General features: G+C 47.1%; 2 protein-coding genes and 1 pseudogene across 3 annotated transcripts in view; all 3 read left to right on the forward strand.

Annotated features, from left to right (window-relative positions):
- Positions 1–12,205: 12,205 nt before the first annotated feature.
- Positions 12,206–50,285, forward strand: LOC119453851 (astacin-like metalloprotease toxin 5). Its single transcript, XM_037715898.2, has 6 exons — positions 12,206–12,430; positions 15,758–15,828; positions 18,469–18,541; positions 27,247–27,361; positions 47,264–47,439; positions 49,939–50,285. The coding sequence occupies exons 1-6, from the start codon at positions 12,325–12,327 to the stop codon at positions 50,157–50,159; spliced, it is 762 nt and encodes a 253-aa protein (XP_037571826.1). The 5' UTR covers positions 12,206–12,324; the 3' UTR covers positions 50,160–50,285.
- On the forward strand, positions 44,400–44,580 carry LOC119454665 (U2 spliceosomal RNA; annotated as a pseudogene).
- A 6,870-nt stretch (positions 50,286–57,155) lies between the features above and the next one.
- Positions 57,156–72,089, forward strand: part of LOC119454527 (astacin-like metalloprotease toxin 5) — an 81,069-nt gene continuing 66,135 nt past the window's right edge. Inside the window, exons 1-2 of one of the 2 annotated variants that reach the window (XM_049666888.1) lie at positions 57,156–57,439; positions 68,286–68,362. In XM_049666888.1, the coding sequence (XP_049522845.1) occupies positions 57,331–57,439; positions 68,286–68,362 (186 nt within the window). In that variant the 5' untranslated portion in view covers positions 57,156–57,330. The remainder of the gene's footprint in view (positions 57,440–68,285; positions 68,363–72,089) is intronic. The other variant, XM_049666887.1, reaches the window with a different exon arrangement.

A 72,089-nucleotide genomic window follows, 5' to 3' on the forward strand; every position in this document is an offset into this window, starting at 1 on the left:
CTAAGCTTCCATACCAGTGTATGTCGCCTTGCTGCTCGAGTTTACGCAACATTACGCAAGGCGCTGCAGCGTAAACTGCAGCGGCGGCTGACGCGCCCTCTTTCACGCCTGCGGGATAAAGGCACGTTGTTGGAGTTGGGAGTCGTGGTCTATCCGAGTTCCGTGAGGTCAATCTCACCGCTGTTCACTAGTTGTTGGAGCTGGGGACGTGGCCTCGCCAGTAGTCATGCTAGTTACTGAGCGTGGCTCTCTTTATCTCCGGGACCGCGCGCAGCGACCTTGCCGAGCGCAGCTCCTACGTGCGTAGGGAGCGAATCGTTTAGGGCGCGTTGAGTGTCAGGCGGTGTCTGGGCCACGCCGGCCGCACTTTATTATTGTAGTGTTTGTTCTAGTGGCGGAAATCATTGCAGTAGTGATGGTGTGGCATGACGGCTTTTGTATGAGTTGGAGTCGGGCATATCCGAAGTGGTAGCTGTCCCATGCCGTCGTCCGCCTCATGCACGCTGACGCTGACGACGTTGTTGAAGGGAGGAACAGGTGCTCATCGATAACGAAGAGTACTGGGTTTATTTACATTATTTACAGGAGAAGTAGGAGAACTTTACGTCTCCTCAGTCTAACATGACTGGATCTCATGACATCTCATGACATGACATCTCAGGGCAGATGGGAGAGCACTGCGATGGCCCTCAAAGCTCCGCTTAAACCCCCCCTGTCCCAGCTGTGGTCCCACCATCCTCCAATCGGAGCGTCGAGAGTCACCGAAAGGTCCGCCTTGAAGCGAGGGTGCACATAATCCCCCGGCGCCTTCGTTTCCCGACCACATTCGGAGAAGTGCCCTCGGGAACACATTGCTCACTCCCTCACAGAAAGGAGGGGACACTCGTAGACAGGTGACGTCGCGCCTGACTTGAACTGACGCGTCTGTTGTTCCTGGAATTGGAGAACGGCCTTGGCGGCCAGCTGGTCTGTCGTGCGGCCGTGAGAACGCGTCGTAGTAGAGGCCCTTTTCCAAGAGTTTCCTCTTCCTAGTGTCGTGGTCGGCGTCCAAGCGACAGGTATTCTTTGAAAGGTGTAGAGGCAAGGTGTCGCCGCTGATCTTTCCCGGCGGGACGTTTTTCAGCCTCCCGAAGCGATTCGTCGCAGGCAATCAGGAAATACTTACAAGATCGCTGCCCCCGCTGGTCGCCGAACGTGACAGCTCCTCCGCGGCCCGGAAAATCTCGACCGGCCAGCGCTGACAACCGCTGGGCTGGAAGAGAATGGCTGGTGACCAAGAAGATGGCTTGGCATTCTGCAACAACTGCGAACTCGGAATGCCCCCAACCGAGAAATCCCATCCCTCTCGCGCCCAACCCTACAACAACCGGCACGGAAGAGTCGATCCCGGCAACACAGTACACCTCAGCGGGCAAACGCCCGGAATCAGCTGGTTAATTCACCAGGCCTCATACCAAAATTTCAATATAAGCCGCTCAACTGGGGACTGCAAATTTCGACCCCAAAATGTTGTGCCGCCAAAGCGAGTGCTCACGTTCCTTTGAGTTCAACGAAACCCGACTGTCGCGCTGCACCAGAGCAAAAGTATACGTAGAGCTGAACCAAAGCTCTATAAAACCAACGCTTTAGCATAACTTCAGCAGCCTAAGTTCACGAGCAGCCTGTTCATACCCTTATCACAGTGGACTACTTATCGCACCTACTGGTGCCACTGCACGGCCTCGTGAACTCAAGGGATACATAATCAAACATCGCGCCAATTTTGCGCTCACTAATCACAACGCATACTTGCGTCTCACGCAGACGTCCCCCCCCCCCCCCCCCCCCTTTTTTTTTTTTTTTGCAGGACACGCCTTGAAAGAACAAAACTAAAACTGCGTAACTTACGCACTCACAAGAATTTTAGAAGAAAACGCGTCTGCCAATAACTGCTTCCACGCACGCTTAATAGAAAACACAGGACGCTGCCGCCCTCAACATACACGAGCGAACCAGTCGCAAATACGCTGTTTCCTTCCGTCCGGAAGGAAAACATTAACGAAACCACAACGCGAGAGGGATGGGGGCCTTGCTCTCCAGCTCGGAGGAGGCAGCCCAGAGGGCTACCATACTTCAGGCGAGCCGAAGAGCTCACGCAAGCGGTGCCATAGAATAGGGGCCTCGACCATGCACTGAAGACCGCTCGGCATAGTTTGTACAATAAACGATTTCTACGACAGTTATACCATCGTGAACGTTTAGGAATCATAATTTCAGTGTCGTGTTGTAGTCGTTGTAGTACTGCCTTTGTTGTTACATCGTTGTCACTGAGCCCGCGTCACACAGTCGTCATGCCGCCATGGTCATGGGAGATCTTGGCAAGCGAGTGTCAGCGCGAAGTGGGACGAAACGTGATTATCCCGAATATACCGAAGCTAAGGAAGTCTTAGGATGACCACTACAGATGTTAAATAAACCGCGTGAGTTCAGAAATATTATGTGTTGTTACATTGCTCGAATGCTAATCTCATTACCATCGACAGTCGTCGACAGTCGTCGTGAGATGAGTTCTTCCATAATTTTTTATCCAGTGGCCGTGCCAGTACGTCCCAGCTGGTAAGAGTAACTCGGAAGAGCGCGCGTCTTGCTTCTCTACGAGAAGAAATTTAAGTTTACTAAGTTTACGGCGTGATTTGGTCCTATGAGATCTTTTAGCAGGCGAAAATGCTGTGCTTCTTGATGAACCCATTGGTGTGTTCTGTGCTTCTTGGTGACCAGTGGCGCAGGGTTGGCGGGGGATCGGCAGAGCGGCTTCAGACCTCGGTTAGTGTTCACAGACATCCGCTGTGATGCGTTGATGGCCTACTATAATGTTTACGCGGTCAAGACATCGCCGCATATTTCTCGTCTGTTCTTGCTGTTAATGATTGGATGGCGCGTAAGAAATGAGACTGAAATGTGTTTTTTGCATTTCTGTGAGACTTTTACGTATATTTAGTACACTACTCAAAATACTCTATTTTAAATTCTTTTGTGAGTATTTTGGTATTTCACAAATGTCTTTGCAAAACAGTCTTTAGTACAGTAACGCATAATGAAATACTGTGTGATGGTATTTTGTACGCGTATTTGAGATAATCTTCAAGGCACTTGAACCAGAGTAGACTATGTGAGTGAAAAAAAAAATAGAGGACGCTTAAGGTTCGCTTTTAAGAGTGGAACGCGATAGCATTCAAAGATGCCTGGCTGCTTGTCACGCTTCCCGAAAACTGCAGCTTAAGCAACCGTGATGGTTACCGGGGAACACTGGCGGCGAACGCTATGCACGAAGGCGAGCTTTCTGGTAGAAACGCGGCCTCTTGTGTGAGGCGATCCCGGAGATATTGCACAGCCACGCCAAAAAAATTGCACAATTTTCAGGTTCCCGTTTTTGTTTCGTACTTTTAATAATTCAGTCTGAGAATATTTAACATAAAAGGCATGCGCTGTGGGTGTTTTATTTCATGACATTTGTTTCTGGATTGCCATTATCAAAATTCCGAGGAATAGCTTTGCCAAGAATGCAAGACAAGATATGAGCAACATTAATGATAGAACATATGCGTGTACCTAACTATATTCGGAAGGCCTGCGTGGTTGGGGATGATTTTCTCCGCCACCTCATCGCACGCCGGTTGCCGACGTGGTGTCTACTGCCCTTTCTTTCTTTAACTGTCAACTTGACGACCATCATCATGACATAAGAGCCTGGCTCCTGTCCAAGGCTATACTGTCTTTCACAAAGTTCACGCGCAAAAAGTAGGCGCGCCACCATTTTATGACGCCATGCTAGCGACTGCCATCCGCCAGGAGAAACCACAAGACATTTTTTAACTTCGTCTACCACACTACGGTTTGGCATATCGTCGTCGTGTCTCACAGAATAAGGTGGACCAATTCCGAGACAGTGTAAAAGTAAATTGGGCCTATCCTCACACCATTACACAACATTTGTACTCGCAAGAGTTTTGATGTATGCAACGCGGGCCGATCCTGGAGGAAGTGCAGTCAATATCTGTACATGACATTATTTTAAGACGAGTATCATTCAGTCTCTGCATTTTCAAATTTTTCGATGGGCTCGATCCTGATAATACTATCGCATTACAGTCGCTCAGGTATACCTAATTTCTCTACCTCTTCCTCTGGGTTTGGCGTCGGCGTCTCGCCTCGCTAAAACTTAGCGGGGAGTCTCACGCAGCTGAATCGCTCGGAGGGATAGCACGATGAATATCTGTGACGTTAACGTGGAAAAGTAAGGGAGAGGAAACATTTGCGCGGTGCCTTTGATTTATACGTCACAAACGGCATTCGCATATTTCAATATGACCCGAAACAACATTTACCAACATCTATACTGAGAGGCAATAAATAATTAATAAAATTATGTAAGCCTGTGCCCTGCAAGACCATTTTTAAACCAAAAACTACGAGTCTACATATCTCCCTCTTAATGCGGTATCCTCAGATAGGAAGTGTGCGCACGAAGGGCTTCCGAGGTTTATTCATAAAATTTAATGCTATCGTAGTTCCCTCGGATGTCCTCCTCCACCGACAGGGAATATATTAAATTTCCCACGTTACGTCCTTTAACCCCACTGAGCCCTGCATAGAACAGGGTCGCGGGATTTCGATTGTGGTTAAGGCGGGGCTAGTGAGTGGGCGCACTAATTAACTATGTTCTCTGGACTAGAGTTCTTGGCCGGAAAACAGCCTTTCTCGCGCATCATCTTTTTATTGCGATAGCAATTATGGACACTTCAACCGGATTTCTGCCGCCGTCGTCGCCGTCGCCGTGAGGTTCCCTATAGACGATTTGCAGCAGCCAGTTTGTGCAACTGAAATCAGATGGCGCCACCGGAGCGCCGCGCGTGTTGGACATCTCTGGCCTTGGGCGCGCAAACGAAACAACCATTGCTCAGTCGCGAAAGCGTAGCCAGCGGCGTTTAACAAGCGCAGTTTGTCAAACGTCGAACAATATTCTGCTCCATGTGGAGATTAAGAGGAAAAACGTGTGCTGTGGTCGGATGCAAAAACTGTGATGGCGACATTAAGCCGTGGAACACGTCGGAAACTGTGATGGCGACATTAAGCTGTGGAACACGTCGGTGTGTGAAATACACGCGCCACAGCTGCATCAAGACTGCCCGTGCCCGAGGCCGTTTTCCATGCACCGATTTCCTCAAGGAGAGAAAAACAAGTTCACCCGACAATGCTGGATAGCGAACCTACAGAGAAAGAACTTCAATTAAGGCACATCGGCAAGAGTAAGTGGCAGATCATAGCACCGAATAAGCGAACGCGCTCGGCTTGCGGAATAGTGTATAAACTTCCCATCTTGCGCTTGCTGTACATTAAGTTCACCGTGCGGTGTTTCCGTGGCAGAACACAAGCATTAGCGATATCGTATTGGAACAGTCACCTGCTATCAGTGGTGTTTATCGTTAAGCGAAATTACACGCCACGTGCGTGATATATATGCGCCGGGATCGGTGCCAATTAAGGCGCACTAGTTGTCGCGGTGAGAACTCCTGCAGAAAAGATTGGAAAAGTGCTATCTGAATCGCATTTTTAAATCGTTAAGCTTGACGAATTCCTGCCTGCGCGTCTGATTTTACATATGTTGGTCTCGCTGCTGTATTGGATGCACGGTGTGATCAGAACGTAGACCTGGACTTGTTTGTGGCCAGCAACAGGTGCGCGAAAGCTAGCGCTGTGTTGATGCTGTAGCACAAAATTATTGTTTCAAACAACGCTCTAAGCGTTGGTTGTGTGTTTATCGTAAAGTGATATACAATAATGTCACAATTTCGTGATGTCAAGAGAAACCACGAAAATAAAAGTAAATAACTTCAAACTCACCAGTTTGACATTATTTGATTAGCTGCGTTTTAAAGTAGTGGTAACTACAAATCAGCTGTTTCCTTCTGCCTTGTCTTTCAGGGTTCCCCCAAAGCGCATGCTGAATATATATATTATTTACTTTAATTTTCATAGTCTCTTTTGACATCGCGAAATTGTGGCACTATGAAATTATGACATTATTTGTGATTATGGAAGAGACATTGGCAGCACATTGCTATTGTCTTTTTTTTTTTTGACACACAGTTTGCAATAAGAACTGCATGCGTTATCCATGTGCGTGCTTTTTATTTATGTGGACTCCTTTATTCTTACGTTCAAATAAAAGCAAACCATTGTAAGTATTACATGAATCACCCTTTTCTTTCAGGTATGTTCTATTCACTTTGTTGATGGGCGTCCAACCAAGGACTATCCCTACCCAACACTGCAGCTTGGAACACAGCTTTATGCTACAGATGTCATCCTTGGATTGACACAAAGCTTTCCCAACATTGCCACTGTCAAAAAGGTTGATGCCCTCTGCAAACCCCCTGTAGTCCTGTACAGGCTTCCCATCTTGGTCGATTGCCTTGACCACGTAGTCGTAGACACCTGAAATAGGGGAGAAACATTTGTATGTACTGCGGGAACGAAAAAAAAAAATGGCAATGAAAGAAAGCTGATTTTTCATTTACTCCTCAAGACATCTGTTTGAAAGAACTAAAATAACACGATAGATACAGTCTGATATTAAACTGATCGTTTGGATTTATAAATTATAGTTCTGGAGTTTCAATAATTAATACATATTTGATTACTAAGCTGGTGTTGCTCTCCTATGAAGAGTTTGAAAAGTTGAAACGGGAGCTCTCATTTATAAAACGCTTGAGTTACAGCTAGCCAAAGTTATGCCCCTGTCGCATGGCCACTTTCGATCGCGATCGAGCCTCGATCCGGCTCGGACTTTCGATCGCAATCGAAAATGATCGCTACTACACAGTCCAAGGATCAGGATCGTGTTGTTTGGGCTCTAACGCTTTAAGTGTAACTAAGTCCGAAGCAAATAATAAACGTGCCTAATAGGTAGTAAAGGTACGTACAAATCAATTTTCAGAAAAATTACTTTTTCATTCGGTATTTTAGGTAAACGACGTGCCCCGTCCGCCGATTCTGAACGTCTGCAAATCTCAGAACTACGTGCATGGCGTCGACGCAGCACACAGATTTTCAAAATTATACGTGCATAAAAAATAAAACGGCCTTTTTAGAGGGTTATTTCTTCGGATCTCTTTCTTTCTCGTTGTACCTCGTTTTCTGTCACACTGAGCTTGAAGCTGCTTACGTTGGTCCCCGATCGAAATGGGACACTTCGATTAAGATTTGCGGATCACGACCGACTGGATTCGGATCGAGGCTCAATTGCGATCGAACGTGCCCGTGTGACAGGGGTTTTACTATGAAACAACCCCCGTTCGGGGGCATTCAGTTAGTACATCCAACAAACACAATCTGCCGCTCCGAAGTCAACTACGCGAAACTATTGCGTGCCCGCCGCACTGGTGAATTCTGCAGAGATCAGTGCACCAGTATCGAGGAAAAACACTTACCTCAACGTATGTGGGAAGCTAAAACACCAGCGAGCGAGACGTCAACACACAAGCGGACACGGATTTTTCACTCGGCGCTCAAGCATACACATTCGAGGCCGTCAAGCAAGGCGCGAGAGGCTGGGCAACCACTTCAAACAGCTCAGATCGTACCTTAAGTACACCACACTAACCACAAAAAGAAACAAAAAATGGCAGCATATCCACGGGGTGAATGATGAAGAGTGGGGCGAAGCATCACCGACGGTGGTGGCGTCGTGGTCGGGAAAGGCACGCAGCAACGAGGTGATGGCGGTTATTCGAGCGGTGTCGTTCTTAATGGACGATATCTTGGTTAGATTGTTCGAGAACCACAACCGGTCGCACACGTCGCAACTGTGGCCGAACGAAACGTCCAGAAAGTCTCTCTTGAACCGGGCGTCGGCACCTTCGTGTTCTTTCTTGGCACGTTTTGCAGCCGCCTCTCGAACTCTGACCTCCTCGTTCGCCCGTCGATAGGCACGCTTTCTCGTCGCTTCTCGTTGCCGGACGGCTTGGAGATCATCTTCTCGTGCGGCCTGGCGCCGCTGCCGCGCCGCTTCGGCCTCTCGTTCTCGTACACCGGGATCTTGTCGGCGCCGCCGCGCAGCTTCGCGGCGCGCTTCTGCCTCGCGCGCCCGCACGTCGGGGTCCCTTCTTCGAGCGCGAGCCGCCGCCGCCCTGCGCGCACGCCGCTCAGCAGCCTTGTCCATCTTCCGCAGACGCTCTGAACGCGCGCGCGCCAAAACGGCGCGTTTATTGTATTATAGAGCACCCCCTGGCGTACGGCGCCGCCGAAGAACACGCGATCGTCGTCGCGCGATCGTCTCTCTCCTTCCGTACATGTGACGTCATTCCTGTTTTCATAAAACTAACCTTTTATTTTTTCATACTACAAGTAACGCCCTCTAGTATCGTACCATCTTGCATTTTTCAGCGTATATGCATTCGTTATATAGTACAAGTACCGCCCTCTACGGCCAGTTCAAGCACGCGTTCGCTACGCGAACGCTGGCGGTTCACTCCATTTATATATACGTGCGAGCCAGCGAACGGGAGAGTGGGGCGCAGGGAGGAGAGAGAGCGAACGGCGAGAGAAGGAGCGGCGAAGCACTGCACGTACCCTCTCCTACACTCTCTCCACACACGCGGGAGCTCCGCCGAGCTCCCGCGATGCGAGCCCCCTCACACGCCAGAGCGCGCTCTTCCTCTCCACTCACTCTCCGCTACTCCGGAGGCGGTTACCTACACGGGACGCTCGGGCCACGCCATAAGGAGCTTCGCCCCTAAAAGAACTAGCGAACTGACGTGAACGCCGCACAAGAAGCCTCCATGAGCTCGAATCGCTCGGCGCGAACGAGCGACGCGCATGCACGATGATCGAGCGCCAGAGCGCTCCGGCGCGAGCGCATACAACGTTAAAATGACAAACAATGGTTCACTTACATGATCGTTGAACCATGGGCCAGAGCTTTGTGTCGTCGATCCAACCGCTGTCCATCGGTGGACCCGAAACAACGCCGCTTGCCGCACCGTCGCCCACGACTACAGCAGTGAGGCTCCTTCGCTGGCCTTCAACCCAAGGCCAGTCATGCCGGCGCAATCACGTGATCAAACATGGCCGCGCCCGTGCGCCGCTGCTGAAAACCGTCTATAGATAAAATCCTCGCCGCGCGCCGGATGCCCGAGCGGAAGCGTGCGGGGACGCGCGCCATCACGGAGAGCGAACGCACTCAATCTCCCACGCGCAAGCAAGGAAGCGGGAAGCCAGCGCCGGAGGGGGGGGGGGGGGGGCACTTCTACTTTGCTAACAACCGCGCTCGTCGCTCGCTCGCACCGTCTATCTCCACACGGCCCTGACCTTTATGCGCCGTGCATTCGCCGCTCAGTTTCCGTTGAAGCGATAGACCGCACGTACCTTCGCCGCTGCGGCGTATGCGCTTGCTGCCACCGTTTTGACAGTCGTTGTCTGCAGTCATTCAGGGTGATCTATTCGTGTTTGTTTGTGCGCGCTCACACCGCGCTTGTTCATTCAATTAGTAATAGTCGGGCCACATTTTCCAACGCACTCTACACATGCAATGCTGCCCGGATCGGCAGTGCAGCGCTACAGGTGTGTCCCTTCGCACGCGCTGCCCACGGGAAGCGCTTCTCAAGAACACCACCGTTTCACACGCGCCTTCTCGTGGTCATCGAGTGTCTCTTCATGTCGGTCTACTTACGCCGCAGCACACCTGCTTACTTATCAGCTCATGTTTACTACAATTCATATTGCTACCAAAGCCGCTCACCTTACTTTGTATGACATTGCTGTGTTGCTATCGCATTCATTTCTTCGCACTTAGGGCGAAACTGACATTTTTTTTTTGCAGATGGCCCATTGATCGCTTTTTTGCAAGGTGTGTAGACGCCTTAACCTCATGGCACATGTGGTACATTATAATGTATTTTACTTTTAATCCTTTCATCAATTCACTCGTGAGCGACGACGTAAAATATTCATCCCGGGTAGAAAGTAACATGCGGAGCTGCATGTCTACATGCGGAACTGCATACATAACTGCATGTTAGTGGTCTATTCATATCCTTAGCGTCTGTTTTAGATGTGGTCGGCGCTAACTCAATCTCGACCGTTGTGTGTTCACACACAACGAAAAGCAACTGCTAGGTACGTTGCGAATATCGCAATTTGTTATGATAATCCAGGGTGCAGCATCAACATACTAAGGGAGCGTATAGCTGAGGGAGCCTGCATAGAAACTGTATGAAGGCTCTATAATGATGATGGTATTAGCCATTTGCTGTATAGCAGTCGATGACAAATATCACTTAGCCTGCTTGATCTACAGGTTTTGCATTTATCAGTCTAACAGACAGGAGTAAATGGAGATCGCAGGGAGAGGCCTTCGTCCTGCAGTGGACATAAAATATAGGCTGATGATGATGATGATGAACATTTTGCCTATCTCTCCTTGATCTTTTCTTTCTTCATTAGAACCTCTGTACTCTCAGGTCATCGCAGGTCATATGACTCAGTTCGTCGCAATATCAAAGATGCATATATCTTAGATACTATCTTAAGACACTCTTTGGGTATCTTGTATCTGTACATGACATTATTTTAAGACGAGTATATCATGCAGTCTCAGTATTTTCGAATTTTTCGATACATCATACGAAGTATATCGTGTATCTTAAGATACAAGATACACTTATAGTGAAATCCCCGAAGACACCCAGAGCCACTGAAACTAGCACTATTTACGGTATAGCTAAAATTTATTCTATATATATATATATATATATATATATATATATATATATATATATATATATATATGAGACGACAATAACCCAGTGCCAACAATGACGTCCAGTGGATATCCTCTGAATATCCACTGCCGGGAAATGGATATCGTAGGGATGTGTCGAATACGTCATGTGGACGTCTCTTACACGATCGTTTGCCCAATTGCCGTTTGCAATTTATGTTCGCTACAATACGTAGGTTTGTAAATAACGAGACCTAGACACGTAGGCATTCGGTCTAGTCTAACGCGCACTCCCGACAGAGACACCCCCTCAGCGTCGTTTATGAACCCCTTAGACAATACTATTGCCACACTGGCCGTGACCTGCGCATATCCCTTGCACGTTTGCGAAGGAAATCATGGGGAATTGCTGCGTACATTTTGCTACAAATGTACCCTGCATTTGCTATAATGCCTATTACGTTCGCAGCACGCGCTGTGTGACAGGTGCAACGGATAGAGCGGCCATGCATCAAGAACAGATGGGTTGCGTGCACGCACGCACGCACGCACGCTTGCGGTACCTGATTATTCTAGGCCTTCCGCCAAGCGCAAGTGGTTTACTGAACTAACTGAAGCTTTTAAAGTAAATTGCGCCAAAAAATTCACCAACTGCGACGTACACAAGAGCTGTAGACATGATAGCTTCGGATTGTATTTCGAAAATGCGATAGAACAAAATTATGTTACTAGGAAGCTCAAACACAACGCCTCTTCGAGGGCAAATATTCACGTGTATGCCAAAAATGCCCACGTGCGATATTCTTATGTCATCCGTGGTGGGATATCTGAAACAGGTCCATCTGCGATGTTCTTGGGACGTCCGTGATATGGGACATCCACAACTTATGTCTTATCTCTATCCGAAACGGTGCACATGATGTCTTACAGATGAAGTGTTTTCACTGGGGTGAAGTTAACTCATTCTTTGAAATAAGATACATGATTGGGAAAATTGGACGCTGTGCGGCACTAGTATTAACAGCTGTTAAAGTTGTACCATATAACTTTTTTAATTATCCTTCCTTGCACTTCATCTGTCTTTTCTTCTGTATATGTTTTTTTCTTTCTAATCTGGCACTTAAAACCATGCCTCAACATCGCAACCAATTAGCCCAACAAGAAGCTCTTGCATCTGTAGCAGCTGACACATTTTGAAATGAAGAGCAGGGTCACCGGCGAGGATAACCTAGCTTCAAGCCTACAGGTCTTGCATATATGCTTTGGCAAACGAAAAGAAAGACACGTTATCTCTAAATCGCAGAAACCACCAATTTAGAGATAAGTGAATACGCTTATCTCTCATTGTTCGTGGCGTTAGCAGTGGCCTCGGTCGCTGAGCAATGGAAGCGTGTGAGTCGCGTAATGATTTCGCCAAGGCAGTATTGTTATACTTATCTTGCAACCGGACAGTTCGCAGTGCCGCGCAAGAGGTGTCGCCATGCTGACGTGCTATATATAGGGCCCCCAAAGAGTGTTGATTGTGGTGAATATTCTACCGGACATCAGACACACGGAGGAGTGGCATGATGGCTTTGGAATTCTTCGTTGCTGCCGTCTTCCTGGCACCTGCGCTATGTAGTGCACGCGCAGCTCCCTGGGTCGAGCCAACGACTTCCTCGCAACATTCAGGTATATACACACCGCTATATTGATCTGTTTGAGCAACAGCTTTTACAGTGAAAGAAAACTACGCAAGGGGAAATGTCCCCCCCTCCTCAGTCAGGCGCCAATTAACTCTTCCCACTGTAAATATTGTTTCAGAATCCCGAAAAAGTGCATAGCTGTAGAGAACTACAGAAGGAATTACGTATTTTCAATGCTTGAGTGAGTTTTGTCAAGTTTCCAGAATGTGGGCTTCATGCGAAAACTGCGCTACAGGAACGTTAGATGTCAGAACGTCAACTATTTCACGTATAAAATACTTGGAAAGCACACATACAGGCACGTGAAAAAAAAGACATAATAAAACATTCCGAAAAATAGTGAAATAAGTGAACCCGCTACATGATGAAATACTGACATCGCGAGGAAACACTCAGCCGCCTGCATTCCAACTCGATTTTACTAAAATAATATACGCATGTTACTAAAACTTGTAACGCAAGTGTACTTAGAAGTGTTTCAAGATCTTTACACCGCGTTTGGTACATTTTTATCCGTGCTTTTGTTTTTGGTGCGCTATTTTGGCGTGTACAATAGTAGATACAGCGCCTGAAGGAAGAATAGACTTGGCGAGGTATGCCGGCACTCGAACCGGACGTGCTTTCGCGTCTATTGTTGCAGTTGTATACATATGGGCCAACATTTGCGATTTGATCGTAAAATGCCCAGTTTTTATAATTTTATAATTTCTGATTTGCCTCTATGTGCGTCAAAAACTGGTTTTAGTTAGGGGGACACTGATTTTTAAGGAATAAAGATACAGTGTGTCACCGGTTTTTGGAGCCTGGTCTTTCTGACCCGCTCAGTTGCTCGGACCTAGCAGCGCCGCCTGCTCGTAGAACGGATTTATAAGCGCAACTGAAATTTCGGCTGCTGTTCCGCGAATAAATTACAGGAACGCTTCGTTTGTCTGTGGCGCTGATCTGTCTTGCTGTGATTGTATAGATACAGTGCCCCTTCACAGCCCCCGCAGAGAACACTCTGCAGTTTTTACGCTAAACAGTCAACATTTGAGCAATAAAATATATTTTTGTATTTCTCACCCAATATTGACATTTCCTGGCACTGACAGCAGTACTTAGCAGTCTGCTATTCGGTTACGAATCCGTTACAAATCGGTTACGAATCCTTAAACAGCACCAAGAGGGAAGACGAACAAGGAGGCTTAAACCAGACAGAACACAACATGGTTGCGGGTGTTTTGTCATGCTCAGCGGCGAACAGTGCATCCGCATCACCAAGCTCACGCAAATTATGCAAACAGCCCCTACACGCTCAGTAACCTTGCGTTACCCGAAAACTTCTGCATAAACTGAAACATCTATCTTATGGAAGGGTAAGTCACCTTGTAAGAGTAGTGAATCGTCGAAGCTAGCGTTCGATGCCGCTTTAGGACTTTGTTTGTCAGAGAAAGAATAATATATTCGCATGATAGCTTCAGGCATATTTCGTAACGGGGGTAAGGAAGATCAGACAAAGTGTGGTTTACTATAAAAAATTCACACGCGAAGCTCCATGGCAAGTTACGTGTTTCTAAAGTTGGCCCGTGGCCGGACCCAGTCCTCGAACGACGTCACCGGCTTTGGCCCGTATATACTTGTCTCGGAATATCCTTAGTCTTTCACATTCCCGCACGAGGTAATACACGCTTACCGCCCTTGTGCGTGCAATGTTATCGTTTGACCATCGAATGAAGTCTTGCGCTCTACAGGTAACTCTGGGCGGCATGACACGCATTGATTTTCACCATAATTGTGTTCCTGATAAAAAAAAAAGATGCTGGCTCTCCCATAATCGAGAGTAGATGTAAGCATAAAATGACTATCGGCAAAGCAGATTGGTGCCCCGACGCAGGTCTGAAAGAGAGAGGATTTGAGGAGAGACCTGAGCAGTAGCCTACTGAGCCGAAACTGAACCTCGTTGAAAGTCTCGTCTCGGCCAAACAAGCATCCGCTGACGCTGCCGGCCTGGTCATGCATCGTGGCGGCATCTCTCGAAGGAGGCGGCGAAAAACCCGCGCCGCGGAACTCACGGACCACTGGCGTTGAAATGAGCACACGCAACCCTGCCTGAGCGCCAAAAGTGGACAATCAAGTGTACGGTGCAGTGTACCTGCTTTTTGAACGTCGCTATTGGAAATGACAAATTAAACTTCAGCGTGACAGTTCAGTACAGTTTGAGTTATGTTGTGAGCAAACATTAGGAAGAAATCGGAAGAAATATTTTTTTTGTAACTTCTTTGCGCAGTAACCAGCGTATGTAATGCGGTCCTGTATAAGGGGTTGGGGGCCAGAGACCGCATTTTTTTTTCAGTTTTGACTGGTTGCCTGGATGATCTCGTTTCGCTCTCTCCCCATTCTCGTCTTGAGTGCCCAGTTAACGGCTCTGGATTTTGGCTCAATGTCTCTTTAAGGTCGCCGACAAGGAAGATAAAATCATTTCATGCCTAAAATAGTACATTTCATGCCAAAAATAGTAAAAAAAAAACACTTAAAGGCTTCTGTCATGACGCGCGCCAGAACACACGTGGACGCGTACGATGCTCAGACACGATGCAGCAGGCAGACTTCTGATCTTTTGTGTGCTTTGGCCACGCATTGTCGGTAAGTTGGTGATGGAAACGAAAGTGGGTGGTCACAGGCTTTCTGAAGTGTGTCAGCAGCCGGGCGCACAGGCGTGGAAAGGTTGCTGTTGAAGTCTACCCTGAAGCCTAACCTACGCACACTACGATGCATTGTCTTGCATGCGCTGCTTAAGTCAAATTAGCAGTTCCCAGCTAGCTTAAATGTTGATCCTGGTAAATTATGCAATGCAATGCTAATCTGTGAAACGCAATTTTATGCTTCGCAATGAGCACTGGCAGAACGAGTCCCGCAGAAACCATCGCTCTAGTGCCCGGAATGCCGGCTTACCTTTCAAAAGCACCACAACTGGCTGCACTGGGCAGGGCGAGGCATAAGCAAGTCAAAACTTAATTGTGTCAGTTTCAACTGTCCCAAAGGGATGCACGGGTATGAGATACGCTGTAGTCGGCGACTCCGGATTCATTTCGTCCACCTTGGGTGCGTTAACGGGGGCCTAAATCTAAGTGCACGACTGTTTCTGTATTTTGCGCCCACTCGGATACGTCCGCCACTGCCGGGAGTCAAACCTGCGACCTGGAGCTCCACAGCTGAACGCCAAGCCACAGCGGCGGTCAAAAGCAGACGCTGGCTCAAACATCGTGCACAAACGCCACAATTAAATGTTTGTAGCTGCCACTCGCTGCTCTGTAATAGACGCGTTTATACGCAGGGGCCTGGAACAAAGAACAAGGTGGACTGTTCGAAGGAGACATTATGCTGCCAGAAGATTTCGCGGATGATGTGAGCTTGCCTTTCGTTTTTGTTCCCAGAAATCAATTGCCTAGGCCTGGTGAAACCAACATCGGACACGCACAGTGCGCGTAAGCCTGAGATGAGTGAATGGGATTGCACTGTAAAGCTCAGTCACCATATGTTCGCCAGAACAGCAGTTTATACATATTCAGTCAAGTAGAATTTATAACCGTAGTTTCTCGGGTCGTACAAATGGCATAACTAATATAGACACCGCAGCACACTTTGTTATCTATGCCGACGACGCTTGTTCATAACTTCTAAATGCGTGGCGGATCTGCTGAGTATTGCTGATACTAGAACAAATAAACAAGGCAGGTCATTAAGCTAATTAAAAAATTGATTAAGCTACCAAAACAAAAGTTGTGCATTTTTAGTGAAAGAGCAAGAAGCAGGGCATCGATGGACTTCTAAACATAAAAACTTCTATGATAGAGATAATATCATCAAATTAAAGCTTAGGAGTAATTATCCAAGAGAATATGCTGTGGAGTAACCATGTTGATATCGTTGCTAACAGGTTTGTACAAGTTATTGGGATACTAATAAGGCTACGTTACCTGTTACCATTAAGAGTAAGGCTCCGTAGTTTATCACTTTCTTTTTTTTATTTCATGTAAACTATTGGCATCTTATATGGGCAACATTACCAGCTATAAAATCAGCATTCTTTTTATTGCAAAAGAAAGCCCTCATGCCATTTCAAACTCTTCATTCGACGAACACATTGGTCCTCTTTTTTGTAGTTTACATATAATGCCGATAAAATCGTTTGATAAAACAATTTTACAAAAACTTTATTTAACTGGAAAAACAGCAACGTTAATTTTCCCGACTACCTGTCAAAACTAACATTAAATACAAGCAGTTGCAGTATACACGTAACAGAGAAACTTTACATCAGCTTTCAAGAACAAACTACGGGAAACAAATGCTGCGCCATGTGAAACCATCACTGCTTAACGCTCTTCATTAATAACCATATTTCTAATTCTTTCAATTGTGTCCAAATTTGTCGTTCGTACTTTCGTTTGCGTATGTGCTTATGCATTTTTCGGTTTGTTTTCCTTTTTTTTCTGATTAACGTGAGTTTTTAAGCTGCAGTTACAGAGTGACGTAATTATTGATGTATTTTTATTGATGTGCCCTTTAAGCAAAAAGTAATTAATGTTTTGCATTTCTGTGTTTTTCGGTAACTTGTATGAAATCCATGTTTCTGCATACATGTCGGTGTTTTCTGCTGCGAAAAAAAATTGGACATACCAATTCTTTCAACACGCTTATTTTACATGTATATTGTCTTGTTAGGTTAGGTGCTAGGTACCTATATACATGTTCATTTGTTCTAATAATGCACATTTTGGAACGTGCTGCCAAAACAAATGGCAGGGCACACAGACCCAGTCAACCCGAATTTGTGACTTCTTGTCTGTGCCCCTGTCACCTGCACTTTGTATGGATGCGAAAAAACTAAAGTTCCATTAAAGTTCACAGTTCAAGCTTCGGTACTTCGATGTGTTGCTTTTACGCGATGCCAAAATACGTATGTGCTGTATTATACGCATGATGACGTAGTCCGAGTACTTAGTGTAAGTATTAGAAGGCTCTTAGAACATCACGCAGGTGTGCGGTGAGAAAATGTCTTACGTCTAGCTGGGGATATGAAACAAAATAATCGAATAATGAGCCCTTGAAGGTGGTTCGCATTAGTGCCTGCGAAATTTGAAACAAAAAATTGAAACGGAAACCGGCGAAACGTATTCTGTGGGTTTTCACCTTCAGAATAAAATCACCGCTTTCTATTCAGGAGGTGCCGCAGAGACTGCAAAACGAAAGGCAAAACGTTTGATTACTTGTGAGGAAGGTGGGTGTTGGTTTTCGGGGGATGTAAAGTCTATCTGCAAAACTAACATTTCTTTTCCAAAGTGCATGCGTACATGCCTGTTTGTGTGTGCGTATTACCGCGTCACTTAATTAACTTTATTTGGGAGTTCGACATTCGTCATGTTTCGTTTGTTCGTATTCGTGCCTTATTGTTCCGCACTGCTCCGTTTCATTGTGCAAGTATGTCAGTTCTCCATATCCATTCACAACTTATGAAAACTCAGCACCAATATGCTGGGAAATGCGGATATAAGTACACCTCTGAAGTAAGCGACAGTGCTATTGCAGTTCCGGTTTAATTTTATCAAACTGCGCTTCTTTAACAGGCCCCGGTACGTGAGTACAGCATCGTTTTAGCATTCTTTATCATCGAAAAGCATGCCATTGATAGTGCTGAATGCGTACGAAATTTAAACTCAGCCTCAGCAACAAACAAACAAACAAACAAACAAACAAACAAACAAACAAACAAACAAACAAACAAACAAACAAACAAACAAACAAACAAACAAACAAACAAACAAACAAACAAACAAACAAACAAACAAACAAACAAACAGCAACAACAACAACAATATACTTTGGCTCCTTTGGCAGCATTTTTATTGACCGGCGTAATTAGGGTGATAATACGTATCACGTTTAATATATGCTGGCTTCAAATGGTTGGCTTAGAACTTGCACGCAGAGAGTGATTATGAGTGGATTTCTCACAATGTCGCTGCTATTTGTGCACGTACGCAGAGAGCTGCAGTGACCAGAGATGCCAAGCTATGGCCCAAAGGGATCATTCCATACGTCTTCGAGCCAAGACCAAGTAAGCGAAATGCGAAAATATTCAGAGGTGTTCCAGAGCTACAGTCTGTTTACACGCTGTTGATGTCGTTTCTAACGCCCTCGCTGAACACCGTGCGATAAATCAGCTCATATCATCGGCAGCGGCTGCCATCGCCACAACAAATTCCTTCTTTGTGAGCTCGCCTGCTAGTCGAACCATCAATCCTACTGTCCACGCCTCCACACGCTCGATTGGACACATGACAATCTGTCTTGGATATACACAAATTATATTGTGCCAGGAATCCCTACTTAAGACATCATTTCGCTTCATTTTGAAGCAAGAAATACGCATGAGTCCGGAAATACCAATCTGTTTTTCGTTCGTGTTATTTTGGAAAGTGGTAGTGTGTTCTGACAATTATATATATTCATAGTGTAATTTCCTACGAACTTCCTCACCATAGACCCTTCTCGCGGAGTAGTTTGCTCTAGAAGGAAAAGATGGCGCTTTCGGCGGCTCGCCGTGCTTTGCCTCAGCGAAAGCACGCGAAAACGATACCACTACCGTTTCTGCTCTGCTTCTGAGAGATCAGCTGTTGAAAATGCAACGAGGTGTTCACTAACGCACTGTGCTCCATTCGTGCTGCAAAGTGTGGAATGGTATAGGCAATACCTGCGCAGTTGTTGGCTGCAAAAATAGTAACTGGAAAATTAAGGAATGGAATGAAACTGTGTGACCAAGTTCGTGGAGAGCTGTTGCATAAGGACTGCCTGTGTGGCTGGCCCTTCGCGATGCACGGATTTCCTCGAGAATAAAAAAAATTGCTAATACGCCCAGCGTAGTATCACCAAGCTCCAAAGAACGGACTTCAACCATGCAACATCGGCAAGAGTAAGTACCGCTCGTTGCACAGTGACAAAAAGAGTACCGCCGCTTTCTGGCACAGTCAATTTCTCGCACGTTGTCTCCCGGGCACCGCCTGCTCAACCGCTTACACATCCAACACGCTTGCACTCCAAAGGAGGCAGAGCGTATTCCAGAACTGTGGCGCCATATGCTCTGGGTCTCTCCGCTCCCTCGTAACATGGACACCGACACGCACGAAAGCAGACGACATGCGCGGGCTCGGGCGCTTGAGAGACAACACGGTTCCCGACCTGGTGTATACTATGTAGACGTAGCAGGGCCGTCGCCCGCGGGATTTTACACGGCCGCCGTCGTTCACCGGGAAAAGCACGTTGATGGGCTCTCCTTCCGAGCCCAAAATTCAGCGCTAGCTGAGGAAGTAGCGATAGCACTTGCTGCCGCGGACCCCAACTCGAGAATCATCATCACGGACTCTCGTAAAGCATGTGATCATTGCTTGACAGGGGAGATCTCCCCCTTAGCCAGTCAGATTCTAAGACGGGCTGCCACTGACCCAACACCGAAACGTATTATTTGGGCTCCTGGCCACCAGGGCTTACGAAGTAATGAGGCCGCTGACGCTGCTGCCCGAGCGCTTACCCACCGGGTTCCTCACCCTAGCTCTTCTAGCTCGGAGGCAAACTTACCGCTGCTGCGGTTCGGGGAAATTATAACACATTATAGGGATAACAACCGCCTTTTCCCGACTCCTGCAAAGGGGCTGAGTAAGGCGGAGGAGCGAACTTTAAGGCGCCTGCAGAAAGGTACTCTACTCTGGCATGCAATCATCAAACATTTTGATCCCAACACGGATGGGCGGTGCCCGCACTGTGGGGAGACCTGTGATATCTTCCACATGGGGTGGGCATGTACTAAAAATCCCCACCTCCCCCCTTACCGAGAGGCATGGGACACTGCCCTCCCCAACTGCTCCTCGTTGGAGTCCCAACGGGCTCTGGTGAAACGGGCGTAAGACGGGGACGGGGGCTCGTCATGCGGTGTCCCGGACTAGGGACGCTGACCATGTAGCGGGGCACTCTGTGGCCCCAAAACTCTCTCTATTGGACAAATAAAAGTTTTTCACGACCACTACCCCAACTCACGCGCAAACTTACGCAAACCCTATCGCAGACGTATCAAGAAAAATGTGGCTGCGGCTTAGCTCAGCTAACCCTTTATATGCAAAGCGAAAGCTTCGTTTAGCCTGGTAAAGTCTTGGTTTCACTTGGTTAGCCTTTGATTTAGCTGTAATTATTATACTTAGGTATACACTCATCGATATAAGCCCGGTATAAATTATAAGCCGACAAATCGAAGCGTTTTGCGAGCCGTACGGCTCGCTCCTCCTCAGTCTCCGACGCTAGCTTCGCGCGCTTGGCATTCCGGACCCTCTCCCGTAAAGCCGTTCGCCTGGCGAAAGACGCGTGTCAGACGCCGGCAAGACGCAGCGGAGTGGTCAGACCATATATAGAGAAAGAAACGCTGCCAGCTGCGGTGGTTGGTAGGCAACGGCTCAGCTCGCGGTGCTGCCACCGGCCACAGCGAAACGGCAAGAATGCTGCCAGTGTAGCTTTCGCTACAATAAGTGTATAGGTGCACACTAGAATCAATGCGTCGATGCACGGGTGTCGGCGATACACCAACAGCACACGAATGTTCGAAGCTGAACGTTTCGTGACGGTTCACATAATAAGCTAGTGGCTAGTGATAATACGTGTAACTTGCTACAAGCTATTATAAAGTACAGAGCATCTGCGTTCCAAGCCATTGTGCGCAGCAAGAACAAATTTATCGCAACTGAGTCCATCCGCTAGCAATTAAGTATAAAATGAAAAATCAGATAGTGACCGCGCCAAGGAACTTTACCGAGTCAGAAACATGACAAGCCACTGATTCAAAGTGTTTGCCAAATAACGGACGAAAAGAAAAAAAATTACATCTTCCCGTAGGGGAACCCTGAGTAGTATGCGAAGCAGCCATGGGGTCGACTCGAGGTAGTTTTATCAGCTGTATAAACTTGGACATGCAGCAGCACCAGCAACGCGCAGAACTGTTGTCGACGCCGTCGGCGTTTTGCCCGCGTTCGCACCGAACGCGCGCGGCGTTGGTGACTGTTGCCGGTGCCTCTGGGGCGCCTACCGTCGCGCCTCTAACCAACGCCTCCTAATTTTTATAGGAGGCGTTGCTCTAACCTAAGCTGCTTCGCATTATCGCGCGCGGAGCCGCAGGTGTTGCCATTCGTTGCGCAATCCGGAGAGGAGAGGAGCGTCGGAGAGGAGAGGAGGAATGCCGAGAGGAGAGGAGATGAGACAAGGAGAGAAGAGGAGGGGGAGGAGGATATACATGTCCAGTACGGTGTGGACGCCGCACGGCGGATGGATGAATGAAGGGAGGGAGGGAGTGACATAGCCCCGACCATAAGATGCTTCGCATCTAAAAGAACCAGATCCTGATTCAATTCGTGAGCGGAAAGTTTGGACAGCTTGGAATACATTTCTAGCACCGATGTGCAAACAAGCACCGTTTACGCCATTTGGACAAGGCGTAATGAGCTCGGAAAGCACTTACATGTCGATTGAATCTGTGGCCAAAACTTCGTGTCATCTACCCAATCACCGTCAACGATTTACAACGAAACAGAGGTTTGATGAGTCGCACCGGGCGTCATGTCACGCACATCCATTATAAACGCAGAGGCAACGACCGGAGGCAAGCAACGGACGCCTCACCACGTGATCAAACATGGTGGCGCCCACGGGATTGTCGCGAAAATGGTCGATACGCCACGCCCACGAGCAGCAAACGTCACGCCTTGCCGTCCAGCGATTGCACTTGCGAAGGGTTGGTAATCCGTTCGCCGCGCGCATTGTTGGTTTTGGAACAAAGTGTGCCCCGCGCGGCAAGTCGCGCGGTACCACGTCACCTAACGATGGTATGACGACGTTGGAGTGGGATGCGCTGCCCTTGTAATGGGATAGTGCATTTATCCATTACAAACACCAAGGACCGTACCAGTTCAATGTTCGTTTGGTCGTAAAGAAAAAAATGGCAACAAGCCTACGTAAGACTCCCCAGAATTATCAATAGTGAACCTCAATTGGAATTCTACGCACGCTAATAAGTTGTCCTTGATATAGCCTTTGAAGCAAATCTCGGGAGATTAAATTGCAAAGGCAGCATAGCCCACTGCAGTGAGCACAACAACCGTTACTGCAGTGACCCGGTGGCCGTCACCAATGCAGCCAATAAAATTGTCCAGCGCATTACCGTGGACTCGTGTGCTTTCATCGCATTTTATCCACATTAGGCCATGCCACGTGGTTTCTGCGGCATTTTGTACTTCTCCTTCTATCGTGAGTAACATGAAAGGGAACACAGGGGCATGGGATGCTTGGGACGTTAGATAGCCTAGAGTCTAACTTGAAGCGATACGCAGTGGCCACCGTCGAAATCTATAAGTGGGAATCCGCCTTTTTCGCGGCCCGACGGCGCATGCACCCTGCCCTGGCGGATTAGCCACGAAACGTTTTGGAAGGGTCGCGCGCGCGGCCGCGCGGCCCCATCTCAGGCGACAGTCCTCCGAAAAAAAAAAAAAAAAAAAAAAAAAAAACACTCGGACGCGCGCTACTGCAAACACTCGTACTGTGTACCGCGTTAAAACTCCACTGGTAGCTCGACGTCGGTACGGTACTGAAAACGTACGTAGCGTAAGACTGAAACTCCACTTTAAAACAGAAAACGGCGAGGGCTTCGTCCGGACTGCACAGGGAACCACGTTGCTGCCTTGCATTGATGGCTATAATAGTAAATTTATCGTTAAACGCCTGCGTTACACTTGGACGACACTTAAAAACATCACATTGCTGACGAAGACTTCTTGCAGCGTCGGTCCTCGCATGCTGGTAGTGGCAGCGTGTGCCCGACTTCACGCACTTGTGAACACTGGGACGATATACGAGACCGACACGCCAACGATTGGCCGACCATTCAGCACAGTGTGTCGCTCAGACGATTTTATCACACGAGGCCTTGAAGACGCAACGGACGAGCGCGAGTTGTCGTACTGCGACGGGATTTCTTGTCGACGGCTCCGATAAAATAAGGGTTCCGACCATCGTTCGACCGAACCCCGCTCGATTGGCCGTCGAATTGATACGATAACGCGATAGCCGCAGTGCCTTCGTTTGTACATATTGTACAATATAATTCGTTGTACAATTCGTTGTACAATATAATTAATCGCGCTCAAAGTGAGTTATAACATGCCTATTAAGTTGAAATGCACAAGATTCAACTCTCGCAAGCCGTGTGCATAAGGTTTGAGCCAATGTTGATCCTGTTCAGCGAAGGTTAGGCTTGGCGCCGTCGAGTTAGTGCACCCGCTGCCGGCAGACCTCAACTGAAAATTAAGCAGCTAGGACGAAGGAAACAGCTTTTATAGTTCAGTTCTGGCCTTAGTGATTTGAAATAAACTACTCTTCGCTTCGTACGGCGCGTACACAATGAGCTACAAGCGGGAACAGAGTGCTCTGCCCAACGGCTGTGCCAACATCTGTATACATACGTCACCGTTCCCGTAGGCTGCCGGTCGCATTCGCAACGTAGATGGGTGGGTCTTTGCGTGTTGTCATGCTGACACATTTCTTAATTCCTGAGTTTTACTGTTTACATATGCGTCAAACGCGAAACAAGAGGCGGTACATTCGGTGCAGCAGCATAAACAACCGCCTCGCTTAGTCATATATCAACTGTGTCAGCGATGTTATCCGCGTTTTCGCGGGAGAACAACACGGCCTTTAAATGAGTGCTTATGCGAGCACAGTTTTCTCTAATAATGCTTTAGGACACGAGCAAACTATATGTATGATGAAGTTAAAGAAAAGCGAGAATCAGTAATAAATTAACAACCCGATATATGTAACTGGATCACACTCGCCGTTTAAGTGGCTCAGCCGCTCATACTGACGAGTCTCACGGTGAAACAACGCGGCTCATATGCGCAGATATGTGTGTTTTAATTATTCTACGTTTTTACATTATTTCATATCAGCGATGCACCTTTTCCCCAATATTTGACACTGCTGTGGCTGTAGATGTCGATGTAAACAAGTGCACCACTTTGCTAAATCCGACGCGGAAGGCTGCGCGCTCGAAGACTTTTTATTTATGCGAAATGTCTAAAGAATGTGTAAAATGAATAAAAAAAGCGAGGTGCAAGTGCAGAAGTCAGCGACAACAAACTCCAAAGCAGCCGCGACGGCAGACGGAACTCAGCGTGCCTTTATCGGCCGCAGTGTAAACAAAACAGCGCACTCAGGCCAACTCACCCTATATATATATATATATATATATATATATATATAGTTGGCGAGTACTGCGTGGCTTCCAGGAACGACATGGTGCCCCGGAAAAGTCATTAATAATTACTCGCGATCCACAAAACGCACAACCGATGCGCTCAACATGGGCGCAGGTACACAAATCAACCAGCGAAAGCCCCGGCACCCTACCAAAACGTTTCCAGCGGCGTGCGGCAGAGGGCAGCACAGGAAAATGAAAAAGGCGGATTGAGCTAGGGGCTGTTTTGTTTACCGGTGGTACTCCAACACCTCCATTTCTACAATTGTTACAAAAGAGCGCGTAGTCGGGGCGCGCGCGCGCGTGTCGCGCAAGCCTGCGAAATACGCACGCCCGCAGCGCGACAGTTTCAACAGAGGGGGAGAGCGCATAAGCTTCAAACGGGCGACGCGACCAACGGCGTCTAGACGTTGTTGCGGCTCGAGGTGGCGTTTGGGCCAAGAATCCACCAAGCCCATCGATGAATACATCCAGTAGAAGGAAATAAGAAAATGGTTTAATTTACAATATGTACACTGGCTCCGGGTACGGAAGCCCACTACATCAGGAGCACATTCGACGTCTGAGTTCGTATCAGGTCACATCAACCCCCTCTCTCTGCACCACCGGTCTCCGCTTTTAATCCCTTCGTCTTCCCTAGGAGACTCGACTGGGGAATCTGCTGACCTTGGTGCGGCCAATCAGAAGGGTTGTCGTGTTCACCCCAACTCCTCCTCTACTGTTGTATCCTCGCGCTCGCCTTTTGCTGCCACTGCGTGGTCTTCTGGGAAACCGAGATCGTTGTGACTCCCACGATAGCAATTCCTGGAAGTTGGCCTCTCCCCTCAATCCGGTTAAGTCTTCATGGCCGGTGGCGGGCGCGGTCGCCGTTTGGGCGACGCTGATGAAAGGCGCTGCCTCGTGGCAACATCCAAAGGTGCGCACTCCCGATTCGGGACGCTTGTCAGCTTTCACCGTCGGTGTCGATCCCTGTCGCCGTCTGGGCGACGCTGATGAAAGGGGCTGCCTCATAGTAACTTTCAAGGTATACTCTGGACCAGGTTGAGCCGTAACAACGTCTAGAAGAACATCGACGAAGCGACGGTAACCAGAGAGAGAGAGCGCGGGCGACGAGACACCTTCTCACCCGGCGAGTCGAGAGAGAGAAAGAGATTACTACAGCGTGAGCGTGCGCCAACAGGATGACTCACCACCCCCTCAACGACGCTCCGACGGCGGCGGTCGAAGGGGCGAAAAAAGACTAGAACATTCCCAGGCTTTGGCCATGCTACGGGATCACGACTCCGATAGGAAGGTTCGAGAACCCCGACGTAGAGTATAAAACCGCCCTGCGAGAATCAGAAGGGGGATCAGACCGCTCCAAGAGATGTAAAGTGAAGACTGACCGTCTGCGGAAGAAGGGGATTCCCCGGCAAGCTAGTCGACGAGTTCATCGAGCGTCTGCATTTGCGGAAGAAGTTCCTTCTTCGAGATTTACCCCGAGCTACGCCGAGATCGTCTGACTCAAGACCAGCACCGGTGAATACGATTAGACGCTTAGGGTTCCTATTCATTATGTACTTTACGTGTTGGACTCTTAGTGCTTGCGTTAATTATTTTCCTGTGTTTTGAATCTGAATTGTGTCGTGATATGTCTAGCCTAAGTGTGCACGTGTGTGTGTAACTGCCTTGTGTGAAGAATATATTTTGTTGTGTTCTGACAACTCTGGGCTCTGACTCGGTCTTTGGACAGCAACCGGCGTTCGCTGGCGCACTAGAGAGCCCATTATTAATTGTCCTTGCTTTCGAGGGATTATTTTCGGAAGCTGATAAGGCGGATTTGGAATTTGGTCCGGCGTCTGCACCTCGTTCACGGGGTCTGTGACAACAATAGAAGGGGCATCTCATCGACGGCTGGCTTTTTTTATATATTGGAAAGGCTGGTAGTGCGTTCTAGTGTAGCGATAAATATCACCACTGTGGCAATGGCTATTGTCTGTGTTGATATCAGCGTGAGCGCGGACAGAAATGAACACGGCTTAATCGGGGGTGTCAGCCCTGAAGGAAGGAGATGGACTGTCGGCTGCCCATAATGCTACCGGCACTGGATTTGGGGTTATCTGACACGCACTTGTGTTATCCGTTTTATATCGCTCAGGCTAGTACTTATCTCTGCTCCAATTTTCGCACTGCGTGGAAGACTGCAGTAGACTTAAGAAATGTACTGAGCCCCAACACGCACATTGAGCGTGACTTACTTTAGGAATGGCATCAGCGTGTCATTTTCCTGCAGTATCGTGAAATAAAACAGGTCTCAGACCGATAGGGGCGAAAAAGAAAAGAAACATTTCCCCCCTGATTTTTATAGCATGTGTAGATTGGACCTAAAGGCGCGCCAGAATGTGTGAACAAGTCCTTAAATCTATGCATATGCACTTGTGTGACATGCGCTATTTGCTTTGCCTGCGAGGCTTCAGGCGTGGGTTCTTCTCCGACAGATCGACAAAAGCGGTTGATACGGGAAGCCATGGAACAAATCGAGGCAGTGAGCTGCATACGCTTCGTGAACCGCACGACGGAGCGGGATTACGTCTTCATCGACCGCAACGACACGTGAGTAAGAACGGCGCTGCGTAGAATTTGGGCCCATCCTGCTGCTGCAGCTTGGATGGGCTCGTGAAATTTTGTTTCGCAGAGCGCTGTTTCGCAGTAGTAGTGTGATACCTTACAGTTGAATGACAAATTGCATTTTTTTCAACGGCTATTCGAGAAAGGCATGGAGAGGAGCACACTTCAGTGATTCCTTGGGTGCTGAACAGTTAGGGCGACAGCAGCAGGCTGTCACTGTTAACACAGCCATCTTCTGAAATACAGGGCCCATGTTCACAAATAGCTGGTACGCTGGAATTCTTCGTAAGAAAAAATTTCAGCCAATCCTGATGCCGGACCTATTATTAGTGAAGGCAGCCGTCCAATGGCAAATAGCACCTACGAACGAACAGCTTTGTGTACAGGAGCACAACTTCTTTGCGATGCTCACGATATCGCCCGCGATCGTTGCCATGTTGCCCGCTATGGCCTTCTAAATACATGCACAGCTCCGGCTGGGGTAGCCCAAACGTTGCGCCCGGTAACTTCTTCGTAGTGACAGATTTTTTTTTAATCTGCAGTTTCGTCCGAAAGGCGAAGCATCGATTGTGATAGCAAATTAGTAGACGACTATATGAAGTAGGGATTGTAGTTTTATCATGCTTATAAACTTGTAAACATTCGCTTACTAACTAAATTAACAAGCACGGTGTCGCGCGTGCACAAGCGACCATGAACACATCTCACTCGACGACCGCGCACACTCGCTGTCAGAGCGCCGGAGTAAAAAAAAAAAAAAAAAAAAAAAAAATTGGCCGCATATCTGCTTGCTTAGCTGCAAATGACGTCGCACGACGATAGTCTTCTGCCGCTCTTGATACGTAACACTCTCTCTTCTCCCCCCTCCAACCGCTTACGCTCTTCCCCTCCCCTCTCACACCTCCCATGATGGATTCAATGGGCGTTTTGCTGAATTCGATTCAAATTTCCCGCATTTGCCCTGATCTCGCGCAATCTGTTGGGACCTTTTATTACTGTTGGCTTAAAGCTGGCTTCAGAGCCGCGGATTCAGTCGGCAAGTTCTTAACGCTTAGCGTCTCTTCGACACCATTTCTAACGCGTTGATTTTCTCATTTGCAGCGTTTCATTTTTCATCTCTCTCTCTCTCATTTTCTCTTTCTCTCGCCCATATCAAGTTCTGTTACAATCGTTGGTACAACGCAATCATATGGTTCCCATAAATTCATGTTCTACAAGCGTGGGTGTATAGCCTATAGTGGTTAGACGCTCGCCTTCGGACGGTGGGTACCCGCGCTCGAATCCCGCCTCCACAAGAAAGTTTATTTTATTTATTTATTTATTTATTACTCTCGCTCTCTGTCTGTCTCTCTTTCTCTCTCTGCGCCTCCTCCCCTCATGCTTGATTTTGGCCGGGCGGTTGAATCGAGTGACAGACAGACAAAGGTTTTAGCGTTTAGGTAGCCCAAGAAAGACTATCGTCTTTAAAAGCGCGGCAGCAGCAGCGAGCGAATTGACCATCGTCCTTGTCTCTCGGTTCAACGGGAACCAAACGTTTAAAGCACAGCACATACGAAGCTACCGGCACTCGGTGTACTTTGTGCATATCGCAGATCGAAGATGAGGCCCGCGGGGACGCACACTTTGTCGACGCCGCAGATCGCTTTCAAGATACGACGCCCGCGCCGTAAGCAGCAGCCGCTGGAGTAGAACGCCCCCCCCCCCCCCCCTCTCCTTCCCCCCGTGTCTCGCGCGCGACGGAAGACGGCGCGCTTACACCTCGCCTTCTGCCCTCGCGCGCGCGAGATTGAGCCGCGCTTGTTGGCTGACCCTCGCGAGCTTTCACTCGCACATACAACGTACAGCGCGCAGCGACCATGTTATCGTGTTTGTGCTTTATACGGAACATCACGGCCTCGACGACGGCAAAATGCGCTTGGAGTGTCCGTAACAGTATCTATCGCAACAAAAAGATAGGGTTGATCCCTCTTTCATAAGAATCGGCAGAGCACGAGAGTGAAATGTGTCTTCACAGAAGCTGTTGCATGTTTGCTTCGTGAGCTCATGGTCCGCTGCAACGAAAGGCGCACGATTTGCGGCTCGGCGACCGTGTTGCAGGTTAGCTTGGCGCGCGGCGTCCCGCTGCCGAGTCACTTCGCCGGAGGTACGAGCATTTTGGTCCGGCTCCGTGTTTTGGGCAGCCAGTTGAGTCGCGGCGCGCTCAGCTTCAGGAATGCAAGTGGCAGAGTTCGCAACGTCTGCCGCGAACGCGCGAAGAGAGCATGTTTTACGCGTTTGCGCCGACGTCACATCCGTTACAGGAAGTTGATAGTGGCCCCCGGCATAAAACACTTTTGTGTTAAGAATATGCGGTGGAGATTTAGCGTTAAATGCGAGAGAAATGCGTTAGCGTTACGTCGTACCTCTTTGAGGTCCCAGAGCCATGATTTAAGTCGTGTTCACCACATTCAAAGTGGTTGTTCAGGAGCTGACTCGACACACGTCATGTCTCTTGGAGGAGCGAATTGCACTTGACGGAGGACTGGAGCACGCCATCGTCAGTTGCAACTCACGATGAGGTGCGCCATCGATATATATATATATATATATATATATATATATATATATATATATATATATATATGGTCGTGCCTTCATCACAGTAATGATGGTGGTGGTGGTGGTGGTGGTGATGTTGAAGCAGCCGGGGTTAGCCTGGCATACATAGCCGGCAATTGTTCCGCCTGATCCTCCTTCGAGTTGAGATCTGGGGTGTGTCACCAAGTGTCTATGAGCCCCGTGTCTCGCAGGAAGGCTATCAGCAGTCGTTGCACTCTGACGAAACGTAAGTAACGTTATATGCCGTACGGATATATACAGGACCTTATATACAGGGTAACCTATAAATACTCTAACGCGAAAAAACTACCATAACTCTTTAACGAGCTAACAAAATAAGGCGCGCTTTATTTTATTCGAAAGACCATTCGATTACGTTCAATAACTAAAATTTCAGTTTCAAAAAGTCCACCTTGTGCTTTGATACCGGCTTGAAGGCGCTAATGGAAATTACTTTATTCAAAAAAATTATTTATTTGTTTATTTGTATTACCCTCAAGGCCAGGGGCATTGCAGAGGGGAGTGGTATGAACAGTTTCAAAATGTTACAAGAATGCAGTATGTTACAATAAAAAGATGAAATAATCATTGATGATATTATACAATGTTAGCTAAGGTACAAATGAAATGAACATAATGTCAGGTTAGGAAAACTAGAGAGTAATAATATTTGGTGAGTACAAAATAGTTGGTACTTATACAATATTAGCTAGTGCTAGTTTAAAGGCATTGTTATCAGTAATAGTAACAATGTCTGCAGGAAGGTGGTTCCATTCCCGAAATGTTCGTGGAAGAAATGACCGAAAAAGACTTTCGGTGTGGCACGATACAATCCCCACTTAGAGATAATGATCAATGCGATGAGAAGCATACATTGGTGGCGTTATTAAATAATTTCGTAGCACAGGGTGATAGTATAGTTTATGAAACAGAGCTAGACGGTACATTTTTGGGAGAGAAGCTAATGGTGGTAAGTTGAGGTTACTTTTCATAGTGCTTATGCCTGCAGTTCTATTATAGATAGAAAGAATGAAACGAAACGAATTATTTTGAACAGGTTGAAGAGCATTAATTAGGTTAACTTGACATGAATCCCAAACAGCCGATGCATATTCTAATCTTGGGCTTATTAGTGCCGTATACAGCAGTAGTTTCAAAGTTGGTGGAGCAGAATGAAAATTTCGGCACAAATAACCGAACGTTCGGTTTGCATTGCTAATTATGTAATTATTATGAACAGCCCAAGACAGGTTAGTCGTAATATGAACTCCAATGTACTTATAGTTGTCAACGGATTCAAGGGCAATGCTATCCAGGTAATACTTAGGTAAGGCGTGAGCCGCTCGGGATATTCTTATTACTTTGCATTTGTTAATATTAAGTTTCATTAGCCATTTCTTACACCAGCTAGAAATAATGTTTAGATTGGCCTGCAGTGCAGTTATGTCATCGGAGTTACCTATTTTGCGAAAAACAGCGCAGTCATCGACAAAAAGGTGAATATTTGAGGATATTTCAAAAGGAAGGTCGTTAATATAGATAACAATTAAAAGAGGACCTAGTACAGAACCTTGTGGTACACCTGAGTATACTTTAGTGAAGGCAGAGTTATGGTCGTTAGCATTGACGAACTGAAAACGATTGATTAGAAAATATTCTATCCATTTTAAGAGGTTACAGTCAAGATTAAAAAGGCTTAGTTTGTATAGTAATAGCTTGTGACATACCTTATCAAATGCTTTAGAGAAATCTAGAAAAATGCAGTCGGCAAATGAGGATTGATCTAGAATGCATTGTAACTTGTGCGTAAACAATATGAGCTGTGTTTCGCACGAATACGTTCTCCAGAAACCATGTTGCGCTGACGTGAAAAATGAATTAGTTTCGAGAAAATTAACCAAGTGACTATATATGATGTGCTCCAGCATTTTGCAGCAGATGCTGGTGAGAGATATTGGTCTATAATTAGCGGAAGAAGATTTAACACCTGATGTGTGAATGGGAACCACCTTCCCAGTTTTCCATTGTACAGGCAAAGTAGATGCGTCCAGTGATTGTTCAAAAAGTTTGGTTAATATGACGGAACTGTAAGTACATGTGTTCTTCAAAAATTTAGTACTTACAGCATCGTAACCTGGGTAAGTCTGATATTTTTAATTGTCAATGAGTCGGGCAACACCAGATGTATCAATGACGATGGGATCCATAACTGAGTAATTATACTGACTCATAAAAGGTAAATGGGGGCTAGATAATGGCGAGACGTTTTTGTTGAACTCTGTATTTAAAACCGAAGCACAGGATAGAGCAGGAACAGGCTCACCGGAAGGATCATTCAATGTAATGCTATTGTGGCCAGAATTCGGATACAGTGGTGCTTAGCAATGATGGAAGGACATTAGTTTGGGAATTAACCTTGGCGACCTTCAATGCATTTACGTACTCATCAGAAGCAGCTTTATATTTTTCCCAGCGTGATTCACTCGAGGAAAAAAACCTCCTGCCGTCCCTATAGTGTGGGGCGATCTCGTGAAAAGTACTAAGTTGGTCTTTGTAGGAGCCGCAGTCATCCTGGAGCAGTTCCTGATGTGATGCGCGGCATGTGATATCTCCCATTGCAAGGGCCATTTTCTTGAATGGATTGGATCCGAACGTCCAATTCCGTAGCCGTAACCGCCGTTTGGATCCAATCCAATCCACCAGACGTTCCGTACGAAGCCGATCTCGTAGCGAGCGCATGACCGCTCGAACTTCACACCTCTCGTCGCGTTCTGCTCCTAGCAGATTACGTGCTCGTAATCAAAATGATTGACAGCAGCGTGTCGTCATTTTGACGTCACCAAAAATGTGGCCGCGCCCCGCGGCTGACGACGAAACTGTACTCGCGCTCCAAACAATGATCTCCGATCGCGCCCATGGATTGTCTGATTACGCAGCACAGAGGTGTGCGCACCGGCACAACATTGCCGCTCATCATTCAGTGCTACATCTGTTCGGCAACGATAACAGCCTAAGGCACTAACTATAAGAGCCCGTAACGGCCTATATATATATATATATCGTCTATCCGGCGAGAAACTTATAGTTACGTACCAAACCCCGGGGAGGCAATGCTTTCTTTAACAAACATTGGAGGACACTTAAGCTTCGCCTTTAAGAGTAGAACGCGATAGCGTTATCGGGACCCGTTCGCATCGTATCGTTCGCATACGGCAAGTAGGCTTCATTCACCGCAACACAGAGCGTGGGAAAGCCAGCTTACAAAGACTAATGGCGTTTTTCACTGGTCGATCTGGAGCGGCCGCCGAAATCCCGGAGCGAGTGCTCGCAATTCACCAACCCTAATCTGCCAGCGGAGAGCGAAAATGCTCCGCGCTGGATCGTACCGGAAGTCTGTGCACACGCGTCACAAAAATCCACTTCCGCTCTGCATGTTTTCATGGCCACCAAGATCGTCGTCCCCCAGCGAGCGGAAGTGACGTACGCTTCTCGTCCTATTTCCGCCCGAATCCGCGCCTCGGCAGCGGAGCAAATGAGAGCGATCCGGCGCGGAGCGAGTTGATCCGAAACGACCAGTGGAAAGCGCGAACCCGCTCCAGCTCGACCAGTGAAATTCGGATTCGCAGCCGTGGAGCAAAAAATCCTACTTCAGATCGACCAGTCAAAAACGTCATAAGCTTACACCGATCCCCTTAAAGTCGGCTTCACTTTTAAACTGAAATGCATTGCTGGAAAGACGTTTTTCTGGGGGCAATATAAGTGATCTTATATTAAAATGTGAAGGCCCTGGAACTTTTTTTATTATTTTATTAATTGTTTGCTATTACCCCGACGCGCGCAGTACTGGTAGAAATGCTGGAAAGGCGTTTTTGTTTGAGTTTCCTCGTAGCAGAATTAGGTTTTCTGGTACATTCAAATTACAATCCGACGCCGATTGGTAAACAATCCGACGGCGAATCCGACGCCGAATGGTGAAGTCGTACTTTACCATTTTTCTGATGGATTTCACTGTGAGAAATTCAATTTTTGTTGACCAAAAACCTTGCACTACGGGGAGGGCCTGCGCGGTCGGTGTGGTTGGATGATTTTCTCCGCCACCCGCAATCACACGCCGGTTACCGACGCCGGATTTTCTGCGACACAGGCCTTAAAGCGTAAAGTTAGTATAGACGAGCGATGGTCGATTGACAGTTGGGCGAGCCTTGTTAGCGCTCGTTAGGATGGATAGTTGGGCGTGTTGGTTAAGCATGATCTGAAGTGAAGGCGCGAAAACGACGACGGACGAAGAGAGAGCACACACACACATACAGGGCGCCACTTCCAACAATGTTTAATCAGAAAAGAACGCCACTAATTTATACAGGGAGCACAATCACAGTTTCTCAGTGCGCATTCGCGCTCAGGTAAAGTAGTTCTTTGCGTGATAGAGATATTGAGGCAACGCTTACGCACTTATCACCTGCCTCAATGATCCTTTTGGCCTCAATTATTAAACGAACCCATTTGTCACGGCTTCTGGCAACCACATCGCAGGCGTAGAAGTCTGGCTTACATTTGCAGTCTCTACAGTGAATTGCCAGGTGGCCCTCTCTCCCAATGTTGACTTTGTTATTGTGCTGCCTCAGCCTGTCATTCAGGCACTGCTCGGTTTGGCCCACGTACTTTCTACCGCAATCTAAAGGAATTTCGTAAACTACTCCTGCCTGACAATCTACGTACTTGTTGTCATGTTTTGTGACACAGGCCGGTGCCTTGCGGAAAAAAAGGGTTAGTCATTCTACAGAGCTTGGAAAGCTTGCACGGGGCAGAAAACACGACATTTACGTTAGCTCGCTTGGCAATCTTTTTCAAATTGTGCGACATGCGGTGTATGTAAAGTATGACGGCTACCTTTTCTTTTTCGCGAGTTGGCGTGTTTAGTTGGCGTGTTCAGTTGGCGTGTTCGGGACTTCTTCAGGATTGTTTCCGCTACGGAAACTAGAACAGGCTGCGGGTAGCCTGCCTCTTCCAGTCAGTCGATCTGCTTGAGAAAACTTGCCGCAGCTCGATGTGAACAGGACTTCTTAAAAACATTCAACAGGCACATGTTAGCAATGCTTCGTTTAACTAGCTTTGAGTGAGAGGAACTAAAAGGTAACAGAGGTTTACTAGCCCGAGGTTCATACTGCCAACAGACGTGGTTACTTGCTAAAAACAATCTAAGATCTCAAAACCTGATGGAGGAATCTACCGAAAGTTCGTGGGTCACTTCTATGGGAGATAAAGTCTGCCTGAAGGTTGTCAATGTTTGACTAACGACCAAGTCGGCGTCAAGAAAATTCTTATCTACGAAAATTAGGAAGTCGTCAACGAATCTAAAAACTTTGACTACACCGCTACCCTCTAGACTGCTAGACATAGTTCTGCCAGCGCGAGCTGGCAGAACTATGTGCTGGCAGAACTATGTGCTGGCAGAACTATGTGCTGGCAGAACTATGAGCTGGCAGAACTATGACTCTCGCAGTAGCTTTCAAATTTTTCTGATGTTCATAAAATATGTATTCGAAAACAGCGGATACAGCCATATTCACTTTGAAGGTTCTGTAATGTGGCATGTGCGAGCCGGTCTACTAAACTTTGGCTCCATTGGCAGTGACATGAATGGATTATCGTGTGTAAAAAGGCAAAAGTTGAAAAATAACGAAGCCTTAAGAACAACGTGTGGGCTTACTACATATACAGCGCCGTGCTAGATCACACGTATAAAATATTACATGCTTTAACGAATTCTACATTTCATTGTTGTTGATTGTTCACAGCCATTCTCCACTACAATGCATTGACTTAGATAGAACTATAAATAATGAAATATGTGCAAATTGAATGACGATCGGTGTGAAATCAGGGACGTAAGTAGAACATGGACAACAAGACGAACGGCGCTTGTGTTTTCCAACTCGGTCTTCTTGTGCCATGTCTGCAAGCCTGCCCTAACGTGTCATGCACACACGTATGCTACATCTCCTCTTTGCACGACATTATAGCATAACTGCATGACATGAGAGGAAATTTGGCCAAAGGAAGTAGCATGGCTGGATATTTTAACACGAAAGTGTTTTATGCCGGGGTCCACCAAGACTTCACTGACGTATTTCCGTCACGGAAATACGTCATAGAACATAATACAAAGAAAGAAACCAGAAGAAAAAGTTCCACAAACATGCAAAATTTGGAAATCGAACCCACGACCTCTCGGTCCGCGACGATAGATCGCCGAGCGTTTAACCCATTGCGCCACAAACGCATTTGCAGAGAGCTACACAGACGCGCCTTATATATCTAACACTCCTCCGTGTACCCGCGCTCTTGCTCGGGGCGGTGCCGCCGCCTACGAGCAGAAAAGAGAAGTACTGCATTATGACACTAACGCGCACCGACAGTGAACGCTTCGGTGGTCTCAGCACTACGACGCCTCGATGCCAGCATTCGAAGGGACGCTGGCATCAAGAAGCACTACCAACGCCACCTAGGTGGCGTTCACCGTACTCAGCACAGCGGAGCGTGGCCTCCGCAATTAGCTCTGAAAATGTTTCTGAAGTTGATCGCGGAGGCTGCAATTACGACGCGCTGTACGCGCTGATTTGACTCGGTGACGATTCAGTTACGTGCTTTGTCTTGCGCGTTGTATTAGTGTGTCAGTTACGTGCTTCGTCTTTCGCGTTGTGCTAGCGTGTGCAGCGTAGTGCAGCTTCCATATGCACGACGGTTGCTCATGGTCATCGACGTTGGTAGTCGTGATGGAGGAGACGTGCCACCAGGCGTCAGCGTGGGTGCATCAACGCCTAAGGGCGCTTTAGCCACAAAACACCAATAGACATTATATATCAATGTGCAATAAACATTACACTACTTCTGTGAAGACACGTTTCACTTTCGTGTTCTATACCGATTCCTATATAAGAGGGATCAACCACATTTTTCTTTCTTGCTCGAAAAGAATTAAATTACGTGCCCAACGCAGGGATCGAACCTTGAAACCTGATGCTATTGAGTGCATGAGGGGGCAGCTAGCTGATCTAGTATTTATGCGCTGTTTTTCGTAATTAGGTTGCCACAATTGTCAGTCAGTGGCTACCTTTTGCAGTGTGTCAAAAATGAGTTTTCAGGTGCAGACTCGGGAGATAGAGGGGGCAGGGTGTGGCGGAGCTATATGAACCTCTTCAGACGCCCGTGAACGTGTTGAACATGATTTCCATGACATAATTTGTCATTTTATGCGCCATCGAGAATAAGTAACGAGGGGAAAGACTTTGGGCAGATTTTATCAAGTTAGCCCAAACGCGTCGTTTTTGAGGCCTGCCGGGCTCCTCTGTCGCGATACCCTCTGGACATGCTTCGCCTCCTACGGCGCAGCTGCGAAGTTCGCCATATCCAGTAGAATAGACACAGTTGGCGTAAAATGAGGTTCGTTGAAGGGCGCACATACCTAGTGGCACGCAACCACGCGAGTGGCCCACATTTTGAAGATCAGGTCTTCTTTACTGACTTCGCATGGGTTTGGAGTATCTGAGATCTGGGTATCTTGTAACCATCTGCAGAAAGAAAGCCACCCTTTCGCTCTCAATGTAGGTCTCAACGAGACAACAAACGACGATTAGTCGCAGAGTAGGCAAAACTAGCGGTACGGGCCAGGGGCGTAGCCAGGGGGGGGGGGGGCTGATGAAGCTTCAGCCCCTTCCCCCCCCCCCCCCCCCCCCCGCAATTTTTTCGTGCTGGCGTGCACCACCGACCAAAAATAACCACCTGCGCCGGGAATCATTCTGGATTTTGTCTACAGCATTTTTTTTCACGCTCGAAAATCCATTTTGGCACGAACATTGCGAACTCAGGCTGGATTTCGTGGCAACGCCCTTGCACCCGGAGTCACATAATGCAAGCAGCCCCATCCGAGCGCGAAATTTCAAGGGCTTTTCGATAGCGAGCGGGCACGTTGCGGCATCTCGCACCGTCCGCGGAATCTACGAAGCATACGGATTTCAATTCCGAACTTTGGGGGTATAAAGTTGTCATAAACTTTTGGCGCGAAAGGTGCACTGACATTTCTAAAGGCGTGCTTTAGATTTTCAATTCTGTAGCTTTATGGGTTTAATGTTCTTATAAACTTGGGCCAACCTGCGCGCACTGGAGCCCTCGTGTCCAAGCCGTTCCAGAAAATGGAAGCACGAGCTCGCAATCTTCCACACACACGGAAATACTAAATATCACCGCGACTGTCAGCTGGCAGCTGATAATTTTCTCCAAACGTTTTCATGAAGCGCGCCCAATGTGATCGATCAGCTGGACCAGGGCAGGCAAAGTAAAATAAGAGAAAACAGAAGAACGGTAACGGCCTATTATTGAGGCAGTTCTTTTTTGCGGGCGACAAGTTCTGGCTCTCCCTGGCCATAGGGACAGTGGTCCTATGGATTTCAGCAAAGCCCCCGCTGAAAATACCGGTATTTTCAGAGCGCTTCTCCGCATGCGAGCTGATTGTGGAGATACATATCTGAAGAACCATTTGGAAAGTTGCTCCAGTAATGCCTCGTATTTAAGCCAAGATGTAGAAAACCAAATTATAGAAATTTGTGGTGTAATTATCAAAGAAAGCCTAGATGCAAAAATAAACGCTGCAGGCTGCTTATCCATACTTGCTGACGAAACGACGGATCTTGGTGGAATCGAACAGCTTTGTTTGTGTAACGTACCTAAACAAGGATGCCAACGACATCGAGGGAGTGTTTTTAGGTTTTAGCACCGGAATAGATGTCCTCTCTCATTGCGACTGCAGGTTCTATTAAATGTATACAAATTGCTGCAGATTCTAGTCACTCTTCCAATGAACACTGCCTGCGCAGAGAGAATATTTTTTAACATGTGATTACTAAAAAACTACTTGCGCTCTACAATGTCTGAGGAATGCATGGTTAGGCTGGCGCTTCTAAACGCCCACAGAGACGTTGGCATCAACGTGTCCGAAGTCATTGACCGCTTCGCTAAACTTCCCCGCCGAGTGAAGTTTGTCCTTTAGATAGCGAAGCAGCAAAAATCAATGCAACTAAAAAGCTGTGTTCTTTCGGGTTCATAAACTCGTAATTATGAAAACGTATGACTGTTCATTAGCTTTTAAAACCGCAGAAATGTTCGCCATTTATTCTAACAGTTGGCATCATGATCAAAATTATCATGCGAATACAAAAATTACGAGAACATCAATAACCAATTTTGACCGTCCATGCTCATTGAAAGCCTGGCCCACGCGGTGTTTCCTAACAAACACACTCGAATATTGGATAGTTCAACTTGCCGCATCATCAGTGGCTTTCGTTTGGCCTTTTTTTTTTTCTTTTTAGCTACCTGCTTTTACTTATTTTTTGAACCGAAGCAATACCCTTCTTTAATTTTGGTTGCAAAATATTTGTTGCCGCTCTGCAGGCAGTTAATTACACATTTTAGTACTGATTTCTGCGTTATTCCTCTATTATTCTACCCATATGGTGCTGTCGCGACCGCCGCATGGCCCAAGTACATATCACGATCTCTGCTATCATAGTTTTGTTCTTGCCTGGATGGTCTGTCTTTCAATGCTTAAAGTTTACTATCTGTGACTGCCCAACATGTTTATTTGTCTTGTTTGATGCATTATATACAGTTACGTACGTTAGCTTAAATGCGTAGATTTATTGGAGACTTCTACGTATATTTAAATATCTTGTTGCGAGGTTTTGTGTATACAAGCAGTGAGCTTTGTTTGCAGCGACACTTTTCTGCCTTTTATAAAGTTGTATTTTCGCCTTTTTATATTCCATTCTATCTTCGCATTTCTAATTATATTTTTGCAGAACTCCTGCTTTTTATATGTACTCACTGTTGCGACTATAATCTCGGTGTAATTGCAATACATGACCGGTAACAGGTAACAGCATTGAGGTTTTTCCCTTGCCATTGCATATGTACAAACATGCAAACAAGGTTCTTCAATGACAAAGATTCATCAAAATATTTGTCCTTAACTTGTTCATTTCATGGCCTTTACATCTTTCATATCACCTGCATACACTGTTTTGCTGGTTTCGAACTGATGTAGTTCTAAAGTTCGTGTGATATTTTCTTTGATTATGAAATAGACAAAAAAAAAAAAACGCGCAAGCATTGATATCAGTTATTTCTGCCACAATTTTTGGGACATACGAATATATTCTTTTACGAAAAAATACATATTTTACTTGACAGTGCGTAGCGTTCAATAATTCGTTTGCAGCATCTAATATACAATGGCAATGCAGTTATTATTCATGTATTTGATCCCTTCACAAATTCTTTAAGGAGGAGGCCACGCTGCAACGTGAGCCCCCCCCCCCCCCCCCCCCCCTCGAACAAAATTTCTGGCTACGCCACTGGTAGGGGCGTAATTAGCGCCAGCGTAGTGGAGAATTAACCACATTGCACCATAGTGAGCAGAATCTTCGGGATGGGCCCACCTGGCCTACTGGTAAAAAATGAAGGGTCAACGAGTGTCCGCACTAAAGATGACGAGGTCGACGTATTTGCGGATGAACTACGATACAAATAGGATACAAAATGAGTTAAAAGTCTAAAGTCACTTCAGTATATGCTAAAGAGGGTGATGGCGAAAGCCCTGCTCGCTCACGAGATATTCATTGAATTAGTTGACCTTCTCATTCGAATGCGTTCTTAATTCCTATTAGTTGTTCAAGTTCTCCCACCAAAGGTCGTGGATTCGAGTGCCTTAATGAACTCTACATTAATTAACTCTTTCTTAAATTACTTCGCCCTAATTAACACCCAAGGTCGTTGGTTCGACACCCACCAGAGGTTCAGGGTTGGACTCCCACCAAAAGGTCGTGGGTTCGAGTGCCCTAATTCTTTCTTAACTAAGCTGCCACACGGTGGCACCTTAACTAAGAAAGAATTAATTAGGGCACTCGATGGTGGCACCATGCCACGTGGTGGCACCGTGAATTTTGGAGCCATAACGCCGGACAACGCATTTTTCCACCCTTGAGCCATCTACGGCTGAACAATGAACACCACAAAATTCAGTGCCATTCCACTCTGTAAAGGTGGATGACCAGTGAAGCTGTGTATGCGGCGATTGACCGTTGCTCCGGTGAAACGTTCCAAGTTGGCAGAATCGGGGCCATTTCGCATTTCTTTCCGCCTCGCGGTCCTGGCGGGCCGCACGTTTACGCTTGGCATTCGCGGCCCGCTCATCGTCGGTGGTCTCCTTCCGCCGCCGCCGCCGGTTCCATTCCCTTTTGTGTTCACGCCGTCGTTCTTGGTAGGCACGCTGTTCTTCAGTCCGTACAACACGCAGCCTAACCATTTCACAGTCAGAGCAGAACTGAAGAAAGGAGCCTACGTAGACCATGAGTCCGAGGCGTACCAACTATTTCCCGAGAAGGGGAGGGGGGGGGGGGGGGTAAGCCGCAAACCACCTGACCCCCCGCTCTCTCTCTCTCTCTCTCTATATATATATATATATATATATATATATATATATATATATATGTTTATAATTGCGAATTCCTATTATATTATGTCATCGCGCCTTGAAAAGGCGTCTGTTAGTTATTTTTATATGGCCTATTTATCAATCACACATGGTGAACCATGAGGGCCCAAAAGTTATTTTAATTTGCATTTTGTTTTGATTGACTGAATAAACTTTATTAACACCAGCAAGAGGTGGTGGCTGGGCCTCACAGAGGTCCCTGATCCCGCCCGGTAGCAGCAGTACAGCGCGCATAAAAAAAAGCACATTTGCTACAAACAGCATTAATAATGATACAACGAATTGTACTTGGTGTTTATGTCTACAACACGAATGTGTTGCTAGTTAACGTTATAGTATTGTTGAGGTCGTACGTAACAAAATACAATACAGATAAATTACTTGCAATATTCACAAGAAATAAAGATAGCAGATGTGTCCGACCTTGGAGAATTACGACCCCATTTCTAGCGAAGCTGTTTCTTTCGAGCAGTTGCCATAAAAGTTTCAGTTTCCTGTAATTACATCGCATGCTTGAAAACGTTGCCCGTATATGACTGTTCCGTTTGAAACCATGCCCACATGTAGTGTTTTGGAGCTCTTCGTGTTGGGATAAATTTTAAAAGCCAGTAATTCATCAACACACATGTTACTTCGCCAGAACATTTACCATAGTGTGCCAGTGTAGCGGTCTCAATACAGCCCCGCTCGTTAGATACGTTTATAACGCTTTAGGGCGCTTGCATAAGGAATTTATTGCGAAAGCCCAAATTACCCATATATTTTAAACTTTACCTGCACATCACCCATTACCTGGTCCTTACAGTCACCAAACATAAAGAAGCTGCCTTTTTTTAGTTTAGTGAGAACACCAGGCGAACATAATATATCACGCATGAAAAAAAGAAAATGAGAGAGTTCAAGATTTATTCGTAACGCTTCTAAACAAGCCACTAACCTTAGAACTTTGCGACACATTGCATTTAAGATGCTGCTTATTCCTTCAAACTATAAAATTTCTGAAACGCAGAGTTCTCTTCGGACATTGGGAAACCTGGTTAAACATTTGTTGTGGTTCAACGCGGATAAAACGTATAGTTCCCCCTATGTTCGCAAAAATAGACCTCAGTTGTTGTAATTATGCCAGTGCAGCAGTTACACACCGCTCGTAAAACACCCTAATAACGCTATGGGCCACTTGCATACGTAATTTACTGGAAAAGGCGCACTTAACCTACTCGTTTGAAACATCCCCTACACATTACCCATACCATGCCCCTAGCTTTCCCCATATATAAACAAGATGCCTTGTTTAGCTCACCGAGGACACCGGAGAAACAAATTATGAATCGCATATGATGTACAAGGAACACGTGGAAAAATAATGATTTAGTAATTATCTGTAGTAATTCCATTTAAAGCAGGAACGTGAATGTTTAGCAACGCATCTCACTCAAAATTCTACATATTATGACAAAATTGCAAGTTCGTATACCGTGCAGTTGTTTTACGAGCCTGGAAAACATTTTATGGAAAACAATTTATGGCAGTATATATATATATATATATATATATATATATATATATATATATATATATATATAGCATCCTGGAATGCTTGAATGAGTAACTTTCTACAAAGGCTGTAATGAAACTCCACGGAATAAACATTAATCGCTCTTCACTCAGAACATTGCTTCATACATCGAAGAAATATAATCAACGCTCTTCGCATAGTTTGCCGAGGATACCGGGAAAAAACACCTAATTGCCGTGTATAACGCATAAATATTGCGTGATGGTTGAAAAAAACGAGCACTCGCCAACCGAGAAACAAAAAGAAAAACGAGAATATTTTTGGCGTTTTTGCACCCAATACGGGTGCGTTGTTCACAATGAACGAAGTTCATGAAGGTCTTTGTTATCTACATGCCGAATGACGTAATGCGTTTGCGTATAGCTCAGGGGGAGTCCCCGTGTCCGGTTAATCGCGTGTGCCGTAGATTATATGCGAAATGATTCAAGGAACAAGCGGGTTGATAGTTTCTTCTCCTTTTCGATGACGAAAGCCGATTTCCAATCAATACCGTGTCCTGTTTTTTCGTGATGCTCTGGCCGTGAGTTTGACACAGTGTGCCACTTGGCTACATAATTGCGGCGCTGTTGTAGCCTTCTTTTTAAGTTCCCAGTTTCGCCTATGTATTTCGCATTCCGCTTATGCTCTACTGCTGTCGCACGAACACTTGAGCTGAAGAGAGTGAAGAAAGACTTCCTCGACAATGGCTATCCCGACCAGCCTATAATGACGGAAAGAAGGCGTGCTGCTAACCCTCCTGCCAGAGCAAGGACAACAAGGGAGAGGGCTTCACTTCCTTAGGCACTAGGGGTGAGCGAGTCATTTCAAGGATTTACAAAAGTTATGAAATGCGAATCTGCCACATCTCTACAAGCAAACTAACGCAGCAACTCGTCAGAGTCAAAGACCGCCTCGAAAAAGAAAATACCCTGGTGTCGTTCTACAAAAATTCGTTCCAAGACTGCTAGGCGTGCTATAACAGGGAACTGGAAACTTAAAAATAAGACTACAACAGCACCGCAATGATGTAGCCAGAAGGCACGATGTCAAACGCATTGGCGGAGCATCACGAAAAAATAGTATTGATTGGCAATCGGCTTCCGTCGCCTAAAAGAAGGAATTAAATTTTGCTTCAGCTGTGTTTTGTTGGAAGGTGTCTGCTTTCAAAAGTAGGGGGGGGGACGCAAATGGCACACTTTGCCCCCCCCCCCCCCCCATACGCCTATGAGCATGACGTCGGGATACAGAAGTCACTTAGATTGGTAGGCACTAGTTTGATTACACGGGATGGCGTACACGTGTATGGTGCGAACGTAGACATGACCGACGTGGGTCAAAGTGTAGTATCTGTTCTTTTCAGCTTAATACCTGATATGGATTGTATTTGGACCGAAGATATTAAACTTATTTGCGCAAGTTGGCGGAGTGCTTGAAGCCTGCTTCAGCTCCGCCGCGTGCTATACCACGTACGTCATTCTTGCCTTTTGTATCGTTGACACTTCGTTAACCCCCTTTTTTAGACTACACTACCTTCGGGATCGGCGCACATTCTAAAGCAAAGCTTTCTTTGCGAACCCTGCCGGAATGTCGTGACTGTGACTGCTGATGGGTGCGGCTGCTGTCTTGCCGGATAGGTCACACGTAAAAAAAAAAAAAAAAAGAAAAGAAAACCAACAAGAACAACATTACGTGTCCGATGCAGGGATCGAGCGTGGAAGCTTGATGCTCCAACCATTAGGCCACAATCGAACGTGTACTTCTATCATGCCAACGCCAATTTCGACCTTCCTGCTGACATTGTATCAATCATTGATAACCAACGTTTTCGCGCAGCACTAACCACCTTTACTTAAGTACATGCCTGTTTGTAATTGTTATTATTACTCACTGTATCTTGCTGCTGCATTTGTTTGTATTTTTTACCACTCCCCTCTCCAATGTCTTTGGCCTTGAGGATAAATAAATAAAGAAATAAACTCTTTGGGATGATCGCTGCTGGGTAATGATAATGAGGATGATGATGATTACTGTGTTGATGATTACTGGATGATGATTATGGCCACTGTGCGCTCGTCGCGCGCGCAATAGCCCGCGCTCGGCTCTCGTCATCGCAGACCGCACATAACATTAACGCACCGTCGGGGGGGGGGGGGGGTGTAAACCCCCCCCCCCCCCCTAAGGCCTAGTTAACTCCCCCTTTTGTTTAACCACTTTTCTTTCCGTGCGCCTTTGAGTACTGCAACCAAGATATATAAGACGCGCAATCGTCTGCACACTCGCAAACTTGCACGAAAAACGATTTTTTTCAAGAATTGCTCGTGAAGAAATTGAAAGTAGTGCTGTTTAGATGGTATTGGTAAATTAAAGCAAACTGTCAGCCCCCCCGGCAGAGATCCTGGGTACGCTACTGGCACAAAAGTCCATTTCCGATCGCCGACACCGGGATACTGATTTTCCACCGGGGTCTCTCGTCCTTCTCCGGCTCCCATCTCGTCGTGTTGGCCTCTGTGAAAACTTATGTCGCAGTACGTTGGGCCCTACCGCGTGCTGCGCCAGGTGACTCCTGTCACCTATGAGATAACTCCCATGGCATCCACCTCATCGACTGCCACACCACGAAGTGACATCGTATATGTTTCCCGTCTCAAGCGTTACAACTGTGATAACCCATTTTGACCACTACAAGCGCCGGGACGGTGCTTCACCGGCCGGGGATAATGTCACGGGCAATGGCGAAGACAAAGACATTGTAGTGGGGCTGGGTCAGAGGCTCTCCTGTCGGGCTGAAAACCTGCTGAAACCTGTGCGCTCTGTGCAATCTTGGCTAGACAAGTGCTAGCCGTTTACTGTTAATAAATACTCCCCGTAACAATATTATGGCACATACACACACCGGGGAATTCGGCAAATAGTGGGTGGCAAAACTGGAAAAAAGCGGGCAAGTTTGCCCTCGGTCATGCAAATCTTAGGCACAGCGAAAGTGTCAATCCCCAAGTCTTACTGGCTGCTACTGCTAGGTATTAATTTGGTTGCTGCTAGGTCTTAACTTGGTTTACCTTAACTACGCATGTAGGAAATGTATTCTCGAGCAATCATTTTTGGAGGTACCTTCCTTTTCGCGACATTTCGCGTGACTAGCGCTGGACGCGTCGGCGCCTACGAGCGACAGAGTTCCTGGCATGCCACAAACGCAGGCAGGCAGGAGCCGTGTCTGTGTCGGGCGAAGCGAGCGCGCACCTGCGCCGGCGGTTACTAGGCAACGCGAGGTGACGTCATCGCTACTGCTTCGGCGCATGCGCGGCTAGGCAACGCAGGCGGCGTCGGCAGCAGCTCTGCGCGTTGCCTTGTTGGCGCTGCTACAATTTGTTTCTCTCTCTATCTCGCTCCCATTTTCTCTTTCTTTCTCCCGAGCATTGAGCGCGCCGCGCGCATGCTCTCCTTCCCTCTCCTTAATTAAGGCAACATGTGCACGGCACGGAGAGGAGGCGAGGCACGCGCCGCTCCGCGAGGTGGTTGCTAGGCAACGCAGGAACTTCATAGCTCGGCGAGGTTTTGCGACAGCGGGCGCAACTTGTTACCGTTAGCTAGAACAGCTTCGCTGTTAAAAATTAACATGAAATTAAGAAATTCAAAGCAGTGTAAGTGTTGTCACATTGCGGTAGCACTTCAGTTTCCTTTACGCCAAAGTCGCACGAATTTAATGTGCAAATTTACAGCAGTTCGTTAGCCGCTTCACGAAAGTATTTCGTCACATAAATTACAAAAAACGTGCGTTGGTTCTGCATAATTTTTGTAGATTGCATTATCTCCGGTATTATCCCGTATACTTGTTGGGATATCTGGATAAATAGGAAACTAAATTCTGGGGTTTCACGTGCCAAAACAACGATATCATTATGAGGCAAGCCGTAGCGGGTGACTCCGGATTAATTTTGACCACTCGGGGCTCTTTAAAGTGCACCCAATGAAGTGTACACGGGTGTTTTTACATTTCACCCCCGTCGACGTGCTGATTTGATCCCGCAACCTCGGGCTCAACATGCCGCACCAAAGCCACTACGCCACAGCGGTGGGTTATAGGTGGATATCTAGATTACCGGAAAGACTACTACTGGTCTGAGTATGATGAGAATGCGAGTCGCCTTGATAAAAGTCATTTTTTATGTACGCATTGCGTGCGCAGGTGTGGATCTTACGTGGGCCGTAAGGGAGGCCGCCAACATTTGGCCCTGGGGCTTGGCTGCATGCAGATTGGCTCGGTGATGCATGAGCTTCTGCACGTTGTCGGTTTCCACCACGAGCACTCACGCTCCGACAGGGACGACTACATCGACGTCTTTCTGGACAACGTACAGCCAGGTATACGCACTTCCCCACGAAAGCCGTCATGTATACTTTCGTTTAGCGGAAGCTCGAACTCGGTAGCTCTTATGGGAATGGTAAACTCGTTTTTCTCAGCGACCGATGCATCGAACTTAATGCGGTATAAAACTTAATGAGTTTTACGAGAAAGGTTACAATCTAGTGACTTGAAGAACTAGATATTTCATTAGGCCATCACTTTTTTGCAAAACCTGTCGAAAATCACAAAAAGAAAAAGTCAGGTACCAAGTTTCCAACTCTGTGATTGCGAAATATATAGCGATAATACAAATCTATAAACTGCACCTATCAAGCCATCTAGAGCGGACAAAATTTATGTAATATACAGTGTTCTGAAATGCATCACTAATTTGAGAGTAGGACTGCTGTATAACCTTCGTTAGCACTGTTAGACATTTCAAATAGACTGTAAACTAGAGCCTTACCAGTATTGGAAACTTCAGAATAACAAATCGAGTAATGTGCTATTCTATCCGGCCTTCGAATCAAATAGTCACCATTCGTAAATACGAATATTTTTCGAATATACCTTTCGAATATTTTAAAATGTCAACTGTGCGCAATTGAACACAAAACTGGAGCAAAATTACGATCGTTTTTACCCCTGCGGGCATAGAATAGGCACAAAACTTGAGAAATTACGTAGGGGAGGGAGCCAGACTTCATCGCATTTATAGTGATAATTCGCACTCTCCGAACAGTCCTCTATATGCGAACAAACTGCTCAGTTGTTTGTACTGCTTCATTTGTGCTTTTTATTAAACAACGCTTTAGAACGTGCAGTGTACTTACAGAAGCTTGCCAACTTTACGAATACTGTGATGTTACTGAGCATCGTGTTACATCAATTGTGAAAATGGTGGCTCTATGTATATAACTGCTCGAAAAGTATTACATTTCATTCGTTTCTAGCACTGTTCAGTTCGTATTCGATCCGGTCTCAATAATTACTTTTCGCATACCTGAAAACAGATACATCAATAAAAAATCATCAATCATCAATCAAAAATCAAACAGATACAGTAAACAGATACATCAAATTTGTACGGTTTAGGTGCTCTGACAAATGTAGCTTGCAAAACTATGATATCTGTATTTGGTGCACAGTTGCTGAATTTTAAACTTGGTGCTTCTGTTCTTGGGAACTTGCCAGTTTACGCAATTTTTGCACAAAGTACGAAATCATGAGTCAAAATGCTCTTTCCAACAGTTATTCTAATTACACTTTTACTCCCACACGCAAGAAATTTCATTCGAATTGGTCCAACAATTGTTTATCGAGTGCATTTCTGCGTGTCACCCGTACTTTAAACAGGAAACAAGAGCTGACCCGGAGCTCTGCATTGTTTTGCCGGAATCTGAAACCCGTCAGGCTCGGACTGACCATTTTCTCTCGATACTCCTCCAGTATCGGGAGGGGAAATAAATAAATAATCTATTAATTATTTAATCCATTCATTAAGTGCGACTCATCGAACACGGAGTATTACAAAGGTATACGCGGGACAGCTGTGCTCTTGAGCACAACGTTGCAGGTTCGATTAACGACGAGAACACTAATTTGTTGGTGCACTGCCAAAACTTCCGTGCACACGTCTTTTTGTGGCCGAGAAAAAAGCACCAACGGCAAAAAGAATTTGGAGGTTTCTGCAACTGTCGTAAACCATGTGTGTCTTCAGGACGGTGAATTCAACGAATTGTTACTAGGGAACAAGGGAGTCATTGTAAATGATTCATCTTCTGTTGAACAGCAAGGTACTTGCTGAATGCTACCTTTATTTCATATATATATATATATATATATATATATATATATAAAGTTTAAAGGGTGCCTGTGGCCGACAGTACAATTCTCGTTCATGAGCTGGCCTACTCGTAGAGGCGAACATTACTTCCCCAATAAATCGAAATGCATAATCAAATAAATATAATTCACTAATTAAGTTCTTAACTGATGATTATGGCACTGGTGACATCCTGAGAATTCGTTCCAAGTGGATTCGCCTTGCAAACTCCACGGCTAGAATTATTAAATTGCAATATGGGCCATAACGTAATTAGTTAAAAACTTCATTAGTGAATTTTTGTGGATTATTACCTTATGCATTTCAGTTTTTTGTGCGCATAATGTCCACCTTTTCGAGTAGACCAGCTCTTGAACTAGAATTGTGCTATTTGCCATAGGCAACCGTTAAACATTTCTGAAAGTGTTCGCTGAAACACCATTTTTGTCGGTAACAAGCATATAGTTAACAGACGCAGTTCCGCTAAGCACGCACGCTTTAATTAATTCGTGCTGCATTGACTATACTGAAGGTATAGCTTTGTATATTGCATGCTATGTTCCCAAATTATTGTCTTTGTTCTGTAATTATTTCCTGATTTACAAAATGAATGGTTGCATTTGTGTGCCGTTCGGTACGGCATTAAGACTAACATTTCGACATATTTGGCTGAATTTGTTTGCACGTGCAGGGCGGCAGCACAACTTTCGCAAGATGCAGCCCTTTGAGAACCGACTGCTTTCGCCTTTCGACTTGGACTCGATAATGCTTTACGGCTCGGAGTTCTTCGCGCGCGCGCCGGGCCTCTTCACCTTGCTGGCCAAGGACGGCAGTCGTCTCGAGGCGGTCTTCAACAAACGAAGAATCAGCGACAGCGACACCCGTCGCATTCGGATGCTATACCGCTGTTGAAAGCGTCGCTTGTTATTGCACTCCCATAAACGGATTTATTTTGTTCAAGCATACTGTCAATATCATACGGAATTGTCTCACGCAGGGCACAAGAGATACTGGCCGTGAAATGATGGAGTCAATAATAAAAAGTTCCGCAGGTGCTACGCCCTTGTAACACAAGAAGGCGAATGCCTGCTATACGGTTGGTAATACATGAAGTTACACAATCTGGGTTAGACTTCTTTGTGATACATATTGGTAATGTATTAAGTTATACAATCGGGGGATAGACCTCTCGCAAGATATAACGAGCCGCAATGAGAAGTACACGCGTGGCACTAAGGCACCCTCCTGAACGCTACATATGAATGCTTAACATAGTACGGTGCAGCATGTTAGTGCACGCACTAGGCCACACCTTTTAGTCAGCGAGATAGCACCGACGTGACGAGTGCAACGACGCACGCACTAGGCACACCTCTAGTAAGCCAGAACCGCGGAGCAGCCGTGGCTTCAGGGAAGTGTACTGCATGGTCTCGCACACCTGAGGCCCGGGTTCGATACCCACCCAGACCGAACTGCACTAAATTTTCTTTTCATAGCCACGCACTTACTTTGTTTATAGGAACCTCCCCGGGAAATGTGACGTCAATCCGGGCATCTTTTGCGGCGTCGGCCATTTTTCATCACGGCGCAGTTTCGCCAAGGTCACCGCCAACATAGACACCTAAGGCCTTAAAAAGTCATGCAGTACAATGTAGAGTAGCAGTAGTATGGTACAATTAAGTGAGTACAACAGCAGTACCAACCTAACGAATACGTGGTAGCAGGATATGTTTTACGAGACAGTACTTAGTAGCCAACAAACTTACGAGTGCATAACGAAACGACAAATATGATTCGAGCCGGTAAACAAAAGTAGTACAAGCATGAAAACCTTTTAACAGATACACGGTAGCAGTGCATGTTTTATACCACTACAGAAGGTATCCACTACGCAAAAAATATGAACCTTAAAGGCAACACTCAGAAGACACATTTTTATAGAATAGAACCGTCTTATTAAACGTTATCGCGCATAGATAAAAAAAATCACCTATAGATTTTCTGTTAGCTATATATTTAGGCAGATTATTTTGTTCTCTTACTGCGAGTGGACAAAAAGAAAGAGTACTTAAATATGTCTGAGCATAAAAACGGTATTTTTTTAGCATACGCGAGTGTTTATGGCGTGTTGGTCGATTGTATGAATTGTACGTTGAGGCTTCATCGGTCTCAGAAAATAACGACCCTGTCATGCGGAAAAAAAATATTTGGAGAACTGCAAACGAAATTGTGCGGATTCCACGAACTGTGAAAATCGACGTTATGCGAAACATTTTGCAGGTACCCAGCATGCAGGCACGTAGCATTGTTTGGGGTTATGCAAAGCGACACTAGGTGAACCAACCTATATTTGTGTAAATTGAGTAGTTGTGTGTGAGGGTTGCGAGTGTACGTGTGTGACGACCGCAGAACGACGGCGACCATGTTCTTCTTCTTTCTGGGGTTTTACGTGCCAAAACCAGTTCTGATTATGAGGCACGCCGTAGTGGAGGGCTCCGGATTAATTTTGACCACCTGGGGTTCTTTAACGTGCACTACAACGCAAGCACACGGGCGTTTTTCCATTTCGCCTCCATCGAAATGCGGCCGCCGCGGCCGGGATTCGATCCCGCGATCTCGTGCTCAGCAGCGCAACGCCTTAGCTGACTGAGCCACCCCGGCGGCCCGGCGGGTGGCGACCACGTTGAACACGATCTTATGGGGGCAGCGGCATGCTTTCTACGCCAGCCGTTCGACACGAGCTTACGACATGGCAATTGTTGGGCTGTCCATAAAAAAGTTGACGAGCCTAAACTAGATAAAGACCGATTGGGACGCCATGAGCGACTGCGTGTTATACAATCGTACGGTAATCGCTGTGTCATGTGGTGCACGACGATGACATTTGTACTCCGTCGAAGAAATGTTAAAACGTGATTAATTTGGGTGCTCCTGAAGTTGGTATAAAGCCGCACAGTTTATGCGCTAGCTGCTACGAGGAAAGCACAGGGGAGGGTGGGCCGGTCCCGGAGATGACGCAGTCTAACACGGTGCTTCAAAGCGCGAGCTGTCAAGAAAAAGTCGCAGTTTCGCCCGAAAGGCGAAGCATCGATTGCGATATCTAGCTAGTGGACACCTATACGAAGTAAGGATAGTAGTTTTATTGGCGGTCTAAGCTTGCAAACATAGGCATACTAACTAATTTAAGCGTGGTGTCACGCGCGTACAAGCAAACATGAACCAGTGGCGCACCGACGGGGGGGGGGGGGGGGGGATTCGGGGGTTGTAACCCCCCCCCCCCCCCTGAGGCCGACTTAAACCCCCTTTTTGTTTAACCCCTGTTCTTTCCTTACGCATTTGAGTACTGCAACTAAGACGTAAGACGCGTAGTCGTCTGAACACTCGCAAAAAGCGAATTTTTTGACAATTTCCTGTGAAGAAATCGAAATTAGTGCTGTTTAGATGGCATTGGCAAACTATCAACCCCCCCCCCCCCCCCCCCCCTGGCAGAGATCCTGGGTGCGTTACTGACATGAACGCATCTCACTCGATTACCGCGGAAACTCGCTGTCAAAACGCAGTAGTGAGTAAGCGCAGAAGCAGCAGCGAGCGAATTGACCTTCGTCTCGCATCTACGCGAACTAAGCCGCGAAAGCACAGCGCAGGGAGGAAGGACTCTGCGCCCGCTGCAGATGGCTTTCAAGATACAGCCGGCCGTGCGGTACGCGGCCTACCCCCGCCCTACCTTCGCCCCGGAGCTTTGCGGCCGGCGGGCGCACGGGGTCACTCGTGCGGCGCGGAGTAAAACGACTCCCCCCCCTCCCTGCCTTCCCTCCGGAGCGTTGTGCGCGACTGGAATACGGCGCGCTTCCTTCCCGCTCTTGCGTGCGCGAGGTTGAGCCGCGATCGCCGGCTCACCCTCGCACATGGAGCATACGGCACGCGGCGACAATTTTATCGCCCGTGTACTTTATACGGAACCTCACGGCGGCGGCGGCGGTGACGCGGACGGCAGAAATGTGCCTGGAGTGTCCATATAATTGCTATCGTAATTAAAGAAGACGCCATTGCTGTCGCACCGGTGGCGCAGTGGTTTCGTACGTGATTTGTACGAGAAGTTTAATGTTTTTTGGAAGAAAAAAGAAAGTCAAGCTGCAAAGTATTTCATTCACCCGAGACAGCTTACCGATCACCATTTCGTCATGAGCATTCCACGAGATATGTTGCGCAAGCACAACGCCGAGACACTTGACAGAATGAATAATTGGTATGATGGAGTGATTAAGCTCTAGTGGTGTACATGTGTCAACATTTCGATAATTTGGCTTAAAGAACTGCCTTTGTTTTGTTAAGATATACGGTTAGTGAATTCGAGACACTACAGGACGACAGTTTCGTTTGTTTTGATCGTGACATCTGAAGGATTCTTCTCAGTACCGAGTATAGTCGTGTCATCTGCATATACAATAAATTTCATGTCTTTGTCAACAGTTACTAGATCATTAATATGCATAGGAGAAAGCAAACGCCCCAAAATACTTCTTTGTGGCACCCCGGTGCCAGCCGATTTTAAATGAGCTGCATGACTACTATTTATAACTACTTGCTGCATGCGGTATTCAAGATACGATCTGACTGTTTTAAAAAGACGACCCAAAAACCACAGTAGTTAAAATTTTTAATAGGGCATGATTTATGCGAACAAATGCTCTGGAGTCATCCAGAAAAACACGCAAAGTACGCAGGTGGCGTTCAAGAGAACCCAATATTATTTCATTTTGTGCCAGGAAGGGAGTCTCAGTTGGCTGACTTTTCACAAATCCAAATTGCATGTTCGTTATTCATTTATGTTTGTTTATAAAGTGCGTAATGCAGATATGAAATAATGTGTGTAAGGCTCGTGATCCGGTGGGGATTTGTTGGGGTGAGTCCCAACCCCGAGCACGTGATCACAACCACATATACTAGTGCAAGTTATACCATCAAAGCCTAAGGCTGCTCCTCCCGTGCAGATGACTGTAAGTAAGCAAATTCTTTTATCTGTCAGCGCTATGGAAGGTTTGCTGACACTCTTGCCTCTTCCAATAGCCGCTGTCTCAGTGTTAATTCTGGTATTGTCGTTTCGGTTTCAAGCTAGGATTGCTGTCTTGTCAAAAAGTGTAAAACATCCGCATTCAGAGCAATCTTTTCCAAGAAAACCTAAGACAAGCGCGGCATTGTTCAGGCAGGCTTGAACAAAGCTTTGGTGAAATCTTGTCACCACTCGATACAGGAGTGCTTCAGATCGCAGGTTGCTCGATTGAAGGCGGCTGGCTAACCCCACCACCTCATCGTTTCTGTTTCAGAGACGCTGCGCAACAATAAAAGAATTGAGAAATCCGTCCTTGTACACGAGCAGTAAGTTAGCGGTAATCTCCTACATACATGCTATCTTGCATCAACTCAAGAAGATAAGTCAAAGGGTGGGAGTTGCTTTCGTTTTTCTTATCTCAGTTGTGCGCTATAACTAGCCCTGCGAGCAGACAATCGAACTCAAGCACCGCGCAGAAAGCAATTCGTCAACTGCTCAAGAGGCAGCGTTACGTGGCATAGACGGCAGATGCCTACATGTGAGTCTGCAGGAGCATAGGCAGAAAGTGCGAAAAGGGAGAGAGGGTTTTCTTGGAATACATTTCTCTCAATGCGGATGTTTTACCCTTTTTCACAAGAAAGCAATACTAGATAGAAACCCAAATGACAATACAAGAATTATCGTTGAGGCAGCGGCTATTGCAAGAGACAAGTGGATCAGTAAACCTTCCGTAGCGTTGACGGATAAAAGAATTTGCTTACTTAGAGTCATCTGCACGTGAGGATCCTTAGGATTTGATGGTTTTTCCTGAAATTTTGTAGTAGTCTTGATAACTTACACAAGTATATGTGGCTGTGTTCATGTGCGCGACGATTCATGCTTCTTTGTAATAAACGCCCGTTGGAAGTAAGTGGTAGTCCTCGTTGTCTCTTTTTGTGTCTGTTTTTGCGCTGGTCATATCTTTATTTTATATTTCCTTATATATATTTATCATATTTTTTAGTCAATATCTTTATCACGGCGTTAGTTTCACCACCAGGTGGTGCTTATAAGAACTCGGCACATCTTAATGGAATATGAAGGTGTTCACCTAGTGAGACCCGTGGGTAAAGTACACCTTCCAGAAGCACTTGGATTTAAAGTGGCGGGAGACATCAACCGGTAAGAAGTCAAGGTAAGTAAGATACGTTTAGAGTATTGGTGGAAAAAATAAGCAGAGAAGAGATTGATACAGTCGGATCCGAAACAGGCATAGGTAGCGGTACAAGGTAGATACAGTTTTGAGGAAGAGAAAAAAATATTAAGGGGATGCATATAAAACTGCTTGAAAGAAAAACATGCATAGCTTACCTGACTCAAACAGGCTCGGTGATTATTTATCACCGTTCCGTTTCAAAGGGCATGTCATTAAATCATCATCGTCAGCATTAAATAATGTACTTTCAATTGACATACCTGTTAAGAGCTTGCGCTCAAGTCATCTACTTTTTCGTCCGCGTGTTTTGTGCGCAAACCAAATTATGCATATCAGAAAGTACCAACTAGGCCCAGTTTTCAGTTCTGCTCTAGCTGACGTAGATAAAAGACAATGTCTTCCTGAGTGAGTTCGGGGTACGAATAGGGCGGAGCTCGCGGTACAATATCACGTCAGCCCCCATGTCACGGGTCGAGGAGGAGGGTCAGACTGCTTCGGATTTTTTGACTAAGCTATATTCGAGATCGGCCCACAAATTAGAATGCACGCGCTCCGGGATTGACCCACGATCGAAGCTAGAAACAGACATACCCGATGCGGAAAAGTTGGGCTAACTCGCTAAGGAAGACCGTCTTCACTTTAGCATACATTAAAGAGGATGAAGGCGAAAGCCTGTGCGCTCACGAGATATTCATGACATTACTTTGACATTCTCATTCGAATGCGATGTTACTTCCTCTTACTTGTATTCTCTGTGCTTGTCTTGCCCTTTGCTTGTTCTCTGTTTCGGTTGCCTAGACATCGCCACCGGTTCTGCGTGGTTAATGACACCTTAGCACGACCATGGCTTTCGCTTTGTTTTTAATTCGTCTATTTTCTTGTAGCGCAGGCACATTGGGGGGGGGGGGGGGGGGGGACGGAAAGGCACCTTAGACAAACACAAAGCGATGATTTTCAACAACATATTTGTTAACATTTCTCGCAGGCGTAATTATACTCCTCAAAACGTAAAAAGACAAGTGCACATTGCTCGGCAAATATGAACAAAACGGAGAAATCCACACGCAGACACTTTCGTTGCCACACTCATTATTTAAAAGGGTGTCCGTTAAACGCGAACACAGGTAATCGAGCTCGTTTATTGATAAAGAAATTGATGGCTTACTGGCGCATGCGTCACCAAATGCGGCTATGTTCGCAGCTTCCATGGTCATTTCGAACTTGCTTCTACTCATGATAACAGTTTCTTTAATGTGTCTGAGACGTCACGTGAGACGTCACTTGAATTTTGGTGCCAGAACATCGGACGGGCTTAGAATTTTTCGACCCATGAGTCATCTAAGACTTTCGCCGTAAGATAGGAATCGCAAGGCATTGGAACATGCTAGTAGATTTGTATTGAAAAAAAATTTTGACCTCGTACCTCAAATGCAGTGCCAATGCAAGAGCGGGCTGCTGCAGAATGCTCCACTTACCACTCAATCTCCCAGTCGATTTCATTTTTTTTGCTGCAGTGATCTGCGCATACAGCGGCAGTTTTTATCGAGGCTTTTGCATAATTGCACGCGCTTATCTCTAATTGTCCCTTTCGCTGGCGTGAGCGTGTTACGACCGCTGCTTTACGGAGATATCGCCCTCATAACGGCAGGACTTGATCCGCAAAAGGTTAGATTGGGAATTATCGCGGTTATGTGCGATACTAGATGTCAGTAAAGACGTCATATTGCCGTGTCGTTCTAAAAGATCGATATAAACGCCCGGACTGACGACCGTTCAGCACGCCTGCGTGTAAAGCACTACCAGTAGTAGCGATACAAGAAACCAATTACTGCGGCAGCATGGGCCTCGGAGCAAAAACCAACATCTGCGCACTGCTCCTAATAATTGCATTGTCGCAGTCCTTCGGAGCTCCTCGGACTGAGAAACCAGCATCAACGCTTTATACAGGTACGCATATTTCCAACTCGCAACGTTCGCTTATATGTTCTTATCTGCCAGCGCTAGAGCAAACGGCTCATTGTCGCAAAAATTCCCCGTCACGCTACCAACATCATAATGCTGTCACAGGCTGGAATTTTCATGTCGAGTTCATGTGAAAACTAGTCGGGCAGGCTGAATGAGAGTCGAGTCGGGCTAACTCAGCCCGACTGCATGAGGCAGGATGACCCAGCCCGACCCATTTACATGTGAACGCGGATGGGTTAATCCCGCCAGCGCCAACACTTGCGCGGGGCCGCTGTGACGTCGCGATTTATGCGCCGGCAGCGAGAATAGTGTCGGAGCAAGTTCAAGACAAGCACTGCGCCGTGCAACTTCATCGTACCGATAAGACTCATGAAATAGAGCTGACGCAGACAACAGGGGGAACCGGATGCACATTTCGAACACGTTCATGTCTCGACGCTGTGTGCTGTCGTTGTCCAGACTCGTCAGAAGCGAGTTGGTGTATCATGTAAACGCGGTCACGTCGGGCTTGTTCAGCCCGACTTCTGACTTGACCCACTCGCATCGAGTTCCTGTAAACGTAGAGAGTGCTCAGATGCGATGGTGCGACAGCCATATTTTCCCGAGTCATCGCGCACCCTCCCATTATTCGAGAAAGCATTCCTTTCTTTCCAAGCATCAAAAGATCACCCACTCTCATGAAAAGGCGTGAAGGTGGGAAGAAGTTGCAAGTAAAACCTTTTGGGCTTACCACATAAACGTATTGATACGTTTGCAGGTTTATTTTGATAACTGTGGCTTGGAAGAGGTTGATTCTATAAAATATCTAGGTGTTACATTACAGTGTAATTTGAGCTGGAAAGTCTATATCAGTGAAGTCTGCTAAAAAACAGCGTGATGCTTTGCGTTTTTAAGAAACCTAACGTACTTTGATACCCAGGACTTAAAAGTGATGCATTACTGTCTTTTTCACTGTCACTGTGAATCCTGGGGCTCTACATTTGGTATCATTTGGAACCTATCATTCGATTTGAACAAAAAAAAGGGGCTTAACGTGTGATTTTGTTCCGTGCAGCACGTCACCGCCACCAACTACTTTTTCAAGTACTTCGAATACTCCCATTCATGTACATGTATGTCTTTGGAGTAGAGGTTTTAATAACAATCAATGACATTATTTATAATAACAATTAATCATCCATTCCACTGTTTACTGTACCAACGAGTAACACTAGAAACGCAAACAACCCTAATTTTATTTGCCTGTCACGTGTAACGTATACGGCGAAAGTCTCGTACAACACTATGATGCAGAATTATGGAATGCAATAGCACTTGGAATTAAAATAGCTAACTTTTCTGCAGCAATTAAAAAGGTTCTATGTCTCAAAGATGAGACACCATTGTTGTTTTATTGCTCGTCATAATTTGCGTCAACTATCATCTAATAGCGTCCATATAATATGACCGTAATTATGACAAACTCACTGCTTTGTACATGTGACTGTTTTATTTTTCTTTGTTTGTTACTCTTTTGTTAATTGCGTATACTTTTTTGAAGATCTCTATTTTTGGCTGTAACTTACTGCATGTGCTATTTCACTGATTGCTTAAATGCGACTTTGCTACTTTAATTATACTTGAATGTGTTATTTCATTACTTTGTTGCTTTATCATGTGCTGTGCTGCAAATTGTGCGTGAACATGGACTTCTACTAGCTTCAGCTGTTGGCGGAACATTCCTTGTGCACTCTGCTTTTGATGTGATCTAATAATGTGAAATAAAATGAAATTAATTCCTCGGCTTGCCTGCGTACGAAATGTGCCACGGTTGGTGGAGTTTTATTCAGTCTTCGTATAACGCTACTGTACAGTCGTGGATCGATGGATACATTCGCACAGGATGGCCCAGGGCCTTGGTGGGCTGAAGAAAACGAAAGGAAGGGCGCATATCAACACAGTTCTCTGGTGTCCTGACAGGCGGCAACACTCGCGCCACGTGTGGGTTGTTCACGGACAGCCGCCAGGATTGTGGACATTTGCTGTGGGAGTTCTTAGGCATCGGTATAATCAGGAATCTGTACATGCCCGAGACAGTGGGGACCCTTAACGATTGCCTACATCCTGCAGACGGCACACGGATGCTATAATTGCGCTCTACCGTCTTGTGGTGCACGCTTACTCGAGATAAGCCCCCTTCTATTATGTTTACATAGAGAGATACGCTTCCTTTAATAACTTCAGATGGGACAATAAAAAGCGACAGCTCCTTCGACGCTGCTGGTACTGGTTTGCACAGTTTATCAATTATTGGTCATTTTTAGAGCACAGCCCTCAGACACCCGTTCCTTCGGCGAGCGTCAGCGTTTTCCCTCGACGTAACCGAGAGAATCTTCTTCTTCTTCTTTCTGGGGTTTTACGTGCCAAAACCAGTTCTGATTATGAGGCACGCCGTAGTGGAGGGCTCCGGATTAATTTTGACCACCTGGGGTTCTTTAACGTGCACTACAACGCAAGCACACGGGCGTTTTTGCATTTCGCCTCCATCGAAATGCGGCCGCCGGGGCCGGGATTCGATCCCGCGATCTCGTGCTCAGCAGCGCAACGCCTTAGCTGACTAAGCCACCCCGGCGGGTAACCGAGAGAACGAGCACAGCGAAAAGTGAAAGACCCAACGTGGAGCGCAGAGGGTGAAGAAAGACGGCGACAGCGATCGAGAGCGCGATGAGGAAAGTGGAGAGGAGGGCGCAGCGGAACCATGAGGCGCAAAGCGGTGGGGGAGGGTATACGGCGAAAGCGTGAGAAGAAACGCGTAGTGCCGCGCAAGACGGGCGACGACCGCTATGAGATGGCGCCAGAGTAGTGCGCCGTCGTCTGTTCGCCGATGGCATGCGGCGAGCCAGCTAGGGTGAGCACGTCCAGCGATACCATATATGGAAACAAAGCACTGCGTGAGCGGAGGTCTGTCTGCGGCAAATGCTGTGAATCGCGCCTCCACCGGCGATCGTGAGGCAGTCGTGCTACACTTCGATCCGTTTGCAACGTGCCGCACGAGACATTGTCCGCGCCAGTCAATATATCGCCAACTGAAAACACGCCAACTGCAATTTAGGTTTAGGGAGTGTCGTAATCGTCGGTGAACTTTTTTTTACGATTCTGATAGATCAACTTCCTAACTTTTAACGAAAACCACTCGCCGCGGGGCTTAGTGGCTATGGTGTTTTCACGTAAAACCCCAGAATTCAATAAACGCGAACCATGCGCTACCCTTATTGCTCCCCCATTTCGCGGCTATTTGTCTGCCTCTCTGTTCTGGTTTTGGGTAGCGCGCCGACTCCTTAGAGGGCCGCAGCTCCTGCTCAAACTATTACCATTCACAAAAGTGTCGCAAAACCACATTACCATTCACAAAAGGTCGCACGAAAGTGTCGCCGTCCATAGGTCGTCGTGCGATGGCAGGTCAGTGGCAGCACGCGTGAAAGACGATCTGCGTCATATTGATGTGAATGTTCTCGGGACGAAAGCAAATTCTTAGGGTCTTTCTGATTCGCGAATTATCAGAGGACGTCGTGGCCACTGTCGACATAGATCGGGAAAATATGCGTTTAGAGCAGGTTTCAGCAAGCGTACATAACCTTGACCAAGTCGCTTTAGAAGAACTTGCGCTTGGCCTGGTCTGTATTTTCTGAAAAGGATATTTACTCCTGAAGAAGGACGAGGACAAGGAAAACATGAAAAGGGGCGGTAACTTCAGGCTACTTTATTGAGGATGGTTACGTAGCAGTATAATTATTCGGTTTGGGTGAATATTCTAATAGAATATTGTGCACTAACTATTCTATTCGTATTCGAAAAGGATCTATTCAGCATTGCCGTCTATTCAAAACTAGCCTAATATTTCGCAACACCCGATTGTCAAAGTCCTCCGTCTGCTAAACAAAGTATCGCAATTTATCTGAAGTGAGACAACGACAAAAGTTTTTGAAGCAAGGCTGAAAACAGGATGGGAAATACAGCGTTTTTTTTTCTGCTTTGACCTGCCGTGGTTGCTCAGTGGCTATGGTGTTGGGCTGCTAAGCACGAGGTCGCGGGATCGAATCCCGGCCACGGCGCTCCCATTTAGATGGGGGCGAAATGCGAAAACACTCGTGCACTTAGATTTAGGTGCACGTTAAAGAACCCCAGGTGGTCCAAGTTTCCAGATTTCCCCACTACGGCGTGCCTCATAATCAGATCGTGGTTTTGGCACGTAAAACCCCATAATTTAATTTAAAAATTTCTACTTTGCAACAGGAACCTGCATGATAATTAACATGTGATTTTTGTTTGTACTTGTTATTTAGTTTTTTGTCATTATGTAGATATGTGGCAATCTCATTTTTGATGCTACAACTTGTGATGCTTTCCTTCAAACAGGTCATTTAAGTGTGTCTATGGCACAAATGTCCTTCAGCAGCTTTTCAAGTGAAGCTTGTATTGCCTCACAAGTGTTGTTGCCGTTGTAGGTGTGACCGCAAAAACTCTCACTCTCAAGCCGCGCGAAAATAAAAATTACTCGTCGGGCTGCGGATTCCAACCACCGACCTCCGGGTTTCGAGACCACCACGCTAACCGATTCAACCACTGTCGGTTCATGATACGCTCCCTTAAAAGCGGGGTTATATATGAACAGGTGCTCGGCACGCGCTCGTGCCACTGCTCCCGCGTTCGTCGTCGTCGTCTGCTTCCACAGCTGGCTGCGTTGCCGCTAATCATTCCAGCGTAGAATTTCACTTTTCTGTCGTTGTAATGGAGAGGTCGCGCTTACGGGGCTATGAGCCATTGCTTAAGGGGGTAAGAGGCTATGAGCCATTCAATGTCTTATGTAACGAACAGATTTAATTTTGAAGAAATTTCATGGAAATCCATCCAGAATGAACGCGCTCGGGAAAGGCCTCGTCGTCGACGTGCCGATTGAAGCGTGAGGGCCTCCGAAGCCCAGGCGAAACGTCATCGAAGGGCCGTGGACCATGAGTTGCGGGAACGCGATGTTGAGGACAAACGTCAGCGAAGAGCCGCCGACCCTGAGTTGCGGGAACGCGATGCTGAGGCCACATGTCGGCGTCGTATAGCACTCCAGAAGCCCGACAACGGTTGTGCACGCCTCGGCAAGCTAGCGCCAACTTCCCCGGTGCGACGGCCAGGTTTCAACGCGAGTTTCTCAACCGGAACTTCGGAGCCAGCTGCAGCTCTTGTGACCGGTTGTGGTTCGAGCACAACGTGGTACTTGTCAGTAGAGCACTGCACGGGCCGTTATTATCGGCCCGGGTCCGGCCCGGGCCCAGTGACTGTTAAAGTTTACCCGCCCAAGCCCGGCCTGGTGACTCAAAGCGAGACCCGGGCCCGGCCCGAGCCCGACAAAAAATTGGCTGTGGTTTAGCTTTGGTTAAACCTAGTCGATAGCTACAGACCGCTTAGGCTGCGCTTGTAGTTAGACATGTTGTTATTAAACTTAGTGGTTTCCCACTATACTAAGAAAGTAGAGACGTTGTAGTCATCCAACGGGTAAAACTGTATTTTCCACACCAATGAATACGCTTCTATGATCCGTAATGTAATGGAGGAGCGTGCCAACCGCTCGGCATGCTCCTCTTGAGTCTCTTCAGCGCGCTGTCTCCTCTTCACTTCATTTCTACGGCGATCCCTGGTATCCTTCAGGCTGGCCGACTTCTCACCATCCATACTGCGGCCTCAACTATGGCTGCGGCGATGCGAGCTCTCCCCTTCCCGGTTGAACTACTGTATCTACTAGCAAATGGAGTGTTGCTTCCCGGTTATCGCAGCTGCGGAGCGTGGGGTGGGATGTCATACAGAGGGCGCGGCGAGCGCGCCAGCTGTGGCGGTTGCCAGGCAACGGCGGACGCGCGCCTGTAGGAGCGGTGGCCGCGCGGCGACCGCGACGAGCCGAGTCGACGGAGAATCGAGGCCCGTGGTGTGACGTCACACAGCAGGCGCGGTGAGCGCACAACGGCTAATACCAACGGCAGGACCGGTGGCCGCGCGGCGACCGCTACGAGCCGAGTTGCTGGAGAATCGGGGGGCCATGGTGTGACGTCACGGTGCGGCCACGGCTCAAAGTGCGGCGACGGCGAAGAGGCCAAAACCTGGCGTAATGTAGCTATCGCTACTAGGAGGAGGGAGTAGATTTTAATGAAGAGAAGGGAGGAGAGGTCGGCCTGGAGATCGTGTCTCTAGCCTGCTACTCCTCACTGGGGTAAGGGGAAGTGGGAGATACAGGGAGAGGTAGGTGGCAGGTGATTATATGATATCGTACAACGAGCAACTTTTTGCACACGTCTAATACGCGGTTGTGCACTTTTCACACACTCCACACAGGAGTAGTGTTGTCCACACAAAACGTCATCGCGCAAACGTCATCGTGCAAACTTTCTTCACTTCTCAAGTCCTGACTTAACAGGTCCTAGAGACGACGGTCTAAGCCCGTCTCACACATAAAGTTCAAAAGTGATCTTATGGTGAGCTGGGCATGATCAACTCTTCTCCACGCGCCTAAAACCTTTGCTTCCGAAAAGGGGCGGGAGTCCGAACAGTCAACACTACTTTTTAGTGCCCTTCGCTCGGCCGAATATTGAGGGCACATGCAAAGTATGTGGTCTATTTTCTCGGGAGTGTGACAGACGCTACAATCAGGGTCACGTTCTCGTCCAATCTTGAGAAGGTACTTGCGAGTGTACGCCACACCAAGCCGTAATCGATGGATTAGTGTTTCCTGGCCTCTCCGCATCTGAAGTGGAAGCCGGAATCGCAAACCGGTGTCAAGTCTATAGAGGCGCTCTTGCCGATGTTCGGGGCTGTCCCATTGTCGCGCCATAGACGTTTTGATGGCTTATTTTGTCCCCCAAGGCAAAAAGGAAATAAAAAAAGAAATGTGGGGGGAGCCCGCACCACGGGAAGGTATAACGGGCACTAAAAACAATCATAAAATAAAATGAAAGGGGTCATCAGGGCTGACAACCCAAAAAAACTAATTCCGAGAAAAAAACCAATCAAAGAGAGAAAAAAGAATGAGTTTCGGAATCAAAGTCAGCGAGCTTAAGCGGGATCACCGAAAATCAATAAGTCAGGTAGTGCTAGTGTAACATCAAAGAAACCTGGTAATCGGCTCGGGAAGGAAGGTTAAGGAAATTATGTGGCAGCTCTCGGCAGTGACCCGCAGCGATCAGCATATTTATTGTATAAGATAAAATGAAAGAAAAGTCTAAAAGTAGAATCTTGAGCAGCTGGCTGGTTGAGACGGTAGGGCTGGCTCGTGGAAGCAGAACGAGGTCACCACTCGAACGCAGGAAGACCAGGCCCAACCTGTACCTGCGCATGGCCGAATGCTACGAAAAAACTGGTGAGTAATGGGAATGAGCAGTCATCGTGAAGAAAGAGTTGGACGAGGCAAGCGAAATTAGGATGGTGCGTTTTGATGGAGTTATGTAGCAACTAGTTGATGTCATAACGGGAAAAGGGAAGTTTTATGATCTTCCCATCAGTATATATGCGCCATTTTTGCCTCCGCGTCAACCTGCTTATTTCCGGCTATTCCACAGTGGCTGGGAATCCACTGCAGCGCAATGGTATGTCCGGATTGAGACGCCTGAGTAAGCAGAGCCATGATGTCGTAAATTAGAAGACTATATGCGCTTTTTTGATTCATATAATTGCTTATGAGTTGCAGCGCCGGTTTTGAGTCGCAGAACACTATCCAGTTAGCGAGGTTTTGTTGCAGTATGCAGCGGACTGCTTCTCGAATGGCGGTCAACTCAGCTGCTGTAGACGATGTTTTGTGTCCTATCTTGAACCGCCGCGTAATCCCCATTGCAGGTATCGTGTCTGTGTAACAGAACCCTCTGCAAAAACATGTTCGGTATATCCGTACTTGTAAGCAATGTAGGATAACGCGAAATGTTTGAGACCCGCAAGCGGCATTTTCGATTTTTTCGTTATTCCGGGGATTCAGATTTTCACCGTCAGCTTTGCCATCGTCTAGAGTGGAACTTCCGGTATGTTATGCGGTGCGAAGTCCGACGGCAGTAGATCTAGTTGCGACAGTACGGCTTCTGAGTAGGCGGCGTCAGCCCGTAAGCTTGTGACATTTGTCAGTGGATGATTCCGATGCCTATGCATTCCTATTCCTATTCCTACGCATTGGCTCATGTTGCAGATCAAATCGAGCTGGGCATGAGCGTGCCTCTGCAATAGTGCCCCATGTGGAAGTACATCATGGTAATCCTAGGCAAGTTCTTAGTGCTCGAGCCTGAGGTCCTTAAAGTGTGCGGACAGCAGATGTACTAATCCGAAAAAGTACAGGCGCGCTGTAGCGGAGGTATCCAACAAATAATGCCTGGTAGAGCTACAGAAGAGATGATTGGGATGGCTTCTACGATTTTCCAGACATATGTCGAGTGATTTGAGCAAAGTTGTCAAGCTTTTTTCTCAATGCACAGATGTGCTTCGACCAAGATAAGTCACGGTCGATGGTGACTTCGAGAAACTTGTAGTGGGTTACCGAAGGTAATCTTGCCATCAATCATGACGGAGTAGCAGGCCATTGACTTCCGTGTAAATGCCATGGCTACATTCTTTGTCGGTGAGAGCTGTAGTCGACGACTATTTAGGTATTGCGACGTTATTTACACTGCACGCTGTAGCTTCGTTTGTACTTGTAAGCGCCTTAAGCTCGTGGTCCATATACAGATGTCATCTGCCTACACAGAGACCGAGACTGTGCCTATGAGTTCTTTGACGAGTCCAACGAGAACAACATTAAATAAGGTTGGGCTCAGTACACCTCCTTGAGGCACCCCACGGTAGACTAGATGGTTCCTTGTATGACCGCCTAGAGTTGTCAAAAATATCGTTCTCTCTTGATGATATCGCTACAAAAATTTCACCTACCCTACCCGGCCCGGCCCGATTGCAAATCAGGCCCGACATAGGCCCGAACAGAGACCATCGAGAGCAAAGTGTTTGAAATAGCAACAACCGATGTTTTGTTGGCAGATGCTTCGCTAGCAAGTACTTTAAGCTTCAGTAATTTATTTTACAAAACGTTGTGATGGTGGAAAAAGATGACCAGACATACAGGTACGAGGAGCGTTTATTCAGCTGCGGCATACTATACTTTTTCTGCAAGTACAGTGGTGGGAATCGTCAAGGGCGTTTTGGAGCAGACTTTGTATCAGGCAAAATGATTTGTAGAACGTGTCGCCACTTTAATATCAGGTTGTCTTGTGGAGTTGATTGAGCTCTAGTTTCCCCTGCTGCAATTGTCCATGCGTCAGCTGGCATGACCATGAAGTGCTTGCGACCTCGTGATTAGCAGCCCAACACCATAGCCACTAAGCAACCAAGGTGGGTCATAATCATCCACATATTGTGCCACATGTCGAAACGTCTGTGGCACAATACCATCTACAGCAGATTCGAGCTCACGTTCTACTCTGTTCAAAAATAGTTCGCTAAACACAGGTGCTACTTATGACGCTTTGCACAACCGTGATTTTTGTGGGAGAATAGTGTCTTCCCGCCCTTTGACGGTCGAGCCAAAATATACAGATAAAGGTTTCACAAACGCTGCCACTGAGACACCGACCCTGAGTTGCGGGAACTTGTCCACAAACGTCTGCTCGCCATTATACTCCTGCGCGCAGTCCCTCACATATGCTAGAAGCCTGTCGCGTGGTAACGAATAGAACATGTCTTTGACGTCAATGCTGAGCACTGAAAGAGAACGGGACGTCTCCCTGTCCAGGTACTTCACTACATCGCCCGAATTTTTGGCATGAAACAGGTCCTGGACGCGCAGGGATGAAAGGTGTCTCTGTAGATATCCTGAGACATCGTATTGCGCTAGCATTACATGCAGACTGCTCCTGCTTTGTAGGTGTCTCCCTGGCAAAAATGTGGGCTGATCCCGAAGGCAGTGCAGCGTCTCAAATTGTTAAAGCTGTCACGAGGGAAGAGTGCGGGAAACTGGCAGGTGACGCACGCGCTAGAAGCTTCAAAGAGAGACTTTGGCATGAGAGAAGCGTGCGTGCCTTCGTGGTCTCAGAGAGCATTGAATTACAGTCCTGTAAGACGGAGGTGGTCACGCATTTTTTTATAACATTGCATGAGGACTTCATCCATTTTGAAGTATTTCACCGGAAATTCGAGCTGTGTTGAGCGTACACGCGCATCACACTGTGCACAAAATTGTAAGTTTGTAAAAAGTACGAGGTACAGAATCGTCACATTGATAAATGAGAGTGTGCGCGGTTGCCCATAAAGCACGTCAACATAAAGGAAGCGCTGTCTGAGGCAGGGCAAAACATAAATGGCCGCTTGATGAAATACAACCCACTCTACAAGACATGCCCAGACAACGCAGGGAAAAGACCGACGACCAAATTGCAGCGGAGAAGCGCCGGCGTGCCGACGCTCGTCGTCTAAAGCGTACCCAGGAAACGTCCGAGCAACGAGCCGAGCGGCTAGCGCAAGATCGTGAGTCGAGGCGCACCCGGAGGCAACAGGCCAGACCAGGATCAGACCAGCACTCATGTAGTATGGCCGGCAGAAGACTATCGTCTTTCGACGACATTTGCAGCGAAGCACGCAGATACGCGGCCATTTTTTTAAACAAGGACCATGGGGTTTTGATCAACACGTGGAAGTGTCTAATCGTATCGAGGAGTTGGTGCTCATTGACGTGGTTCGGAGTAGTCTAGTTATTGAGATGAAATAATGTTTGGGGCTTTTTCTTCGGTAACGCTGTTGACTGCTGTGTTGTGTACATGTTTCCTTGTACGAAATTCTGACACAGGCGCCGCCGACTGGACTCTACGACAAGATGAGCTGTTTGAGGGAGACATTATACCATTTGGAGACAACTCGGACGATGTAAGACAGGTTCTTCCCTTTTCTTGACATTAATTCGCTGACTCTTCCATACAACTATCTCGATCTTTTTAATCGAAGTATCGTTGCTCGTGCTCCCTAGCTTTCTAAATTTAACCTTGCTTCAAAACTAAAAGCTACCCCTCGAAAAAGAGGAATTGTTAAACCATCGCTCTCTGAAAACACGAAACAATCCCCAAAAATCCGCCTGATGCCTATAGGCAACTGTGGTCAGGTGCCTATAATGTACACAAAATTTTAATCTTGCATTTTTTCTTTGTGGTTCTAGTTAAAACATAAGGTCGTCAAGCGACAGTTAAGCGTTACAGCGAAGCGACGGTAAGCGTGTTCTTTTTTTTTTCGCTCACAGCGCAAAACGCGTTTACATCGTTTAATATACCAGGCGTCCAACTTATTGCTGCACAACTCGGCACTCCTTATTTGGGTTCATTCCTTCCGAATGTTCCCACTGGGTCGTCTCATCCTCAGCATCATCAATCATGCCCTGATCATTATAGGCACTAACTCCCAAACTCTGACATTGTTCCGGTCTTCCCATTTCTGTGCCCGACCCGGAATCGCTATTTGCTTACAACCACGCTAAGCATTGCTCATATAGGCGATATGGCATATGAATAGACTATAAATAGCCACGGCGCATCAACAATAGATATGCCGCTAGCCTTTCCTGAACATACTTTCCGGACCGCTTTGGCCTACTTTCTTTTATTAAAGTGAATAATTTTCTTGGGATCTTTCGGCCGTTTTCGTGATGGTACGGGGTGGTCGGCGTCGATACAGAGGGGTCTCGTGAAACCGAGTTGTGGGGCACGTTAAGGTTGTGCACGGTCAGAGTTCAACTCTGAATCTCCCCCCCCCCCCCCCCCTCGTTGGAGCACACGGGAAGGACAGCCCTTCTCCCCCTGTGGCGGGAGAGAGGGATGGCAGTCGCCTTCTACTATCGGCGTTCACGCCGCTGGAGACAGTTTAATGAACAGGCTTATACATCTAATGACCTGCACTGCCGATACAGATGTGCTAGTTGTGGGCTAAGTCACCGCCACCGATTTCATCTTTTCATTTAAGCTGTGTTTATATTTGGGAGGACAGAACGAAATCCCCCACGTTGGTAATTACTTAGCGCTGCAATCAGCCAATTAGCCTGATCACTAGAGATGGTTATCGCGATCTGTGCATGTTCGCAGAGAGCCGCGGTGACTGGCAGTGCGGAACTCTGGCCCAGAGGCGTCATCCCCTACATCATCTGGCTCCAAGGCCAGGTTTGTAAGCCTTCTTTAGAAATCGCATGTTGTTATTGACGGTGACAACGTAAGAAAAATTGGAGGATGCTTAAGCTTCGCCTTTAAGAGTGGAACGCGATAGCGTTATCGGGACCCGTTCGCATCGTATTTTTCTTTGAGTAGGCTTCACTGCAACACAGAACGTGGGAAAGCCAGCTTACAAAGACCAAGCTTACACCGATCCCCTTAAAGTCGGCTTCACTTTTAAACAGAAATGTATTGCTGGGAAGACGTTTTTCCAGGGGCAATATAAGTCATCTTATATTGAAATGTGAAGGCCCTAGGACCTTTTTTCATTATTTTATTAATTGTTCGCTATTGCCCAGACGCACGCGCGTGTGTCCAAAACGCATTAGGCAGGCCAAGTCGCAATTTGACCTGCCGTAGGAAGCCTACATGCAACGCCGTTTTAAAACAGCGCTTGAATGTAGGCTCCCTAACCTGCCGAGGATGCGAGCGCCATCTGCATTAGATTTTCGCAAGTAGCCTACCCGAGCGCGCCGCTGCTGGTATGGTAGAAATGCTGGCAAAATGGGTTTGTGTTTGAGTTTCCTCGTAACAGAATTATGTTTCCTCGTACATTCAAATAACAGTCCGACGCCACCATGTCTGTAGGTTGTGGCTAAGTCTACTTTACCATTTTTCTGGCGGATTTCACTGTGAGAAATTCATTTTTTGTTCACTAACACCTTGCACCACGCAGAGGCCCTGCGCGGTCGGGGTGGTTCGGGATAATTTCCGCAGACGCCGATGCCAACGCTGACGCCGAATTTACTGCGACGCGAGGCCTTTAACGCTATCGCGTTAATATAGAGTTTTAGATTAGGGGGACGCAAGCGCTCGAAGCACCTGTACTGCGCATGCGCAGAACCCTACGCCGGTGCGCAGTACCGTGGCTTGCCCTATTCTAAAACTCTCTAATAATGCACAGGCCGTTCCTTTCCGCGACCCGTTAAACTCTCACGGCATTTCCCAGAACACTAAGGGAGAAAGAAGCACCCGAGTCGCCCGGTTTCCGCGCCTTCGTTAAAAACCACGCACTTCAGTAAAAGGCATCATCACCGAAACGCGCCCATCGATGCACAATGATGTCCCACGGGTGGTCCGTCTTCGGCGGGCCCGTAAAACTTTCAGTCCCAAGACGGACTGCGCCTCTATACTAGCCCATGCGTCGTGTTACACGATGCCTCGGGCCCGGAAATGGATTCTCTGCCACCGAGGCATGCCCATCGACACTCTAATGGCGTCTTGCACGTGGTCTGTTTTAGGCAGAGTGCAAGAAGGCGTTTGGCCCCATTCGCGTTTCTGGGCAAAACTGCTCCTAACGCCAACCCCCTTCCGCGCATCTTCAGACCGCCCGTGTGGCATCTTACGATGCACCGGGGTGGCGACACGGGTTCTCTGCAGCCGAAGAGCGCCTCCTGACCAGCTAGAATCCCCCCCCCCCCCCTCCCTCCTCTGATTTCGCCTTCTGCCAGGGCGGAAAACGGCGACCTTCCATACTTCTGGGGCGAAATTGCTATTCAGGCCCCTCCCCCTGCGGTTTGTCAACGTCCTTTACAGTGATGATGATTATAATGATTATGATGTAGGGCGTCACGTACGTCCTCTTCTTCCGCGGGCTTGCTGCTATATATAGTGGGCCAGCAGCATAGAGAGATCGTAGAGAGAAACAGGCCCGCATCCAGCGGTTATGCAGACGTTGTCAAGCACACATACATATTCGCCTCTAACCCTTTCCCCGTGAAATCAAGATGCTGTAGCCCTGACACGGTGTTTGGTTCGGCAGATCGAGAGAAGCAAGTGATCCGACAAGCCATGGCTCGGATTGAGGCGATGAGCTGCCTGCGCTTTGTTAACCGCACCACGCAGAGGGACTACGTCTTGATTTATCACGGTAACACGTGAGTACAAATACCGATGTCGCTTCCTGCTTACCACGAATAGGTGCTCGGACTCAGGCGCGGATCCAGGGGGGATGTCCGGATGTCCTGACCCCCCCTCCGATTTCTGCATCACCCCCTCGCTGACAGGGGGATGGCCCTGTCGCAAAAAATATGGCCACCAGCATTCTTCAAAAGTATTTTTCGCGAGTACCAGTGGTATTATCCATGCAGAAGTAATGCTAGTTCGCTCACAAGCTTAGTTGTATTCCGTAGGGGTGCGGTGTCGCGAAGTTGCCGTAGTTATTTTTTTCTCATGAACACCTTGGACCTCCTGGCGCCGGCCGTGCCTTACTCGTCCCGTCGGTGGCGTCGAATGAACGAGGGGATGTCCCTTTTGCCAAGCACGCCGATGTCGGCGCGAGCGCCTTCGCGCCTGATCAACTTAGTTCCCCCTCGGGGTGTCATTGGTTGCCTCATTGGCTGTCATCGGTTTCGTGACCAACCTGCTTAATGAAAGAGTTCTCTCGCTGAAGTGTTCATATA

Source organism: Dermacentor silvarum, chromosome 5, assembly GCF_013339745.2.
Source record: "Dermacentor silvarum isolate Dsil-2018 chromosome 5, BIME_Dsil_1.4, whole genome shotgun sequence".
Taxonomy (NCBI): Eukaryota; Metazoa; Arthropoda; class Arachnida; order Ixodida; family Ixodidae; genus Dermacentor; species Dermacentor silvarum.

Bases quoted from the DNA above. Each gene is read 5' to 3' on its own strand.
- LOC119453851 (XM_037715898.2), top strand. From the start codon at position 12,325: ATGATGGCTTTGGAATTCTTCGTTGCTGCCGTCTTCCTGGCACCTGCG. The intron at 15,829-18,468 runs GTGAGCTTGCCT...GCACGTACGCAG, and splicing joins CAGAAGATTTCGCGGATGAT to AGAGCTGCAGTGACCAGAGA. The intron at 18,542-27,246 runs GTAAGCGAAATG...CTTCTCCGACAG, and splicing joins CGTCTTCGAGCCAAGACCAA to ATCGACAAAAGCGGTTGATA.